Source organism: Hibiscus syriacus, unplaced genomic scaffold (genome assembly GCF_006381635.1).
Source record: "Hibiscus syriacus cultivar Baekdansim isolate YM2019G1 unplaced genomic scaffold, ASM638163v2 tig00002237_pilon, whole genome shotgun sequence".
NCBI lineage: Eukaryota > Viridiplantae > Streptophyta > Magnoliopsida > Malvales > Malvaceae > Hibiscus > Hibiscus syriacus.
Window position 1 is genome coordinate 15,661,118 of NW_024061918.1, and position 72,089 is coordinate 15,733,206.

Here is a 72,089-nt window from a genome sequence, read left to right on the forward strand (position 1 = left end):
GCATAACTTTGCAGGTTCTAGCTAGAGTCAATTTCAACTTCGTCGCGAAGGATATTGGACTCGAAGCGACACAATTTACTATAGATTAAATTTCAACTTCATGACGAAGGATATCCAACTCAAAGCCAATTTGGAGAAACAAAAGATTGGATTTCAACTTCACAACGAACGATATCCAATTCAAAGCTCAAATTCACAACGAAGGAGCCATCCACGATTTCAACTTAACGACGAAGGATATCGTGCCCACAAGTAGCATCCATCTCTAGATTGGATTTCAACTTCACAACAAAGGATATCCAATTCAAAGCTCAACTTTACAATGAAGGAGCGTCTGTCAACAAACAACTTTCCAGCTTCATTCAAAGTCAATTTCAACTTCACAGCGAAGGATATTGAACTCAAAATAACACAAGTTACACAAGATTGGATTTCAACTTCACAACGAAGGATATCCAGTTCAAAGCTCAACTTCACAGTAAAGGAGCCATCCACGATTTCAACTTCGCAACGAAGGATATCGTACCTAAAAGATTGACCCAACTTCATGACGAATGAGTCATCTGTAACACAATAACACCGAAGTTTTCAAGTCAAGTTTCATCTTCACGACGAAGTATCTTGAGCTAGAAGACAAATCAGGGGCATTTTCCAAAAGCTTTAAGTGCGGTTTCAACTTCACGACGAATGGTATCGTGCTCAGAAGTTTTCAGTTAAACTCAACCTCACGGCGAGGGAGTCATTTCGTGATTCAATCAAAATTGACAAACCAATCATAACATCAAATTTCAACTCTACGACAGAGGACATTCGATATGGTCGAAATTTGTGTCTTTTAATCTTTTCTCTAATTTCGTTACACGATAATGAGAAAAGAGGGGCAGCTGTAGACACATCATTCAGTCCCGCTACATAATATATGTTATAATATTTATATTATATTAAATATATATTATATAGTTATTTATTATTCATTATGTTTCATTACACATTACAGGTCCAATAACAAGTTACAAGCCCATCACCCGCTACAAGCCCAACACTTGCAAACCAGAAGCCCGAGTACAAGCAAGACCGTAACCCAATGTCCACTGGAGCAACCCGGTTTAGACCCGAACTGGCCTCAAGACCTACAGCACATAGGGTTTTCAAACCCTATCCAATTTCTCCTCAACGCTGCAAGCTTCAATCGATCAAACCAATAAGGCCCCATTTTTCCGGCCGGTTTCCTCGGCAACACACCCCCAACGACCAAGTTTCTCGGCAACAAGAAAACAACCAAAAAAAAGGAAGAAGTTTAGTTCGATTAGGACTCAAAAACTAGAGTCTAAAAATAAGAAAATATATACTATAAATACATGTGTAATCAAACACAAACACACACAATATTCCAAAAAGATTACACTAGCAAACACGAAAAATCGGAAGCAAGCCTTGTAAATTTCGAAAGCAAGCCTTGTAAATTTCGAAAGCAAAGAGAAATAAGAAAAAAGTATTATTTTTTCTTTTACCTTCGATTTGGTTGATCTAGCCTTGCATTTTTTTCGGTTTAAAACTCAATCGCCGATGACCGAAATGGGGTGTTCGAAATATTTTTCTAGATCTACTCTCCCCCGAGGCGATTTTTAGAAAACCATTGTGATTCTTGAAATAAGGAAGTATTGGGCATTCAAATGGTAAAAAAAATTTGATTTTACCGTCGATGACCCACAGTCGGCGCCAATCAACGACGGCCAGCGGGGTGGCCGATTTTTGGAAAACACAACCCGTGTTTTTCGTTTGGAATAACAAAAGAGAGAAAATGAAGAAGGTGAGGGGGCTCTTGGTTTGAAGTGAAGGAAATGAGAACGTTTAAAAAAAATTGACTTAAATACTCGACCCGATCCGACCCGCGACCCGTCTGCCTTGAAGATCTGCGTGTTTTCTTAAATATAAGAGGGGAATTAGATTTTGGTCCCCCTGTTTTTTAACATTTTATTTTGCTCCCAAATTTAACTTTTGCACCAATTTCCCTTTTAATTTGGCCTTTTAATTTTGATTTTCTTCTAAATTAGTCCTTTTTATTAATTATCATTATATTTTTCATAGTTGTTTATTTTTTATATATATCTTATATTTTTTTTATTTGTTTTTTCTTTTGGACTTTTTTTTTGGTTTCTGTTTTTTTAGGTATTTTGTTTATGTGTGTGTATATATATATATTATTTTGTATTTATTTATTTATTTTTATTTTCTTCTTGTTTTATTTATTTATTTATTATATATGTGTTTACCATTATTTTTTATTATTTTTTATTTTTTTATTTTTATTTTTCCCCTATCTTTATTTTATTTATGTTATTTACTTCTTTTTTACTTTGTCTTATTTATTTAAGTTATCTTTTTTCTCTAACACGTTTCTTGACTTTTTAAAGATACGTTTTCAAAACCATTAAAGGTAAAGTAGTTTGGATCGATTGTTACCTTTCTAATTTAAACCTTTAATCTTCTTAATTAAAGACAACTGGAAATTACGTAGTACCGAAAGAGTAGTTTAAGGGTACTAACCTTTCATTGACTCTAACCGACTCCCGAATCTGATATATTTTTAGAGAGATGCAGATCATGTAAGAACTAAAGGTATCCGATCAACCTATTTATTTTTAAATAAATGATCGGTGACGGCTCCAAACTATTTTCTTAAGTCGAAGCTCAATTTTGAGCCCATCAAGAAAAACAGTTCGGACAGGGCTAAACTATGTGCTCGAGAAAAATAATATTTTATCCTTTGATCTGTTGATAGTGATCTTACGGGTTTCATGTGGTCAACATTGAAATAAAATAGTGACACGTGTTTTTTTAATTATTCTCTGCCCAATTTGATTAAATAGAGCTTAATTGCTTTAGCGACCACTTCCATTAAAGGGTTTTGGGTTCGACAAAGTTGTGATTGTATTCAATGATTTTGGAATATCGTGTTAGATACAAAACTAAAATAGCAAATACGTTTCATTGAGTTGACATTTTAATATTGTATGGTTCAAGTTTTAAGTTTCGGGTAAACTAGATATTTAGTACTTAAACTATTACTTTTATCTCATTTTGGTAACTAAACTTTTATTTGTTTTATAATTATATCTGAAGGTTATTTTTTGTTTCATTTTTGTACATACCCGTTAAAAAATTAATAGGACTATTGTACATGGCATTTTCTATGGGTAAATTACATCATTCTTCAGTTAATTCTCTTCTTACTCATATTTTGATCACCAAAGTTTGAAAAAACTTAATTTAACTACTCAACTTTCAAATTGTTCATATTTTAATCACTCTAATTTATTTTATTAATAATTGTTATGACACACCATTTTTATTATTATTTTATTAATAAATAATTAAAAAATAAATTTAGAAGTTAGAGTGACAAACACTAGTAGAAAAACCCCCTTTAATGACGCCCACTGCACGTCATATATGGGTACGGATGACACACAAATGACTATCGTTGAAGCCACCAACATAAATTTTAGATGACACGCAATTGTGTGTCATAAATCTATGACGCGCATTTATGACACACATTTATGACACACATTTATGACGCACATTTATGACGTTCATTGAGCGTCATTGAAGACCCCGTCATAAATCTGCTTGACACACATTTGTGTGTCATAAATTTATGACATGCATGTATGACTTACATTGCGCGTCATTGAAGCACCCGTCATAAATGAAGATGACACACATTTGTATGACTTACATTCGTGTGTCGTGATTGTATTTCGTAAATTATATATATATTGTAGATTGACAAATAATCAAACTAAATCACATTTAATGTCTCATAATACTAAATATATATATCATATTATATATAAGCAATCCATTTGTATACAATATATTCACACTACAAATAGTTTACAATAAACGATTAGTCAAAGAAAACAAAGAAATACGACATTGAGAAAGAACATATAACCATTATATATATACAATAATTCACTTTGTTTCCACATACTTAGAGCTTTGAGCATCTGGATAAAAGCCATAGATATGTGCAAATAGGCAGTGTTGTCAAACCTGTATTGACAACAACAAAAATGAGGATGCTTAGAATATGCAAAAACAATATCAACAAATGGTAATTAAAATAAAACAAAGATGTCAAAATTTTGCACAGCCAGTCTGAGTAGGGTTTTCAAGCAGTATGTACTTTTTGCTGACAGAAGTAACTCATTACACAACACAAACCACACCATAATAAGGAAAACACTACACCACACACCAAACACAAATTCCAGTCATACCACAGTTAAATACTTACCAAAGACTTGATACAAAGAATGCACTTATAGGTATTACACATGTTGCATATCTACAACACCGAGAACATTTGTTTAGGAAAGAGAACATCGATATTGTAGCTAAGCAGTAATTGAAAATAATAACGGCTATTTTAGATAAAGAATAATACTTACATTTCAAACGTCATTTTGACAGGAGCTACAACCTGCATGGCAAGATTGAGGGAGAGGAAAATGCAATACAAAACTAGGCAAAACAATGGAAGATGAAGCTTGCATAGAAAAATAATATATATGCTCTCAAATTTATATTTCGCCTCTGTAGGTAAAATACAAAGCCCTAAAAAACACAATGGATATTTAGTTTCAGGTCATAAATAAACCACTAAGTTCCGGAAATGAGGACAATGTAACCAAAAAAACACATTTTATTGTGACAAACTTAATTGACATTCCTACAGCTAGTTGCATTTGCATATATTGTTGAGACGGGAGTATGTGTATGTATGATATGACAGATGTGTATATGATACAATAAATATTTATGTATGATAGTTGTATTCTTTATTCTACAATAAAATATACTAGTCCATATGATAGAGGTATGACTAATGTGTATGTACGATATGACAGATGTATATCAGAAAAGTTTGCTTACATTCTTATTGACCATCACTTCAAGTCCGTTCTCGATTAACTCTTTCAGCATTCGAAGCATTATTACAGAACATTGAAAATTAAGCAAAATTTCTCAGCTTATAACATCAAAAAAGTTGAGTACTAACCATTTCCATTGTTCACTGAAACTTCGAAGGCAATCTAAGAAACAACAGAAGGCTTAGAAGCAGTAGAGAGCTTAGACCTCCTCTTGGCTAAACTCTCACTACGACGCTCTCGCTGCTCCTTCAGCCTCGTGGAAACCAGTTTCTGGTACTCAGCTGCCTCTGATTTTTCCTTGGTGATTCTCTTCTTCTTATCTGCAATTCTAGATCGCTTCCTCTGAAGTGTCAATGGAGTCACCAGCCGCTGGATTTTTAGAGCTTTACTGACCTTCTTGCCTTTGAAATCCCATAAAACACTACTGATCAGTAACTAAATGTTCGGTAATGAAATTGCCACTAGTGGGTGACTAAGGCTTGCAAATGCAATACGTGCATGGATTTTAACATTACATCCCGTCATGAAAAACATCTAAGAAAATCTCAACATATTGTGCACATTAAGCGCTGTGTTTATGTTGAAGAAGGTACAATTCAAGTTATGATCATTTTGTAATTAGGTGATTCCAAGTACAATCATTTCAGGTTTTGATCATTTTGGTTTCTAACATTTTTGGGTTCAGGTAATTGACAGTTTAAGACAAAATCGGATCAAGTTAGATACAGATCCAAGTTTTTTGGGTTTGAGTCAGCATTGACAGGTCGAAGTAGACGGTTTAACATTAAGAATATAATTGGATAATGCTCGAGTAGCCAACATAACATAAATCATCAACATGGTTGCTTATATATAGAGATCATCTAAGGAAGAAAAAGAAACTTTACCAGATTTTGTGGTGAAAGTCCTCCTGTAAGTGTTGACGTACTTCCGGACATCATCTTCCTTGGAAATGTTAAAGAGCTTTCTGATCTTGGATGCTCTCTTTGGACATCTCATCCTCGGTTTTTCAGTGTCAGTAAGCCCGGGCAAATCATTTTCTCCCTTCTTCACAATAACCAAGTTTAAAACAGACAGGTCTTGGCTGACAATGCATCCACGAACAGACTTCCTTCTGCATTCACCATTACATCTTCCATATCCACGGAAACATGGGGTACCTACTCTTAAACAATATAAATGAATCAACTCCGTATTCTGAAGAGGAAGACTTTATGAAGGCTTACAAACCAACATCCCAATCCACATAAGCTTAATGAAGCACTAAGGTTTAACGCAATACATAGGTCACATTGGTGCTTCATCGATTCGGTAAAATTTATTCAACTCCATTTGATAAAATTTCAAATTAATCTCGACTGAAAAAATAAGACTCATAAACTCAACTACTCATTTTTTAATACAACTCGACTCAATCAAATGCTTACCATAATCAGAGAAATATATTTTACAATGATCAGCAGCAAGCTCACCTCTATGCAGCAAAAGACGTACACGGCCAGGAGTTAAAACACCCTACTTCATTGGAAACCCTTGCTTGTCGCAACCTCCCATGATCTTGAAAACGTAGCCCTTGAATTCCTGTCAAAGCCAGTGGAAATTTCTATTAACTCGAACAGATCAATCATTACTTCAAAAATATATAAAAAACAAAAATAGTTAGCCATATACCTCACCCAAAGTATCTCCAGCAACCTCCTGGGAGATCCTCTTGTCAAAAAAAGCCACATACTTCAAAAGTTACACAATAAGTGATATAGACAACAGATGCAGGAAATATGACAAAACATATACATGAAATTAAAAAGAAAAGCATAAAATTTACCTCCCATTTTCCAATCAACCTTTGAAAACTCTTCTGAATCCTCCTTCCCCAAGCAAATTGGTTTCCCTAAAATTCCTTGTTGTCGTTGCTAACTCCCGGAATATGAAACTATGCGCCCCATTGCCTTTGGATCCATGTCCTTGATCACTTCCTTTCTTATGCTCTGTTACCAAAATTTCGAACAAACTAATAATCAAATCCACTGGAAAAGAAGAAAGTTTCCCGAGAAATTTGGTGTTAGAATCCTTAACATTACCTTCTAGAATTGCCTTTCTTCTCGTAGTGTAGGAAACTGGTTACAAAAATGTAGAACAAGTTAACAGATAAGCAAGATTGTACGGAAAAGTAATGAGAAAAAGGGAAATGAAAAGGGAACCTGAGGAATCAGCGGAATGGCGAGAAGTGGTTCTACTTCCATTGTCAATGTCGATCCTTGAGTATTTAGAACGAGGATTAAAGCAAGGGAAACAACTCATCTTCTTTCTGCTTATCTCCACAATGTTGCGGTTTTCCCCAAGCAAAGTCAGGACACCAAAGAATTTCTAGTATTTCGTTAAAATACCATCAAATTAAAAAGACGAGAAAGAGTATTGATCCCTTTGAAGCGAGCCAATTGGTCCTCCTTAGATGATTTTGGGTGCTTTCGTTTGGATTTTGGAGGGGTAGGTTTTGGGGAAGAAGCATTCTCCATCTGATCTCTCAATATCGTGTTTCTTGGTAACATGAATGCAAAAGTGTGAATTGATGATGAGGGGGAAGAAGCGGGAAAGGATGAAAATTATGCGGGGGGGGGGGGGGGGGAAATTAAAAACTGACTTTTACAGATGACACACAATTAAAAGTGTCGTAACCGGTTTTCGTCCGGGCACGAAATATTTATTTGGTGGAAAAATTGATGTGAATAAATGGTTTTTTGAAAATAATTTGGGAGTCGCCATCGGCCTTTTGGGTCAGGTAGGTCGAATACGTAAAAATTATTTTCTTTAAAATAGTTTTAAGAAAACATCAATAAAAAAATGAACTGATCTGCGTTTATAACCAAAAATTCGTTCTTTTTAATAATAAAAAAGGATTCGTGGTCGGTTACATTTAGGGAAGGATTAGCACCCCTACAACGCCCAAAATTGGTACTTTTTAATTATAAATTGTCTCTATTATTAAAAATTCAAAAAAATTCAAAATATATTTAATTTATAATTCTATTATTTCAAAATTATATAAAAAATATTTATTATTTAAAAATATCGGAAAAGGACTTCTAGGTGTCTTAAGACAGTTCTTTTCTTTGATATTAATAAATATTAATTTAAATAAAATTAAATAATAATTTTTATAATATTTAATTTTAAAATACCAGAATAGGACATCCAGTTGTATTAAGACTGCCTTTTTCTTCGATATTGAAAAATATTAAAATAATAAAAAATATAAATTATTATTTATCATATATATTTATGACTATATAATAATAGTAAAAATATTTAAATATATAAACAATTAAAACAATAAAAATACAATTAAAACGATATATTTAAAAGCAGTAAAATAAATGAAAACATTTAAAATTAGTGACTAAATTATAGTAAAATTAAAATTAAAAACCTAATTCATAATTAATCAAAAATTATAGGGATTAAACATGCTATTTTCTTATTTTATTAATTTAGTGACTAAAATAAAACTATATAAAATTCGGATATTAGATTAAAATAAATTAAAACATATTATTCGAATTAAAATATTAATTATTAAATCATAGGACTAAATCTATTATTTACCCTAATATATTATTTTAATAAAAGGACTAAAATAAATAAAACTAAAATTTAAAGATCAAATTAAAAAGATTATAAATTCGATTTAGTGACTAAAATGTAAAGTTTACGAATCTTGAACACTGCGGACGGGATTTAACAATTAAAATTTGCACAAATAGTCCTTCCCGAAACGACGTCGTTCGGGAAGGCCTATTTAAGGTCCAAAACGGCTGGCCCGAAGGGCCGCCTTCATTTCTCAGCTTCTCCTCTCTCTCTCTCTTCTCTGAGAGAGAATTTTCTCTCTCGCTTCTCTCTAAAACAGAGAGAAGCCAGCCGGCCGGCAGCCGTCAGTCGGCGTTCTCCCGCCGCCGGCCACCGTCAAAACCGCCGCCGGCCACCACATCCGGTGGCCGGAAATTACAAAACCCACCCCAAATTAAAGCCTGGTTTCCCCTAAAGCTAAATCCGGAGGTTTTTTAGCCTAAAATACTACTGAAATGCGTAGATCTAAAATTTATACCTTCGACCTTTGACTTTCCGATGGCTCCAAAGAGGCTCTGATGACCAACTGTTCCCTCGGTAAGTTTCTCTTCTCTCTTTTCCTTGCTGTTTTAGTGATTTGTGGTTGCTGGATGTGTATTTTTTTCTGTTGGGTTCCTTGTTTTTGCTGGTTATTGGTTGCTGTCTCTCCGTTCTTCCTCCTTGTTTTTTTTTTTGCAGGTTGGGTGATGGCTTTATAGCCATCACCGGTGTTCGTTTCGGACCGGTCCGAAGGGTAAAGTTCAGTGAGTCACCGGACTCCCAGTGGTGACTCACCGTTGGGAAAGACGTGTGCGGCTACGCCCGGCCTTCTGGAGCCTTCGGTAGACGTGGTTGTAACAGCTGGTGGGAAAGAGTGTCGGCAGCGGTGATTGGAAACTGGGGCGGCGCCGCGTGGCCCTAGGGTAATGATACGCTAGGGTTTCATCTGGAACCTTTCCGTGGACCGTTGGATCAAAATCAGATCCAACGGTCATGAGAAGCTGACGGCTGCTGGTGATGATAGAAACCCTAAATTGGGTTTAGGGTTTAGCTAGGCCATTTGGTCGGGCCTGGTTGTAATCGAGCCAGAATTGGGCCTTGGGTTGTATCTGTAATAAAATAATAATATTAATAATAATAATATTAATAACAAAACTAATAAAAATAAAAATAAAAATAAAAATAATAAATATAATAATAAAACCAAATGTAAAAAAAAAACTAGTGTCTTCAACTGCCCCTCTTTGCTCATTCTTGTGCTAACAAGAATAGGGCAAAGATGAAAAGACAATAAGTTTTTTTTTTCATTTGACTTCATTTGATTATGATGGAGATGTTGAATAAATTCTTCTCTTTCTTCAGATGAGTTCTTCTCATTATGAACTTTCTGCTGGGGATGATGCTAATCTATCTACTTCTGTGATAGAATTATGCAAAAGGTTGAACAAGCTCTTCTCATTGTGAACTTCTTCTTCTTCAGATGAGTTCTTCTCATTATGAACTTCTTTTTCTTCAGATGAATTCTTCTCATTATGAACTCTACCTGGCAATGTTAATCCATCAAATGATGAATTTACACAAAAGGTTGAACAAATTCTTCTCATTATGAACTTATTCTTCCTTCTTCAGATGACGAATTCTTCTCATTATGAACTCTTCTTCTTCAGATGACGAGTTCTTCTGATTATGAACTCTATCTGGCAATGTTAATCCATCAATTGATGAATTTAAACAAAAGGTTGAACAAATTCTTCTCATTATGAACTTCTTCTTCCTTCTTCAGATGAGTTCTTCTCATTATGAACTTTCTCTGGAAAAGCTGATCCATCAATTGATGAATTCAGGCAAAAGGTTGAACAAGTTCTTCTCATTATGAACTTCTTCTTCCTTCTTCAGATGAGTTCTTCTCATTATGAACTTTCTCTGGAAAGGTTGATCCATTAAGTGATGGATTTAAACAAAAGGTTGAACAAATTATTCTCATTATGAACTTCTTCTTCCTTCTTCAGATGAGTTTTTCTTGTTATGAACTCGAACTGGAAAAGTTGATCCATCAAGTGATGGATTTGAGCAAAAGGTTGAACAAATTCTTCTCATTATGAACTTCTTCTTCTTTCTTCAGATGAGTTCTTCTCATTATGAACTCAAACTGGAAAAGTTGATCCATCAAGTGATGGATTTGAGCAAAAGGTTGAACAAATTCTTCTCATTATGAACTTCTTCTTCCTTCTTCAGATGAGTTCTTCTCATTATGAACTAGAACTGGAAAAGTTGATCCATCAAGTGATGGATTTGAGCAAAAGGTTGAACAAATTCTTCTCATTATGAACTTCTTCTTCCTTCTTCAGATGAGTTCTTCTCATTATGAACTCGAACTGACACTGTTGATCCATTGAATGATGGATTTAAATCTTTGTTAAAATCTTTGAAATTCCTGTTAAAAATTCAACATGGATGAAAATGAATAAAAATGCACCTATTTTTGCAAACACCTAAATATGATGCATGAATGTTAAGTTATTTGATTTCAGATTGGTGAACTGAATATTTCTTCAGTTGTAGAAACCCAATAAATCTTTCTTCTTCAAATCAGATAATCTATCATCTTTGACAAATGTAGATGTAGATATAATGTCACAAAACCTCTTGAAAATAAAACTCAATAGTATAGGCTCTTGAAAAGCTTGCCTTCATGCGACATGTTGATTCTGATAACAACTCATCTGATTATGAAATGACCTTTCAAGATGATTTCACAGATATCGATAGTTCTTTTAATACCGAGAAATCTTGAATTCTGATTCTGATGAGGAGAATAAACTGTTATACTTGACAAAAATGGGATTCTCAGAGGCTGAAGCTTCAATAGCCATGGAGAGATGTGGTCCAGATTCATCAATTGCAAAATTGACAAATTTTATATGTGATGCTCAAATGGCTAAGGCTGCTGACACATTTCTTCCGGTAAAAGATGGGAAGCCATTATGCAATGATCCCAATTACAAGCAAAGGCGAAACTTGGGCTATGATTTGTGGAAAAGGAAGAAGCAGAGGAAGCTTGAAAAGAAGCTTCTTAATGAAGATGATCATGCAGTTCATCTTTCAATTCCAATGATCGGTTCTGGGGTTCATACTGAATCAGATCAGATAAACTCAAAGAACACTTTCAGAAGATGATATTGGGTCTCCTTATTTCTACTATGAGCAAATTCATCTTTTAAATCCAATGATTGGTTTTGGGGTTCATACCAAACCAGATCAGATAACTCAAAAAACACTTCCAGAAGATGCTATGAGCACATTCATCTTTCAAATTCAATGATTGGTTCTGCCAAACCAGATCAGATAACTCAAAGAACACTTCCAAAAGATGCTATGAGCACATTCATCTTTCAAATTCAATAATTGGTTCTACCAAACCTGATCAGATAACTCAAAGAACACTTTCAAAAGATGCTATGAGCACATTCATCTTTCAAATTCAATAACTGGTTTTACCAAACCAGATCAGATAACTCAAAGAACACTTCCAGAAGATGCTATTAGCACATTCCTCTTCCAATTTCAATGATTGGTTCTGCCAAACCTGATCAGATAACTCAAAGAACACTTCCAGAAGATGATATGAGCATATTCATCTCCCAAATTCAATGATTGGTTTTACCAAACCAGATCAGATAACTCAAAGAACACTTCCAGAAGATGTTATGAGTACATTGCATTTGTTCCAGTTAATGTTTGGACTGGGATATCACAGTACTTATTAGATGTAGAGCCAGACTTTGTAGATTCGAAGCATTTTCATGCTACTACACTAAAAAAAAGGCTATATTCATAATTCTGCCAATTAAGAACAGATCTTCTCTTATTCTGCTTCATCCATGTGATGATGCTTTTCCATTGACAAAGAAATGATGGCTTTCTTGGAATCCAAGAACAAAGTTGAACTTTATATAAACATGTACAGGAAGTGCCAAATTGACAGAAAGGATCTTTAAGGCTCTTGAAGGTTATGACAAAGAGCCACATTCGAGTGTCCAGAAGTATGTTCTTGATGAGTGCTGAAAATGGAATCCAGTATGGGTTGGAAGGGATAAAGTTGCTCCACTTGAACCTGATGGGGTGGAAATGCTTCTAGGTTTCCTTAAAAACCATATACGAGGATCTGTATAGAGACATGTTTCCCAGTGATATCAATGTCTTGTTTCTTTTTGCTGGAATCAGTGCTGCAGAGGTCGCCTTCTACTGTATTAGTATATCTTTGAAAACAGATGTGCAAGAACTGAATGGTGATCGGTTGGAGTAATTGATGAGTAGATTTGTCGAATTCGACCTTGTTGTCGGTAGCATCCCATAACAACCTTATTGTTCATGGCTTTAAGTTGGTGATGATTTGCTTACTTTGTATTCCATGCTTTTAAAAGGTATTAACATAAAGTGATATTCAGAAATCTTTAACTTATTTCAAAATTATGTTAATTCAATAAAAGAATAAATTGAATTTTCGAAAATAAATAAATTGAACTTAAAATAGATAGAATTGTATTCAAAGTTATGACAAGCATAAGATTGATAAAAATTCAAATGTCTCAACAAATTATTAGCATAAGTATTTCTAAATTAATCAAATTGACACAATTTAGAGTAATGATGTAAGCTTTTGTCTGGAAGATCTCAAACGTTGTCGAAATGCTTGTAGATGTGAAGTTTCTCCTAAACTGTCAAAATCTTAAGAGGGTTCAATTGCCAGATGCCTAATATCAACATGCATTTGAGCCGCCCATTCAGGTTTTCAACTCAAATCCTTCCTTTGGTTACAAGATGCCCTTTGCGGGTTTTCATCTTGACCTCCCTTTTTCTTTTTCTTTTCTCTTTTTTTTTCTTTCTTTTTTTTCTCTTTTTCTTCTTTTTTTTTTTTTTCTTTTTTTCTTCAAGCATAATATTTCTTGACAGAATCCGAGTTTATTGGATTTCTCAGAATTTTTCCATCCATTTCTGCCAAGATCAATGCTCCTCCGGAAAAGGCCTTTTTTACAATGTATGGCCCTTCCCAATTAGGCATCCATTTCCCACGGAAATCTTTATGTATAGGCAAAATCTTTTTTAGTACTAGATCACCCTCTTGGAATTCTCTTGGATGTACTTTTTTGTCATGAGACTTCATCATCCGTTTCTGATACATCTGTCCATGGCAAATAGCTTTCAATCTTTTCTCCTCAATAAGGTTCAATTGATCAAATCTAGCTTGGATCCATTCAGATTCATCCAATTTTATTTCTCTCAATATTCGAAGCGATGGAATCTCAACTTCAATTGGTAAGACTGCTTTCATCCCATAGACTAAAGAAAAAGGTGTTGCACCAGTAGATGTTCGAACAGTAGTTCGGTATGCGTATAGAGCAAAAGGTAACTTCTCGTGCCAATCTTTGTAAGTTTCAGTGGTCTTTGTAATGATTCTCTTGATGTTCTTATTTGCTGCTTCAACTGCCCCATTCATCTTTGGACGATATGCCACTGAGTTTGCATGTTTGATCTTAAACTGTGCACAAAGTTCGGTTATCATTTTGTTGTTCAGGTTCAGAGCATTATCTGTAATGATCCTTTCTGGTAGGCCATACCGGCAAACTATCTCTTTCTTTATGAATTTGCAGACTGTGGACCTCTTAATATTGGCATATGAAGCAGCTTCAACCCATTTGGTAAAATAATCAATTGCCACAAGGATGAAGCAATGTCCATTCGATGCTTTTGGTGTGATTGCTCCAATGACATATATTCCCCACATAGAAAATGGCCAGGGTGCTGTCATTAAATGTAAAGGAGATGGGGGTACATGAATCTTGTCTGCATATATCTGGCATTTATGACATTTCCTTGCATAATCAATACAATCTGTGTGCATGGTAGCCCAATAGTATCCATATCTCATTATTTTTCTGGCCATGGAAAGACCATTTGCATGTGTTCCACATATTCCACTGTGTACTTCTTCAATGATGCTTTTAGCTTCGCTGGTATTTAAACATCTCAATAGCATTTGATCATTGCTTCTTCTATACATAATCTCTCCATAAAGAAAATATCCAGCAACCATTCTTCTCAAGGTTCTTTTATCAATTTCAGATGCATTTGGTGGATAACTTTGATTTTTGATATATTGCAGAATATCATGATACCATGGTTTACCATCTACTTCTTCTTCCACACTATAACAATGTGCAGGAATTTCATATACTTGCATTTTGATTGGCATCATATCAACTTTTTTAGTTGCTTGAAACATAGCAGCTAATGTAGCCAAAGCATCTGCCATTTGATTTTCTTATCGAAGGAGATAATTGAAGGTAACTCTCTCAAATTCTTTCACTAATTCGAGGGTAAAATTTTGATATTCCAACAATTTGGGATCTTTTGTTTCCCATTCTCCTCGCAATTGATACACCACTAACGATGAATCTCCATATATTTTGAGACATTTGATTTTTCTTTCTATAGCTGCTTTCAATCCCATGGCACAAGCTTCGTATTCCGCCATGTTATTGGTGCAAAAGAACTTCAGTCTACTTGTAAAGGGATAATAAACATTTTCTGGAGAAATTAACACTGCCCCGATTCCTCGTCCCAAAGCATTGGATGCTCCATCAAAGTAAAGCTTCCAAGATGTAGATGCATCATTTGTCCTGACTTCTTCATTCATGGATATGCACAACAAATCGTCATCGGGAAAATTGAAACTCAAAGGCTGATAATCATTTGATACACGACTGGCTAGAAAATCAGCTATGACACTTCCTTTCACCGCTTTTTGGTTGACATATACAATATCAAACTCAGATAATAACATCTGCCATCTAGCCATTCTACCTGTCAAAGCTGCTGATTCCATTAAGAATTTTAAAGGATCCAGTTTTGATATCAACCAAGTAGTATGGTATAACATATATTGTCTGAGTCTTCGAGTAGTCCACACCAAAGCACAACATAATTTTTGTATTGGTGGATATCGAATTTCACAATCAGTAAATTTCTTGCTCAGATAATAAATAGCTTTTTCTTTTCTTCCAGATTCATCATGTTGTCCCAGTACACATCCCATTGAATTTTCAAAGACCGTCAAGTAGAGAATTAACGGTCTATCAAGCGTTGGTGATACTAAAATTGGGGCATTGGATAAATATTTCTTAATAATATCCAAAGTTTCTTGACATTCTTCATTCCAGACTTCAGGATTGTTCTTTCGAAGTAATTTAAACACTGGATCACATTTGTCAGTTAATTGAGAAATGAACCGAGATATATAATTTAATCTTTCCAAAAAGCCTCGAACTTCTTTTTTTGTATTGGGTGTGGAAGATCTTGAATTGCTTTTACTTTATCTGGATCAATCTCGATTCCTTTTTTGCTGACCACAACTCCCAAAAGTTTATCTACATATACTTCAATCTCTTTGTGCATCATCATGAAACAAAGTTACCATGGCTCTTTGATATGTTGCCCCTGCATTTTTTCAATCCAAATGGCATCACTTTATAACAGAATGTGCCCCACATGGTTACAAATGTGTTTTTTCCATATCTTCAGGATTCATTTTTATCTGATTATATCCTGAAAAGCCATCCATAAATGAAAACCATGCGTGCCCTGCAGTATTGTCCACCAATGTGTCTATGTGGGGTAATGGAAAGCTATCTTTCGGACTAGCTTGTTGATCTCTGTAATCCACAACATTCGAACTTTCCCATTTTTCTTTGGTACGGGAACAATGTTGGCTACCCATTCTGGTATTTAGATGCCTGTAGGAAACCTGCATTGATCTGTTTCATCACTTCTTCTTTGATTTGCAACAACATTTCTGGCCTCATTCGGCTGAGCTTTTGTTGACCGGTTTATATTCTGGATTGATTGGAAGCTTGTGTATCACTATATCTGTGCTTAAACCAGGCATATCTTGATAGACCAGGCAAGATATCTTTGAACTCTTGAAGGAGATTTGTCAATTCTTGTTTTATCTGGACTGTCAGAGTAGTACCAATTTTCACCTCTTTCATTTCTTCATCTGTTCCTAAATTCACAGTCTCAATATCTTCTTTGTGGGGTAGAATTTGTTTGTCTTCTTTTTCTACCAATCTTAATAGTTCAGTAGGAACATCACATTCCAGTTCATCCTCACACCCATTGATTTCTTCCAGACATAGGTTGCTCTAAATTTATCTCTTGATTAAATTTAGGAATAAACATGCTATTAACATGGTGACACCTGCAAATTTAAGTCGGACATATTTCCGAAAGAATATAGTAAATTTATGAAATAAATAAATGTAAGAAAATGTAAAGAATGATTGCCATCTGAAAATTTTAAAGAAAATTTCTTATATTTAACATAATTTCTTTTACAAGATAACAAAAAAGTTTTCATACTTTTGAGCTAAACATAAAGATTAGTTCTGAATATTACTCTGCGTTAATATTAAAAACTATAGGAAGATCTTCAGTGGTCCAATTGTTGAGTGTTTCCAGGAAACATGGGCGAATTCTATCCAAGTATTTGCCATCTTGTTGTCATTCATGATCATGTTGATAAATAATCCATTCATAGCTTCTTCAACTATGTTTTGATCTTTCGTCAACTTTTCTTCTTTAAAGACTTCAACAAGCTGCTGTTCTACATTAATTGTTCCCCCTGATCTGAAGGTAGTCTTCAACTGTGGGAAAAACATGTGTTCCCAAAGGATTTCTTTCCCTTTCAACCTTGCCTTTCTGTCTTCACATCTTCTTTTCATCTCTTTGTTCTTTTGCTGAAAATTGGGCTTAAATCCAAGCCCAAAACGATCTTTCTTTATCTGTATATTTACAGGAACCGAAATCCCTTGAAGATTCTTTCCTAACCCTTTCCCAGCTTTAGCTCCGATGCCTAAAGTTTGTCGTACCGTCATCTTGGTGCAATCAGATAATTTGGGATATGGAATTTTGCTTCCTTCTGCAATAAAGGTTGCATTGAAAAATTCAAGAGCTCGGAAGAGCATTCAAGTGCATCATTGGTTTCAATATATGGAACATCGCTTGTTACAGACGCAATGATTTCTTCTTCAGCTCCGACGCATATTAGTTGTCCATCAACAACAAATTTCAATTTCTGATGTAATGAAGAAGGAACGGCTCCTGCTGAATGAATCCATCGCCTCCCTAAAATTTATGTAGGGTGGATGTCCATCACCACAAAGTCAATATTGTACACGATGGACCAATTAACAACGGTATTTCCATTTTCCAAGCACCTCTTTTTGAGTACCATCAAAGGCTCGTACTATTCTGATAGCTCTTCATGTGTGATTTATCCACATGCATTCTTTGAAGTGTGACTAGAGCATCAAGTTGAGAGCGGATCCATTGTCAATCAATACTCCTGGCAACACATGACCATGACAATGTGTCGTGATATTCAAAGCTTTACTGACCCCATTCCGCCTTCCGGTATTCATCCGTGAACGTTATGTAATTGTCAGCGGCTATATGTCCCACAATTCTGTCAAGTTATTGAGGGATATATCTTCAGGGATAAATGTTTGATTGAGAATTTTCATCAAAGCATTTCTATGTGCTTCCGAATTCATCAATAGATCAAGAATAGAAATTCTCGCTTGTTGTTTGTGTAGTTGTTCAACACACTATACTCACTATGTTTCAGGAATTTCAAAATTCTTGAGCTTGTTTTTCTGTCACAGGCTCATTGATGCTGGAGGGGATTCATCATCAAATACCTTCTGAGGTATTGCCATGGCTTTTCCTTTTGCTTTCACTTGTTCTGAAGCATTGGATGTTTTCGGGAGAGTAACATCTCCCACTTATTGTAAAGAAACCGACTTCGCTCACTGCTTCAGACGTCGATGTTGTATCCAAACTCTGTATTTCTCTTCTATTTTTCTAGAGAAACAGATCCTCCTACCATTGAAACATTGGTAGTATAATTCCAAGGTACCCTGTGGGTATCTTCGTATGGAAATGGTAGAGGAGTGGTGATAACTACTTTCGGCTTTATTGGTGCAGGAATTGCCGTAGATGATTTCACATTAATGATCACAGGATCATTCTTTGATTAGGTTTAGAATCCTCTGATGAGCAGCATCATCTTTTTTTTCCCTGGTTCTTCTTCAAAGAATTCTATTCTCTGTTGTCATCAATTTTTGCATCAATCCCTAAACTCAGGACATAGTTGAATTTTATGCCTTTCTCTTGATGATATTCACAATAATTCTTGCCTTCATTCTGCTTTGGCCTAAATTGTTGTGGAATTATACCGCTAAAGAGAGTTGTTGGAATACCCAAACAAAAGGAGATTTAATTTCAGAAATGTCAGTTTTTGCTTTCTTTCTGTTCTCTTCCTGAATTGTATTCGTTTTTATCTCCATGATTTGGCAATGGATGATTTGATGCAGATGGTGTATGGAATTCAACTTTCCAGTGTTGATCAAATTTTGAACCACCCTTTGAATGCCAAACAGTTTTCAATAGAATGACCCGTAATTCCTTCATGGTAAACACAGTGTGCCTTTGTATCATACCAAGGAGGAATGGTGGTTGCATGGGAACCAAAGGATAGGGCCGATGACATCTGCTTTTAACAGCGAATCATAGATCTCAGCATATGGTACTGGTAAAGGTGTAAAAGACAACCTTTCATTTTCCTTTCGAGATCCTCGGACTCTGCTCGATTAGTGTTTGTTTCCTCTTTCTTAACCCTTGGCTGGGTTATTGTAACACTTTTCGATGAATCCTTGTTGTAAGAATTTGCATTGTTGACTTCATTCTCTTTTTTCTGGTACATAGGTCTTTTGGAACTAGACCCCTCATTTGATTCAATTTTGCCACTTTTCAAAGATTTTCAATGAGTTCTCCAGAATGACCAAATCTGCAAAATTTCTGGTTGCATTCCCATTAGATGATTAAATAAGGAGCTTTCAATGTATGAACAAATATTACTGTGGCCTCTTTTTTTGACAAAGGTGGTTGAATGGGCTGCCGTGTCACGCCATCTCTGGGCATATTGTCTGAATGTTTCATTATTCTTTTCTCCAATTTTTGGATAGTCCATCTATCAGGTTTCATTATTCTTTTTCTCCAAATTTTGGATAGTCCATCTATCAGGGACCATGTCTGTTACATGGCGGTATTTCTCTAAGAATGCTTTAGCCAGATCTTTCCAGGATCTAATATTGGCTTTGGTCAATTGAGTATACCATTTTAAAGCCGGTCCTGTCAAACTATCCTGAAAGCAGTGAATTAACAATTTCTCGTCCTTCACATATCCTGCCATTCTTCGACAAAACATAGTAATGTGGGATGAAGGGCATGTAGTACCGTCATATTTATCAAATTCAGGAGCTTTGAACTTGATGGGGAGGATTAAGTCTGGAACCAAACTCAACTCACTAGCGTCAAACCCATAGAATGATTCAGTTATTTCCACGGATTTTATTCGTTCTTCTAAGCTCTTGATCTGTCTGGTCAATTCTTCATTTACTTTTTGTTTCTCATTCAGCTCATTCAAATATGGGATTAAATGCTCAGTACTAAAATCCCCTATTTTCACATCTGATATAAGCGGATTTTTACTTAAAGATGCAGTATCCACTTGTCGATTTTCATGTGGTTTGTCTTCTTAAAATGCTGATTTACGAGCATTGATTTGTATAGGTGTAGTACCAGAGTGATAAATTGGTTCTGGTGGAAAACCTAGAGGATATATAGGTTCTTGGTCGAAAGATACAGGATTTTCATGCATTTTTCCAATGATAGCCTGTCTTTTAAACATGTCCTCTATTTTCTGCATCATACTGTCTTGTGAATTTGCAATATTGGCTTCAATTTTCTCCAGCTTCATTCTCATTTCTGCTTGTTCTTTATTATGCTGTTCCTCAATACGTTGTATTTTATCCTCCATAATTCTCTTAGTAGCTTGTCTAGTACCGTAGTGATGTTGTATTTCTCTTTTGGCCAGAATAACTGCGATTGAAAAATCTTTTAATATTATTTTTTCAGATTTTAATTCATAATTTTATCTTAATAAAAAAATATTCATAAAGAAAATTATGAAATGAATGATGAATGTATGCAAAATGTATGTATGCAAAAAGGTATTGATCCCAAAAAGTTAACTGTCATAGAACAACTTTCATCGGCATACAAAAGTTTCTTTATAATAATTCATAACTACAGATAAGGCGTAGCTTTCCTATTAAGCTCTATAATTTCTTTAATTAACCATGACACCTTCTTTCCGCACTTAAAACTGGATCAACGTGATGCTCAATTATTTTGGCTTCAACAGCTAGTTCCCCAACATATCTAGCAACTTCGCTCATTTGTACCATGGCCTCGAACACCATATTACTTCTTTCTTCACTTCTTTCAACATAGAAATCAGTTGAATTTTGCCATTGTTCATTCGTTCCTTCAAGAGTTTGCTCTAACTCAGTGATTCTGACTTGACAATTGTGCAGAATTTTTTCAAGATCTCTAATGCGTCTTCGCAGTGAAGCACTTTCCTCATTACTTTCTTTGAGATCATTAGGTCCTAGATGAACCTTTTCTTGAAACAATGATTCTTCAAGTTGCAAAATGTAAGCATTAAACTCTGCATTTTTGTTTCTAGATTGATCCAGATCTTCTTCAAGTTTTGTTCATGCTTCTTGCGTTCTTTGATTAAGCTTCTGGATTTGAACATCCTTGTTTCTGTATCTTTGCATCCAATTGCTAGCCACTTCCTGCTCTACCTCAAGTCTGGTGTTGAAATTTTTTCTTTCTAGCTCCCATTTTTCTTTTTCAATATTGGATTCTTCCATCTTTTGGCCTCTGACTTCAAGTTCAGCAATCAGCTGGTTCATTTCAGATTCAAATCCCTTGGACATGATATTTTTCTCACCTTCAAATTTATCAAAGATGTCATTCTTCATCTCTTCTAAATCTTTGGCTCGATCCCTTTCTCTTTGCATTTCATTCATGATCTCGCGGGTTCAGCCTTGCTTTTATAATTCGCTCTCTTCTGTCAACCTCAAAATCTTCCATTTTTTGCTTTCCTTTCTCAAGGCTTTTGAGTAGACGGCTATTCTTTCCTTTCAGATCTTCAACTCATCTTTTCTCGATGTTCAATTCTCTGGTCATCTGTATTGTTGCCTGGCTTGATCCTGATGCTTTCCGGTATTTATATAACTCCTGGTAATTTTTATGTAATGCTCTGAATTCATCATCAACTTTTTCTTTATCTTTTCTCAACATTGCACATTGTGATGAATGAAAGTCAATGTCAACACCCAACATAGCTTTATCTTGTCTCATTTGCTCTAATTCTTTCGACCAGCTTTCTCTTTCTGCTTCAAACTCAGCTCTCAGGATTTCAATCTCCGATGGAACCACCTTAATGCGATCTTCCATAGAGATATCCTCTTTTTGATCTGGTAGAGGAATATTTTCATTTTTCCTGACAGATCTTCATTCCTCATAATCAAGAGTTAGCATTTCTTTTGCTGCTTTAGCTCGGATACAAAAAGTTGATTTCCAAGCTGTAATGGCTTCCATGATATTTCTTTTATAATTTTTGCTGTGGAATGCGAACTCAGATGAATGTAATCCAGCAGTGACAGGTACAAATTGACGACCTTCATACTGTCTTATGACCAGAAGTGGTGCATATCCAATTCCTCCCCATAATCCGAGCAGCATTATCCAATTGTAATCTCCACATTTGTAAAAGAATTCCCTTTGGATTTTCCACGGGGCTCGCCAAACAATGTCATTGCTTTGCAGATTTCGAAAGGCATTAATCCACTTATCTTTCTTAATTTCTTTCGGCCATTCCTGCTCCAGAAATTCTTTTAATGGTGAGTAATCCATATTAAAGCGTCGGTATGAAACCTTTTCTGTCCTCCAGAAATGACTACGGATCCAAACATATAACAACTGGGTACACCCTGAGAATCGTCCACCTCCTAGCTTTCTACAAGCATTTAACGATCTGAAAGTCTCTGCTAGGATTGCAGAAGCAGGATTAATCTTTTTCGGTAGTTGTTCAAACAAATCTACCACTGTCGCTTCAACATATCCCAATACTTTTGGGAAGATGACCATACCATACATACCCAGAGCAAATAGATCGAATCGTACTTTAGTATCTGGATGACTCTGAATAAGTTCTTTAATGATGGTCCAAGCAATGCCTTTGCTTTCGCCTTTTTGTTTTGTACGGGATGCCACCCATTCTTCTCGTACCCCGGCAATCTTTGCTAATTTAACTCGAAAGGGTTGAGTTTTAATTGACTTTGAATAGATTCGATTCTCCAAAGCCCCTTCGATATGTAGCAAAGTTGTGTACTCTTCAATAGTAGGGACCAAGTCCTCTTTATTGAGAGTGAAGCAATTGTACCCTGGATTCCAGAATTAAATTAGGGCTCTGAGTAATTCATCATCAACTTCGACATAGAGCAAATATGGGATGTCTCCGTAAGTCTGATAAAACTGCAATTTTTTGTTTGAATCCCAACTTTCCCAAATACTTCGCAAATCTTGCATATCATTTCTTTTTAGTGAAACTGGAGCATAACTGGCCAAGTCAGATACATAATCATCCTGCAGACTGTCTCCTTCTTGTCTTTGTAAGTCCTCAGCCCACTGTCTTACTTCTGAGTTTAGAATTACTTGATTTGAACACTTTTTATCCATGGATGAAGGCTTTCCAATGAGACAATTAACACAAGGATCAATGCCTTTTATCCTGTATGATGCTATGCAAACAAAAAAGATAAAGAACACACAAAAAGAAATAAATTAGTTTACATAATAAAGAATTTAATAATAACATTTACCTAAATATTTTTATTTAAACATGCTTTTTCATAATTTAAATAATTTAAATGTACATGTAATTTAATCAGTAAATAAAATAAATAAATTAACAGGAAAGTTAGAATTCATTTCTCCTGTGTGTACACCTATTTTGGACAAAATTTCGGCATGACTTCGGATCGGAAGAGTTTCTAGGGTTTATTATATGCAGGGTTTCAGATCTAAGAATAAAGGTACCCGAATTGTCCTTGTTAGTGCCCCCTTGGGTTGCTAACCCTCAACCCTAGTCCATCACAGACTAAAGTGGATCGAGTTCAATTCGAGGGGATACATTTCTCTATGCCTGACACGGAGAATAAATTCTCACGAAGACATAGAGCATATGAACCCCGAAAGTTACTTGCTAGGTCTGACACGGAGAATAAATTCTCACGAAGACGTCGCTTTCACTCCCACTTAAAAGGGACAAACTCAATTATAGAGCTTATGTTATGCAATGCAAGTATTGTGTGAGGAGAAAGTTCAAACCTTTGACAGAAAAATAAATAATGAAATATACTTGTAAATAAAATGAAATATTAATAATATATATAAATACTATAAAAATAATATGTATATATATATATATATATAATTATAAATTAAATATATGAAATTTTAATTTATAATTAATAGAGACAATTTATAATTGATTTTTAAAAGTTTGACCAGGTCCCCAGCGGAGTCGCCAAGCTGTCGTAACCGGTTTTCGTCCGGGCACGAAATATTTATTTGGCGGAAAAATTGATGTGAATAAATGGTTTTTTGAAAATAATTTGGGAGTCGCCATCGGCCTTTTGGGTCAGGTAGGTCGAATACCTAAAAATTATTTTCTTTAAAATAGTTTTAAGAAAACATCAATAAAAAAATGAACTGATATGCGTTTATAACCAAAAATTCGTTCTTTTTAATAATAAAAAAGGTTTCGTGGTCGGTTACGTTTAGGGAAGGATTAGCACCCCTACAACGCCCAAAATTGGTACTTTTTAATTATAAATTGTCTCTATTATTATAAATTCAAAAAATATTCAAAAAATATTTAATTTATAATTCTATTATTTCAAAATTATATAAAAAATATTTATTTATTTAAAAATATCGGAAAAAGACTTCTAGGTGTCTTAAGACAGTTCTTTTCTTTGATATTAATAAATATTAATTTAAATAAAATTAAATAATAATTTTTATAATATTTAATTTTAAAATACCAGAATAGGACATCCAGTTGTATTAAGACTGCCTTTTCTTCGATATTGAAAAATATTAAAATAATAAAAAATATAAATTATTATTTATATATATTATGACTATATAATATAGTAAAAATATTTAAATATATAACAATTAAAACAATAAAAATACAATTAAAACGATATATTTAAAAGCAGTAAAATAAATGAAAAAATTTAAAATTAGTGACTAAATTATAGTAAAATTAAAATTAAAAACCTAATTCATAATTAATCAAAAATTATAGGGATTAAACATGCTATTTTCTTATTTTATTAATTTAGTGACTAAAATAAAACTATAAAATTCGGATATTAGATTAAAATAAATTAAAACATATTATTCGGATTAAAATATTAATTATTAAAATCATAGGACTAAATCTATTATTTACCCTAAATATATTATTTTAATAAAAAGGACTAAAATAAATAAAACTAAAATTTAAAGATCAAATTAAAAAGATTATAAATTCGATTTAGTGACTAAATGTAAAGTTTACGAATCTTGAACACTGCGGACGGGATTTAACAATTAAAATTTGCACAAATAGTCCTTCCCGAAATGACGTCGTTCGGGAAGGCCTATTTAAGGTCCAAAACGGCTGGCCCTTCAGCTTCTCCTCTCTCTCTCTTCTCTGAGAGAGAATTTTCTCTCTCGCTTCTCTCTAAACAGAGAGAAGCCAGCCGGCCGACAGCCGTCAGTCGGCGTTCTTCCGCCGCGGCCACCGTCAAAACCGCCGCCGCCGGCCACCACATCCGGTGGCCAAAAATTACAAAACCCACCCCAAATTAAAGCCTGGTTTCCCCTAAAGCTAAATCCGGAGGTTTTTTAGCCTAAAATACTACTGAAATGCGTAGATCTAAAATTTATACCTTCGACCTTTGACTTTCCGATGGCTCCAAAGAGGCTCTGATGACCAACTGTTCCCGGTAAGTTTCTCTTTCTCTCTTTTCCTTGCTGTTTTAGTGATTTGTGGTTGCTGGATGTGTATTTTTTTCTGTTGGGTTCCTTGTTTTTACTGGTTATTGGTTGCTGTCTCTCCGTTCTTCCTCCTTGTTTTTTTTTTTTTTTTGCAGGTTGGGTGATGGCTTTATAGCCATCACCGGTGTTCGTTTCGGACCGGTCCGAAGGGTAAAGTTCAGTGAGTCACCAGACTCCCAGTGGTGACTCACCGTTGGGAAAGACGTGTGCGGCTACGGCCGGCCTTCTGGAGCCTTCGGTAGACATGGTGGTAACAGCTGGTGGGAAAGAGTGTCGGCAGCGGTGATTGGAAACTGGGGCGGCGCCGCGTGGCCCTAGGGTAATGATACCCTAGGGTTTCATCTGGAACCTTTCCGTGGACCGTTGGATCAAAATCAGATCCAACGGCCATGAGAAGCTGACGGCTGCTGGTGATGATAGAAACCCTAAATTGGGTTTAAGGTTTAGCTGGGCCATTTGGTCGGGCCTGGTTGTAATCGGGCCAGAATTGGGCCTTGGGTTGTATCTGTAATAAAATAATAATATTAATAATAATAATATTAATAACAAAACTAATAATAATAATAATAAAAATAAAAATAAAAATAATAAATATAATAATAAAACCAAATGTAAAAAAAAACTAGTGTCTTCAAAAAGTATACTCTGTGTTTTTGAAATTGTTTTGAATTATGACTATGAAATATGACACACATTATTATAAGTCATAAATCGTTCAGATTTTAAGAAATATGACATTTTTTATGACACACATTTTTTGCAAGTCGTAAATTAGCGTGTGTCATCATTCTTGTGTCATTAAAGGTATATTTTCTTGTAGTGTAAATTAGGAGTAATTTAAAATTTGAGTAATTAAATTAAAAAAATTAAAATTTAGTGACAAAAATTGGAGTGAGAAGATAGTTGAGTGATAAATGATGTAATTTACCCATAAAAGGTCATATTGTAACCGTTTCCCTAAGTGTTTAACGGTGAGACTTCAAAACGAAATAAAAAGTAAACATTAGGTATGATTTTAAAACAAATGAAAATTTATGTACTAAAATGAGATAAAAGTAATAGTTTAGGTGTTAAACATATAGTTTACCCTAAGATTTTATTTATAAGGGAATAAATCAACCTACTTCAGCGGTTATAGAAATAATTATTATCTCTAGAGCTTATGGGTTAGAATACTTGTAATTGCATTTCATTTGAATGTTAATTATCAAATGATTTATAATCTTTAGAATATATACTATCACTTGTAATCATCTTAAATTAATAAAAAAAAAATAATGTTTAAATTTAAATTCATGAAAATAAGATATAAATAAATATTATTGACAGTTAATTAAATTTATATTAATATATAGAACAACTTTGGATCGAATCATCTCTATGTGCTTGAAAAAAAAATTAATAATCATAATTATTCATAAACAAATATAATATATTATAATGGTTAAAATCAGTGTATTTCACAATATTAGTACAATTAGAGAATCTCAATTGTATCATTGATTGCTGGAAAAATTAGCAAGTATTTGACTGATTAATTAAAATAATTTTGAATTAATCTAATATATCATATTTTATTATTTTTTATAGAAAGTCGCTAATTTTTATTAAAAATAGAAAATACCCCGAATTACAATGAAGATTTATGAGCATAATTGTAAACTAAAATATAATTAGGACATTTTACTATAATTATTGACACAAAAACTCGTCACCTAGATCATACAAGGACCAAAAAGCTGACTGCATCGGCAAATCTGACTGTATCGACAAATGAACCACAAAAGGGTATAAAGCTATTGAAAGACCACCGACAAATTACAAATCAGAGTCAAACGACCTGAGAAAACTATCAACAAACGTAAAATGCGTATCCAAATCAATCCAAGAGTCCAAAGTAGGGAAGATCAATATGATAACAAATAAGCGTCATCTTGATCAGTAGTGACGATGTTAAATCCAACCCTGAGATAAAAGATAAACGAAAACAAATGTCAAACAACCGAAAACTATCAAAAGACATAGAAAAACGTGTCACACAGACACAGTTAATCGTGCATAAAGACAGATATAAACATGTCACACAAGGGTAGATCCAAGCTTAGGCCCACCTTTGGCCCCCTATCGGTAAATTACTTATTGAATCACTCATTAATTATTTACTTTTTATTTTGGTCATATAATTATTATTTATTTTAAATCACCCTTAATTTATGTTTTAGTTTTGTTTTGGTCACTCATCTTTAAAAATTTAACAGTAATGTTGACGTGTCATCATAAGATAATGCCATATCATGGTTGAAAAATAATTAAAAAATGTCATGTTAACATCGTTAAATTTTTTAATGGTAAGTGATCAAAATATAACCAAAATGTAAGATTAGCTATGATTTCGAAAAATAATAGTTGAGTGACCAAAACATAAATTTAGTAATAGACAGTGACCAAATAGTTAGTTTACCCTAAATAAAAAACATGTATGAATTATGTTAAAAATTATATTGATCCATTTAATATTTTTTTCTAGATTTAATCCATATATTTATATAACTGTTATTATATTTTAATAAAAATACTTGCATATAAATTATTTTAGATAAAAAAAATTATTTTTATCCACTCATCTATATCCACTCGTTCACAATTATCGGTGTAAATGAAATGACTTTGAACAAATAATGTTGAATTTGTTTGTTCATTTTTAAAGTGTTCACGATTGGGTCGTGATCGTTCAATTTCTTTTAATAATATTCTTGTTCGTTTGTTTATTTATAAAGGTGTAAAAATTTTGATTCATTTAGCGTTATCGAATATGATCATTTAATGTTCACGAGTGTAACACCCAAATCTTATTTTAATGAAACCCGATGGGTTTAGGCATTACACGGGACCACCGAAGTGGCTAACCCATTTAAAAAAACATTTCATTTTCTAGAACGTATCCATAGCCTTATATTAAAATAAAGTAATAATAGTTAAGTTTACAAACCGGGGAGATCCCAAAATAAATATCAAAATGGAGTAATCCAAGAGTTATAACTCAATTACATAAGGGTCTATGAAATACATTCCGACTACAATAATCTAGGCATACTCTGCAACTGTTGCCATTTGAAAGTCTGACAGGCTGGCGATAACCTCTCGAGGTTCAGCACCTATTAACTTGTAAACGAAAACAATTCCAAACACTGAGCTATGAGCTCAGTGCCACATAAACGACTTCACTATACTACAAGCATCCAACAACTACAAATGCTTAGCAAGTTAAGTCATGATGCAATGAAATGCATTAAGCATATATCAAAGCATACATATATGTAACAAGCATCATGAGAATACCAATAAGGGATTGTCATTAATTCACGGAAGTGCCTTAACACTAATATTAAAGTGCCTCGGCACTGATACAAAAGTGCGTTCACACTGATACAAAAGTGTCATAGCACTGGGGAAGAGAATTCGAATATTCAAAAACATATATTTAGGACAATTTTCATACATTCAAGTGACTTGGGTGTCTTCTTCATTTTCCGAGTATCAAACAAAGGCATAGTCTTATGAAGTAATACTTAGTGATTTTACGTTGTCACACAAGTTAACGTTCTCACCTGCAGGCTTTTATCTTTTATTAATGTGCTTTTATCGATCCTAACCCCTTCTCATATTCTTTGGTCAAAGCAAGGCTTATAGCTTTTGTTGTCCCATTGGTACCGATACTCAGTCATATTGTATCGGTGCTGCTTCTCACTATGGTAGCAATACTACTCCGAGAATCGACATCGGTTTGAGTAACTAAAATTTGAGAAGGTCTCCTAGTACATAACAATCACTTCTAACACCCCTTTTAGACCTTATTCTAGTGTTTTTTTCACATATTCAAACCCATTTATGGTCATATTATGGGTCCATGGCTTTTCGAGTAATGTTTTAGGCCTAAATGGCCATTTTAAAGGGCTTTCAAAACCATTTTAGGGGGTTTCTAAACCTCTATGTAAAATATATATTCTGGACAAGAGGTTTCAAAATCTCTATTGCAGATTGTTATGTTTCCACGAATGAACTCCCCAAATCACTCTCAAAACCTTCTCAAGGTCCCCAAACATTTATTCAAAGTTTATGTGAGATCAAAATATCATAAAAGGTTCATACTTTATGTATAAATAACATCACATATCAAAATTCATGACAACCCCAAATGCATTCAAAAGCTTAATGCAATATATACAAGCAAGCAATCACATTTAATGACCTACAAGTGGTATATGTGAGTTAAGTATGTGTTACCTTAGCTCTAGTTGATGAGAGAAAGCCCCAAGAATCACCCAAGCACCAATTTATCCTTGTTTTGGCCTTTGAGCACTCACCAAGTTCTTTCACTAATCAAAGAAAACAAAGGGGTTACAAACATGTTTTTGATGCTCTAAGTGGTTAGAAACATGTTTCTAATGGAAAATTCTACAACGCTCGAAGAGTACTAATGACCACCACTAAAGATGACCACCATTAATTTAATTTATAAAAATTTAAAATCGTAAAGGATTCAACATATAATTATAAATTAGTTGAAATTTTAAAGATAAATTATTTAAAATAAAGGGTAAACTATACCATTGGCCACCTAACTATTCCCCATTTTTATTTTGATCACCAGTTCTGAAATTTTGTCAACCAAGTCACTCAACTATTTAAATGGATTCAATTAAACCACATGTCATTAATATTTAACGGAGAATCTAATGTAGCAGTTAAAATATTTGGTATAATAACACATTTGGTCACTATTACTTATATATTCTATCAATTTGGTCCTAATTTTAATAAATTAAAATGCCATGTGTCACTGGTGTGAAGTGTAATGACATGTATCAACATCTGATTAGAACGTTAAATTTATTTTAATTTATTTTTAATTTAATATTGTTGCAACCGTCTTTCGGTTGGCCCCGGAATTGGGCTTCGACTTAGGAAAATGTGGATTGGGAGTCACCACCGATCATTTATTTAAAAATAAATGGGTTGATCGGATACCCTATTTCTTACCTGATCTGCGTCTTACCAGAAATATGTCAGGCTCGGGAGTCGGTTACGGTCAAGGAATGATTAGCACCCTTTAACCGCCCTTTCAGTACTACGTAATTTCCAGTTGTCTTAATTAAGAAAATCGTAATTTTAAATTAAAGGTAAAATACTTACCTCTGATTAATTGACGAAAATACCCTTAAAAAGTCATAAGATGTGTTAGAGGGAAAAAATGAATAAATGAAAAAAATAAAGAATAAAAATAAGTAAAAAAAATAAAAGGAAAAATAAATAAATAAATGAAATATTAAAAAAAATATATATATATATATATATATATAAATGAGTAAAATAGAAAAATAATAATCATAACAATAATGATAGTAATATGAAAATATAATATAATATAAACAAATAAAAAAAACCAAAAAACAAAAATAAATAAATATATAAACCAAATATAAAAGTATACATATAATGATAATTGGCTTATAAATAAACTATTTAAAACATACATATATACGTATAATGATAAAGTAAAAAAATTAAATAAAGATAATTACAATATATATATATATATATATATATAGTAATAATACGCTTATAAGTAAAATATTTAAAAAAAAAGTATATATATATATATATATAAATAATAAATATAGTATTAAAAAATAACCAAATGAATATAAATAAATAAAAAATATATGTATATATAATAATAATATATAGTGTAAAAAAATCAATTGAAAATCATTTTAAAAAAACATACGTATATATATTTATATAATTACAATAATGTAAATAATAAATAAATAAAAATATCTATACAATAAATAAAAGGACTAATATAAAGAAAAATAAAGATTGGGGCCAAATTTGAAAGACAATTAACGTTGATATTGCACATTAGGGGGATAAAAAATGAACACGCCTCGGGGTAGATCTAAGTTCGAAACTTCGAAACCCCACCCATTTTTTGTTATCGGCGCAATCCACGTTTTGGGTTATTCGAACCAAATCTCAAAAAAAAATAACGTGCACATGCGAGAAATGAACGAATCAAAAAAAATGCTACCTTTTATTTCCTTTTTGAATCGTTTACAATAGCTTTGCCTTTGTATTTTCTGTGCTTTCCTCTGTATTTTGTCTGTCAATCGTCCGTTACAATAGTGAGTTACAATGGCTATTTATAGTGCTTGTGGATCCTATCTTTAGGAGTTTAAATCATAGTAGAACTCTATCCTATTTTTAGGAGTTTGAATCCTAGCAAAATTCTATCATATTTTTAGGAGTTTGAATCCTAGTAGGACGAAAAGGTGTGTTGACAACTGCCCCTCTTTGCCCATAGTCGTGTAATGGGGATAGGGAAAAGATTAAAAGACACACTTTTCGTTCGGTGGAGTTGAAAATTGACTCTGATGTTTCAATAACTCCCTGTTGAATTGAGTTACGGATGACTCCTCTATCGTGAAGCCGAGTTCATCTTGAAATGATATGAAATTGAAGCCGTAGTTCAGAATTTGAATCAGCACGTGGCTTCTCGTTGCTCTTCGGTCTTCTTCTCGGTTTAAAGACCTTGGATCGGAATTGAACTCAGAAATCTTCATTGACAGATAGCTTTTGCTTGAAAATGGTTGCTTGTCACTAAAGCACGGCTAACCCAGGTCCTCTTCTCGACTTGAAAACCTCGGCTGCAACTGAAAATTAGTGCGATTGATGTGTCATCTAGCTGAATGGAATCTAACTCGATAATTTTGATGGCAGATAACCCTTCTAGCCTTGAGTTATGATGTAAATGATGTGTCGAACTCGAAGGTCTTTATTGACAGATACTCCTTCTTTGAGTTGGATATCCTTCGTCGTGAAGTTGAAATCTAATCTAAAGATGGATGATGCTTGTGTGTACGATTCCCTTCGTCATGAAGTTGAAACCACGGGTGGCCTCTTCGTCGTGAAGTTGAAACCGCGGGTGGCCCCTTCGTCGTGAAGTTGAGCTGGAATTGGATATCCTTCGTCGTGAAGTTAAAATCCAAGTAAGTAGCATTGTTCCGAGTCCAATATCTTCCGTCGTGAAGTTGAAATTGGCTCTGGAATTGGGAAGTTGTTTATTGACAACCAGCGGTCCCTTCGTCGTGAAGTAGAACTTGCATTGTCTTGAGTCCAATATCCTTCACTGTGAAGTTGAAATTGGCTCTGAAATTGGGAAGTTGTTTATTGACAACCAGCGGTCCCTTCGTCATGAAGTTGAACTTGCATTGTCTTGAGTCCAATATCCTTCGCTGTGAAGTTGAAATTGACTCTGAAATTGGGAAATTGTTTATTGACAACCAGCGGTCCCTTCATCGTGAAGTTGAACTTGCGTTGTCTGGAGTCCAATATCCTTCGTTGTGAAGCTGGAATTGGCTCTGAAATTGAGAAGTTGCTTGTTGACAACCAGCGGTCCTTTCGTCGTGAAGTTGAACTTGCGTTGTCTGGAGTCCAATATCCTTCGCTGTAAAGTTGAAATTGGCTCTGAAATTGGGAAGTTGTTTATTGACAACCAGCGGTCCCTTCGTCGTGAAGTTGAACTTGCGTTGTCTTGAGTCCAATATCCTTCGCTGTGAAGTTGAAATTGGCTCTGAAGTTGGGAAATTGTTTATTGACAACTAGCGGTCCCTTCGTCGTGAAGTTGAACTTGCGTTGTCTAGAGTCCAATATCCTTCGTTGTGAAGTTGAAATTGGCTCTGAAATTGAGAATTTGTTTGTTGACAACCAGCGGTTCCTTCGTCGTGAAGTTGAACTTGCGTTGTCTGGAGTCCAATATCCTTCACTGTGAAGTTGAAATTGGCTTTGAAATTAGGAAGTTGTTTATTGAAAACCAGCGGTCCCTTCGTCGTGAAGTTGAACTTGAGTTGTCTGGAGTCCAATATCCTTCGTTGTGAAGTTGAAATTGGCTCTGAAATTGAGAAGTTGTTTGTTGACAACCAGCGGTCCCTTCATCGTGAAGTTGAACTTGCATTGTCTGGAGTCCAATATCCTTCGCTGTGAAGTTGAAATTGGCTCTGAAATTGGGAAGTTGTTTGTTGACAACCAGCCGTCCCTTCGTTGTGAAGTTGAACTTGTGTTGTCTCGAGTGGCACGATATCCTCCGTCGTGGAGTTGAAATCGCGGATGGCCCCTTCGTTGTGAAGTTGAGCCTTGACTTGAATATCCTTCATCGTGAAGTTGAAATCCAAGTATTGTATGTTGCGGGTGAACACAATTCCCTTCGCCGTGAAGTTGAAACTATGGAGACCCCTTTATTGTAAAGTTGGTTTCAAGCTAGATATCCTTCGTCGTGAAGTTGAAATCCACTCTCGAGTAAATTGTGTTATTTCGAGAGAAACTTTCAATCTGTCGAGTTAGTCGAAGTGTAGCCTCTTGCTGCTGAGTTAAGCAACCAACATGAATCTTTAAAGGTGCTTTTGAATCGAGTAACCTTCGTCTTGAAGTCGAAACTTGACTCTAAAAGCTGCAAAAAAATTATGTATGTGGAAAATGATAAATATGATGCTCTAAAATGTATGCATAAGATGCATGTAACATGAATTGGTTATATTTTATCTCCTGAAAAAGGTCTGATAATTTGCATTAGGATGTTGAATCCCCAAATAATGCTCCAATATCCAAAAATGCCCCAATATTTGATGTTGAATCTTCAAAGATTCCCCAAATGTTCCTCATTTCTTGCTTCAGCATTGATTCTAAGCATGAGTTTTGTGTCTAAGAGTCACACATCATTTACCAAGATCCACTCTAGAGAGACTGTCTTGTTTGAAAAAAATGTTTTTCTTTCTCTTTTATTTTCAAAGTTCTGAAAATATCAATAAAGAGTTTCGAAAGATGTTTAATCAAGAGTTTTGAAAGATGTTTAATTAAAAGTTTTGAAAATATTGTCTCTTTCACGGTTTTACAATTGAGACGAATCATAAAACTAGAGTTCATCGGATATCAAAGAATTAATTACAATATTAATCCTTTAATAAATTATAGCTATTTGACAAGTGTCAAGATCAAAGCTATCTTTGGGAAATGGTTAAGTAAGGAAAGGATAAAAAGGTCTTAGGTTGTTGTGTTTGGTTAAAGGTTTGGCATTTGATGCTCAAAGGTTTGGTATTTGATGCTCAAAGGATTGATGGGGTAGCTTGCATGCTTTTCTGCTGGAAGTGTTCTCTGACTCTCAACCTTCATGGTCACACTCGGATTGTGCGATGCCTTATCAAGAAATTTGTGTGATCGCCTCAATTTGCACAATTTTTATATTCGAGCTGCCTTTTTAGGTTTTCAACTTGAACCCTCCTTTGGTTTCAAGACATTATTTAGGATTTACGTCTTGACCCCCCTTTGTTATTTTTCTCTACCATGCATTAATTACATTGTTTTTTGCAAATAAAGATTAATCCTGATGGGTGGGATGAAATCTGAAGATCAATTTGTTCTGATGCTCAATTTGAGTCTGCTCGTATGTCTCTTTCTCTTGATGCTCTATGATCTTCGAGTGAAGTGATTCAGTGATTCGGGAATGATTATGCTTGATCAATCTTATAGTTTGAAGCTTGATGTGCCATTTGTCTTTAGGGAATCTTTGCATGTGCTTTTTGTCCATTTTCCTTTTGATTTTTGCTCTTTTTCTTTTTTGTTATTGTTTTTTCTTTTTTTCTTTTTTTCTTTTTTGTTCTTGATTGAATCTTTGCACTTGGTATTTGGCCCACCCTTTGGTATTTCCTTTGGATTGATGTCTTCACTCATGTGAGCAGATTTCTTCCACCTTGCCCCCCATTGTAGAGGGTGATCCTTGGTTAGGGTTGAATCAGAAGAAAAATACTATAGGCTCAAAAAGGGACACAAGGGATATATTTTTTTTCTCCTGTTGTGAAGGGATAAAGAAAGAAAGAGCGTTCATCATTTCACATGTAAATCTTCACAGAAGAGGTATCCCCAAGGGGATAGATTTTCAAGATTAATTCTATTCACATGCATGATAGAATATTTCGAATGAATTTTTTCTTTTTTTCCCCAGATGTCTCAATGTTCATGGTCCCCGCGAGATGCCCCAAGTTGGTTTTAGAAGAATGCTCATGTTAAAATGAACAACTCAATGCCTTTTAAAAAAGATGGTGATGTGATCTTATTGACTCAAAGAAAGGTGTGGGTGTATCAAAAGATAAATGTAATGTTCAAGAATTTCAAATGGAGGTAATGTCAAAATTTGGTCTTTTGGTAATGACCTGAGTTATTTTGGTAAAGAATCAAGGTATTTGTTTTGGGTTTGAGACTGATAAGAAAGGTCTAATCTTGCCATATGTCAAAATCTATAATCTTGAGGAATTAAAAAATCCTTAATTCATTTAATATTCGAAGAACTAAAGATTAAAATTTGTTCAATTGCACCTTAGAAAGTAGCATAAATCAATCGTTTAAAAGATTAAGCAAAAGATCAAAGACGTGTTCAAACAAAACAATTCTCTAGGTGCAAATGGTATATGCAATGCCCCATTCTTCGGTCATTTATGCCCCTGAATCCATCAGGTTTTGGATCTTGTGCTTCAGCGCCTTATAGTTCTCAGAGAAATGTTTGGGGCTTCTTATGTGGTAACAGCTAACAGCTTTAACATCGTAGTCCTTAGGATATGGGGATTCTTTTCTTAGATCATCTTGGCCGGCTTTGTCTTACCATCAGCTGATCAGGCTCTTTAATGTTACAATCTTTCTTCCATGTGGTTAAATCCACTTCATCGAGTCCTTCATGACTTAATTTCATGTTTGTGAAATGCTTAAAATGTAGATGAAGATGCAAAAATCAAAAATGCAAAATGCAAGAATGCATAATGTTCGAGGCATTGATCCAGAAAAGTGTCAATTATTATAAATAATATTTACTTAGACAAAATGTTTTATCTTGTAAGAGACATAAAACATCAAGGTACATTCGGACTAAATCCTCTAGACCCCGAACAGCTTCTAGTAGGTTGAAAAGTCTTCTGTCTTTATCTGTCACTGGTTGTATACCTTGTCGGACCATTCCAGCTTCCCTTGCCAGGCCATGTAGATGATGAGCTGCCTTCTATACTTGATCCAGGAAGACTGTATCTCTGGCTTTCACCCTTTGTTGTGCTTGCTACCAACGGAAACGCCACTGTAAACCTCCATCAAAGAGCACTATCTAAAGCTCGCTCACTTTCTTGTTGAACCCATACAATAGCTTTTAACTCATCTATGTTTTTCCATCTCTCTCATGTTTCTCCAGATCAGCCATCTGGATTCTCAAGCATTGGTTTTGATGCTGACTGTCTGCTAAGTGCCTCTGGCAGTCTTCATCTGTTCTTCCAAGCTCTCTCAGGCCCTTCGAACTTTCTTTTCAAGCTATGAGCTTCGTCTTTCCAGTATTCAGAAGCCACTTCACTTGGAGTTATCCTTGACTTTATCTTGATACCCATTTCTCAAGTCTTCGAGCTCAAAACAGACTTTTTCTGTTCTTTTTCAAGTTTGTCTACTCGATCTTTCTGAGAGTCGACATCTAGCTTCCACTGATAGCGCTCAGCTTCAAGCTCCTTTATCCTCTGCTTCAGCTCGTTATTCATAGCTTCAAACTCTGTCTTGGCTATCTCAAGTTCAGAAAAGACGGCCTAAGATGTTCTTCCAGGGTTCGGGTGTCCTCGTAGTCTGGCACCGGGATACTGTCATTTTTTCTCAATCTTCGTCACTCCACATAGTCCGGAGTAAGCATGTTTCTGGCAGCTACAACATCCATCCGGAATACTTTCTTCCATGAATCGACTACTTCCTTGATCATCTTCTTATAATTGTCACCATGATACTCAAACTCTGATCTAGCTAGTCTACATGTTGCTGGGACAAACTGGCGTGCCCCATACTGTCTAAGTGCTAACAACGAATCATACCCAACTGCACCCCAAAGTCCAAGTAAGGTCATAGTATCGGAGTCCCCACATCGAAAAAGAACGTCACTGAGGAACAACCAGGGGGCTCTCCAGGTAATATCCTGATCTTAGAGATGAGTGAAGACTTTCATCCATTTCTCTTTTGAAGCGCCTTCATGCCATTTCATGGTGATGAACTCTCTCAAAGGTGAATACGTAGTGCTAAATTGGCGGTAGGCAACCCTATTAGTCTTCCAGAAGTGGTTGTGAATCCAGACTTGAAGAAGCTGAACACACCCAATGAATCTACCTCCGCCAGCTCTTCGGCAATGGTTGAGAGACCGAAAGGTCTCGACTAAGATGGTCGGTGATGGGTTGACTCGTTTTGAAAGTTGCTCAAATAGTTCCACCACGGCTACGTCAATGTACCCCAAAGTCTTCGGGAATATAATCAGGCCATACAGACCCAGTGCAAACAGGTCTATTGCCTTCCACTCATCGGGATGGTCCTTCATCAGTTGCTTGATATGAAGCTAGGTAATTCCTTCCCCACTGCCTTTACATCGAGCTCGGTCTGTTACCCATCTTTCATCAACCCCGACAACCTTGGCTAGTGCAATCTTGAAAGACTGACTCTTGATGTGTTTAATATAAGCTCGCTCCAGTCTGATATTTTCATAGTGCAATAGTGTAGTGTACTCTTCAATGGTGGGTACCATGTCCTCCTGATTAAAAGTGAAGCAACTGTAGCTCGAGTTCCATAACTGAACCAAGGCTCTGATCAAGGGCTCATCAGTCTTGATATGAAGCAACAATGCAATGTCACCGTACCGTTGGATGAACTTCTGTTTCTATCATTCTTCCAACTACCCCAGATGTCCCGAAGCTCTTGCACGTCGTTCTTCTTTAGGCTAATAGAGGCGTAGCTAACTAGTTCTGCCACATAGCTTCCTTGAAGACTGTCTCTCTTTTCCTTCTGAGTCTTCTCGGACCATAGTCGTACCTCGGGGTTTTTAATCTCTTGTATTACAACACCTTTATCCATTAATTCAGATTATTATGTGTAACAAACACCTTTTAGGTATTAATGACCTCTTTTTATAATGCAAATGCTAAAAAACAAACACAAAGGTAATAAAGGTTAGTAAAATAAAAATAAATAAATAAAAATGACGAAAGAAAAAAAAACATAAAGATATGAAAAAATATCCTAGGTTTCAGAATGTGGTTTCGGGGTAGGCTCTAATTCTCCATAGTCTTTCGATTTAGGTTCTAAAAAACGGTACCCGAGTTCTCCTTGCTGGTGCCCCCTTGGGTTTGCCAGACCCTTAGTTCTAAACCCATCACAGGTTTGTGTGGACTAAGTTAAACTCAAGAGGACACATTCCCTTATGTCTATGCGGAGAATAAATTCACACGAAGACACAAGGTATATGAATCCCAAAGGCTACTTGCTAGGCATATGCGGTGAATAAATTCACACGAATGCGTCACTTTCACCCCCACTTAAAACGGGTTCGGAGCTCGGGTATAGAGCCTTTAGATGAAAAAAAGTTCTGGAAGCTGTAATCATTAGAAAACGGTCTGTCAACTATTTACTCGGAAAAATATAACCAAAAGTAAGCAATAAGGATCGAAATGTACCTTAAATTTAAACTTACCCTTTTCATTAAAAGACAACTGGAAATTACCTTAGCCTGACTCGTTTATTTGTCCCCAGCGGAGTCGCCAAGCTGTCGCAACCGTCTTTCGGTTGGCCCTGGAATTGGGCTTCGATTTAGGAAAATATGGATTGGGAGTCGCCACCGATCATTTATTTAAAAATAAATGGGTTGATCGGATACCCTATTTCTTACCTGATCTGCGTCTTACCAGAAATATGTCGAGCTCGGGAGTTGGTTACGGTCAAGGAAGGATTAGCACCCTTTAACCGCCCTTTCGGTACCACGTAATTTCCATTTGTCTTAATTAAGAAAATCTTAATTTTAAATTAAAAGGTAAAATTTGATCATGAATTACTTACCTCTGATTAATTGACGAAAATACCCTTAAAAAGTCATAAGATGTGTTAGAGGGAAAAAATGAAAAAATGAAAAAAATGAAGAAAATGAAGAATAAAATAGTAAAAATAAAAATAAAAATAAAAGGAAAAATAAATAATAAATAAATAAATAAATATAATATATATATATATATATATATAATGAGTAAAATAGAAAAATAATAATCATAACAATGGATGTCCCTTTTTCCCATATGTATGGGGTAAGGGGGAGGTAAGATAGTAGGCTACCCCCAACACCAGGTTGAGAGCAGCTTCCGTAAGAGACCTCCGAATTATGAAATGCCCTTCGTGGGACTCGATCCCGCGACCTCAAGGTTAAGAACCTTGTGCTCTACTATGATTTAAACTCCTAAAGATAGGATCCACAAGCACTATAAATAGCCATTGTAACTCACTATTGTAACGGACGATTGACAGACAAAATACAGAGGAAAGCACGGAAAATTCAAAGGCAAGCTATTGTAACGATTCGAAAAGGAATAAAAGGTAGCATTTTTTTTTATTCGTTCATTTCTCGCATGTGCACGTTATTTTTTTTTTTGAGATTTGGTTCGAATAACCCAAAATGTGGGTTACGCCGATGACCAAAAATGGGTGGGGTTTCAAAGTTTCGAACCTAGATCTACCCCGAGGCATGTTCATTTCTTATCCCCCTAATGTGCAATATCAACGTTAATTGTCTTTCAAATTTGGCCTCAATATTTATTTTTCTTTATATTAGTCCTTTTATTTATTGTTATATTTTTATTTATTTATTATATATTATTGTCATTATATAAATATATACGTATGTTTTTAAATGATTTTCAATTGATTTTTTTACACTATATATTATTATTATATATACATATTTTTTTATTATTTATATTTTGGTTATTTTTTAATACTATATTTATATTTATATATATATATATATATATATATATATAATTTTTAAATATTTTACTTATAAGCGTATTATTATATATATATATAATTCTTTATTTAGTTTTTTTTACTTTATCATTATACGTATTATGTGTTTTTAATAGTTTATTATAAGCCAATTATCATTATATGTATATTTTTATTTGGTTTATATATTTATTTATTTTTGTTTTGGTTTTTTTATTTATATTATATTTTCATATTACTATTATTATTTTATGTTATATTACTCATTTATATATATATACATATATTTTAATATTTCATTTATTTATTTATTTATTTTTCCTTTTTTTATTTATTTTTATTCTTCATTTTTTCATTTATTCATTTTTCCCTCTAACACATCTTATGACTTTTTAAGGGTATTTTTGTCAATTAATCAGAGGTAAGTAATTCATGATCAAATTTTACCTTTTAATTTAAAATTACAATTTTCTTAATTAAGACATCTAGAAATTACGTAGTACCGAAAGGACGGTTCAAGGGTGCTAATCCTTCCTTGACCGTAACCGACTCCCGAGCTCGACATATTTCTGGTAAGACGCAGATCATTTAAGAAATAGGGTATCCGATCAACCCATTTGTTTTAAATAAATGATCGGTGGCGACTCCAATCCACATTTTTCAAGTCGAAGCCCAATTCCGAGGCCCAACCGAAAGACGGTTGCGACAAATATATTTTTTACCAATCAACGAGTGACACGTGTCACCCTCTAGAGGAAAGAAAATTTTGGACACTTATATAACAGTGGGGTTTCTAGGTTAAAGAAGTAAGGCTCGACCATTGAGCCAAAGAAGTTAATTGGTTTAAATTTTACTAAATATGTTATTTATGTTATATATCAGTGTAAACTTAAGTTCTTAATATTTTATATATCTTAACTTTTTTTAAAATTATACATCTTAACTTAAATTCACATATTAAATTAATTATACATCTTAACATTAAAAATATATTTTTATTTTTATATCAACTTATTAAATATATTTTATTCTTGACTTAACCTAAAAATATATTTTATTCTTATTTTAACTTAAAAATATATTTTAATCTTTATCTTAACATTAAAAATAAATTTTATTCTTATCTTAACTTATTACATAAATAATATTTTTAACTTACTTAAATTATTAAATATATTTAATTCTTAACTTAACTTATTAAATATAATTAATTCTTATTTTAACTTAAAATTAGGCCCATAAATGAACCAAACGTTTAGCGAACCGTTCGTGAATCGTTTGGCAGGAAGTTCATTTATTTATTAAACGAACGAACATGAACAAGATTTTATGTTCTTTAACTAAATGAACAAACACGAACAAAGGGTAAGTTCGTTCATTTACTTTCATGAACGTTCGGTAATTCATTCGTTTATGTTCGCTCATTTATGTCGTTTATGTTCACTTATGTTCGTTCGTTTGTGTTAGTTTATGTTCATTCGTTAATATTCAGTCTAATCTATAGACCCGTTTGAAATATTAAGACCTAATAAATTTAACCTTAAATCCTTTAATTTTTTAAAACTCGATTAATTTTAAACCCAAATAAAAATACTCAAATCAATTAAAGAAAATATAAATCCCAAAATTATTTGGAAAGAAAAAACTCCTTTCAAATATAAACCCAATTAATTTTATATTCATTCATCTATGTTCATTTACATTTGTTCGTTCGTTCGTTCGTTCATTTGTGTTCATTTATCATTTTAATGAACGAACACGAATAAACTAAATTTCTTAATGAATGAACATGAACAAGAAATTTTGTTCGTTTAGTTGTTCGTGTTCGTTCGTTTGTTTGGTTAAAGTTAAACGAACGAGCATGAACATACCCTCGTTCGTGTTCGATTACATGCATACTTAAAACATATATTTTTTCTTATCTAACCTTAAAAATATATTTTAGTTCTACAAAAATATATTTTATTTTTATCTTAACTACAAAAATATATTATATTTTTATCTTAAATTTAAAATATTATCATAAAAATATAAATATTTACTTTAAGATAAGAATAAATTATATTTTTTAATTTAAGAAAAGATTAAAATATATTTTTAAATTGAAATAAGAATAAAATATATTTAATAACTTAGATAAAAATATTTTTTAATGTTAAGATGTAAAATTAATTTAATATGTGAATTAAAGTTAAAATATTAAGAATTTAAGTTTACACTAATATACTACAAAAATAACGTATATAGTCAAGTTTAAACCAAATAACTACTTTGTCTTAATGGTTCAACCTTGCTTCTTTAATCCAAAACCCCAAGTTTGATTCACTTGAGCATTATTCAAATGTCCAAATTTCCTAGGTGACATGTGTTACCCTCTAATTGGTGAGAAGAATAGATTAAAATAAAAATAAATTTATATAAATTTAATCATCCAATTAGATGGTGACACATGATACCATTTGATTTGAGGTTTGATTTTATTTTAATTTATTAAAATTAGGAAAAATTGATAGAATATATAAGTAATATTGACCAAATGTGTAATTATATCAAATATTTTAACTATCTCATCAGCTTCTCCGTTAAATATTAACGGCAAGTGGCTTAATTGAATGTATTTAAATAGTTGAGTAACTTAATTGAGAAAATTTTAAAAATGGTGATTAAAATAAAAAAAAGTAATAGTTAGGTGGTCACTAGTATAGTTTAGCTTTTATTTTAAATACGTAGAATTATTTAAAATATTAAATTTTTATAAATAAAATTAATTGTGCTCATAAGTATTCGTCGAGCGTGACAGACTCATCTATAACATTTTATATTATGCACAACTTAAAATATTATATTTTTCCTAATATTTTAGTTGAACTTAAAATATTATCTTATTCATAATAGGTTTACTTGACAATAAAAAATATTACATTTTTCATAATATTTTATGTTAAAACGAAAACATCTAAACAATTATAACATTTTAAGTTATATACAATCTAAAATATTAATTTTTTATCCTATTTTAAAATACGTTCCAGAATCATTATTTTTAACCTTATATTGAATTTTAGGAAAATGGATTATTTAATTTTTGTACGGCAATGTTCTCACAGCGTCATAGGTAGAATCGGACATACCCATTCTTTCCTTTCCAGATCACAAAAAACTAGAGAACTTTCAGCTCATTCTTCCGAGCAATGTCATACCCGGTTCAACCCTCCCCGACCGATTTACCTTCCGATCCGCTTCTCAAACCCGGGGCTTTCATCGATGCCAACGGTCAAAGCCAATCGGCCGAGCCCCCCAAAACTGGCAACTGTTCGATTCCGACTGGCGCCCAACCGAAGACACCGGGACCCGGCCCCGTTAAATCTTCGTCCTCGGCAGATCCTAAGGTGAATCGGCGCATGGTGGCTCCGGAATCTTGGTTGCCGCCTGGATGGATGGTCGAAGATAGAGTTCGCAGCTCCGGTGCCACTGCTGGACTAGTTGATAGGGTTAGAGTCCCATCTCTAACACTATATTAATTTTCAGCTAAGCTTAGTCTTAGTTATTGAAATTTTACTTTTGGTTTTCGAAAATAATTTGATATCTAGTTGTGCTTTGTTTGTCTTTTAAATTTGTTAGCTCAAATCCTTGTTTTGCTGCTAGAAATGTCCATACTTGCTGGTGCCAGTGTTGTTTGCCATTGGGCAGCATTGTATCTCTCAATCTTAGCCATCAAATGGTACCTAGAGCTAGATCAAATGGTACCTAGAGCAAGATCAAATGCTAGGGTTCATAGATTTGCAAACTCTGATTTAAACAACCCTTAACTTCCATGTACACGGCTTCTGTTATCGAGCTTAGGCAAAGCAAATGTTTGATTAGTTGTAATGTATAAACCATCTTAGTGTTATTGATATTTTTAACATTTAGCGATGGGGCATGGAAGCATTTCTTTTGAAAGAAATTTATTTAAACTCAGTTGATTGGCATAAATTTTAGTCCTTTCCTGCACATAAGAGGGGCTAAATGTTGGTGTTGCATAAAGACACATATGGGACGTCCTCATTCTGTCGCTGAAACAGAGTGCAATTTACGAAAATCCAGTGAATGAATGTCTCAGTAGAAGTAAAATGGACTTGACTTTGGGGAATGATGCATTGTTCGGGGACTAGTATTTTGCATATTTATGGTGTATTCTAATATGTTTAATGTGCCTATGATGTATGCTCCTTCCTCGTGTTTCCATGTAAGGAAATAATTGCCTATGTGCTGATGGTCTACAGATATATGATGACATTTTTCTCTGCAGTATTATTTCGAACCATCCTCGAGCCGAAGATTCAGATCCAAGAAAGAAGTTCTTTACTTCCTAGAAACTGGATCTCCCCAACCTAAGAGGAAGAAAGGATCTGAGGCTTCCAGCAGCGAAGGCCTGGTAAGTCAGAGAAATAAAATCCATGTTGGTTGAAAATGCTGAATATTTGTCCGATCTTTACTTCTTATTCCCCGGCTTTCGTTGAATGCCGGAATTGTGTTCTACAGTCTTCAGGGAACTTTTCAGGCAACAAACAAAAGAAGTCTACTAAAAAACCGAAGCCATTGAACTTTGATTTCGCTAATGTGCCAGAGAAAGTTGATTGGTTAATTATGGATGCCTGTTCGGACTATTGGACTGCCTTCATAGGGAACGAAGTAGTGCCTCAATCTACTAGACAAGATTGGGCTGCTGCATTTTCGTCCCTTATAGCCGGCAAAAGTAGTCAAGCAATGTTTTGAAGACACTCCACGTCAGAATTTGATTGTCTGCATCAATGAAACGCCTGGTTTCATACTGATCAGCATTATCTACATTGTGTTCCATGTCTAATTGTTTTTGTTTCTGCTGTAATCGATCATGTTGTATTATCTTTGGTCGGACATTTCACACAACAGCAGGCTCGACAAAGGTTAGGACTTCCTAGTTATCGATACACACGTCTTCATTTTTTTGTCCTCTTTCCTCTGTTCATATGTAGCCTGTAGCCTGTAGCCTGTAGCCTGTAGCCTGTAGCCTGTAGCCTTGAAGTTTCTCTCTCTCTGACTTTGTTGTTTAAAAAACTCGAAACACATGTTTTTGTTTCAATTTCTAGAAAATGAAATGCAGAGAGCCGTTTTGTTTATCTAGTTAATGGATTTGTGTTTCTTGTTTAAGTAATTCATATCTCATTACATGTAAACTGAGCATCTCTACTTTTTTTTAAGAAATATGCGGAAAACAGTACGAGTTCATGCGAAATCACTTTGAAATTCGTTTTAGATGTCCTTTTATATATACTTGAACTCAAATCTGGTGTTGAACATGAGAATGTGTATAATATGGAAATGGGCATACTATTATATTTAAGGTAAATTTATTATACTGATGAGTTCCAGCGTTTAGGCCGGTGAATACTCAAGTGCTTCCAAACACGTGGGTTGCACTGAAGTCTGCCATAAAATAGCAAAATAAACATTGGCATATCAATTAATTAAAAGAGCGAACAGTCAAAACAACTAAATGAAGAAGAAGAAATTAATAAGCAATAATTTTGTGATAGTAGGGGCACTATGACGGTCCACTACTTCGTCCTTTGTTACTACTATAACCTTTTCAGCTTTGGACCTGTTGTTTTTCTACCAATTATTCTATTTCCAAGCCCAAAATTTCCAATGCCTTGCAAATTAAATTGGGTTGGGTAAGTTTTTCTTTTTCCGACTACGAACAACTTTTTTGAATTAATTAATTGTATATGTTTTATTGACCGATTAACTTAGATCGGATATTGCAGAGGCGATGGCGATCCTCCCAACCCAGTTTGCTTCATTCACAAACGTCAGGATTCGAACTTCTAACATTTCTTAAGGGATCTAATACCTAATCCCACTAGACCAACTAATTGTTGGTTCCGACTACGAACGACTTTTGTCGACAGTCATTTTCATCCGCTCTTATTATTATTATTATATTATTATTATATTATTATATATAATTATATATTATACTACTATTATTATATATGATATTATTATATATTATTATTAAATAATATTATAAAGCCCAATTTGGGGCTCAATATTACAAATAAAGACCCGAAGGCCCAAATTACAAACAGATTCAAGCCCATATTGAGTCAGACCCAACAGCCCAAGCTAGGCCCATATCCAGTAGGCCCGTGAGAAACCCAAATCGGCTGCTAGGGTTTCTCACACAACTCCAACGCCGTAACTCATCCTCAACCGTCCGATTGAAGGAGATATGATGGCCCAGATCTTTCATCAGCTAGGGTTTTTACCCTAGCAGCTGCCGCCTCTAGTTCCAAACACCGCCACTGTCACCATCAGACTCCACCGCCTCAAACAGAAGGCTCCAGGAGGTGAATATGGGTCACACAGCTCACTGCCCTATGGTGAGTCACCACCGTAGGTCCGGTGACTCACCGGGTAGGGTCATCATTACACCGAACTTGGAGGACTATAAATAGCCCCCATCGCCTGCAAAGGAAACCAACAGAGAGAGCAAGAACACAAGCAAGAATCCACGACAACGAGAGAGAGACAGAGACAGAAGGATGAAACAACACCAACCACAACGCGAGAAATCGAGTAAGCATTAAACGAAAGCAAAGAAAGGAAAGCGAAAGGACTTACCTCGCTTGTGAAAGAAACTTGAACGTCGTCGGAAACTCGATTTCACCGAAGGTAAAAGCCTAGATCTACTTCGTTTAGCGGTGTTTTAGGAAGAAATGAGGATGGTTTCGGGTATATGGTGTTCTAATCTTTGATTTGGGGGTAACTTGTAAATTCCAACCACCGTGGGTGATGGCCGACGGTGGTGATCAGTGCCGGAATACGGTGGCCGGCGGTGGCCGGTCAATGGCCGAATTCCCTTTGGTGAGGGAATCCTAGAGAGAGGCGAGAGAGAATTAAAATTCTCTTTTAGAGAGAGAAGGAATAATGAAAATGAAGGAAGTTTGGCCATTAAGGGCCATAATTTGGGTATTTAAACCCCTTCTCAAACGGTGTCGTTTTGGGGAAGGGTATCTGAGTAATTTCAAGAATAGGAAAATTATGTCTGTGGTCCCTCAAGCTTTGTAATCTTCCATTATAGTCCCTAAAATCAATTTTTGTACATTTTAATTTATTATTTGCATTTTATTTTATTTCATTTTAATCCATGTCTATGTTTATATATATTTAGGGTAAATTTACATATTTAGACCCTATTTATTTTATAATTTATATTTTAATCCCCTATTAATATTTATGGTTGAATTACACTAATAGAAGCTAGTGTTTTTAATATTTCGAATTCTATCTTTTAATTTAAATATTTTATAATTCAAATTTTAATATTTTTATTATATATATTACCATTAATTAATTTATTTTTTATTATAAATTGAACTTATTTATAGTGTAGATTTAGATCTTTTATATTTTAATAATTAAATTACATGCACTCAGGTTATTTTATGTGATAAATTATAAAATATCTCCCTAACTCATTAGGAAGGTATTTTAAATACTTTGTTGGTATAAAATAATATTTTTTAATAGGATTATAAATTAAATTAAATTTTTTTATTTATTGCAAATACATTAATTAATAAATACCAGTACCAATTTTGAGCGTTGTGGGGATGATAATCTTCCCCCATACGTAATCGACTTTCAAACTCATTTTTCTGGTAAGCAGGCCCGAGTTATATTATTTTAATATTATTTTTAGGAATTTTTATTAAAATAATATGACATTTTGGTGATCAATCTCACCATATAACAACTTGGTGTTTCATCTGATTTAAGGAGGATAAACACTTACTTTTTCGAGACTAGTTACACCGTTTGGGGTGTACTATTTGCACTCTTCGTCGTTGGGCAGAGAAACTTCTCGACAGCTTGGCGACTCCGCTGGGGATTTTTTTTAAATGAGAGTCCAGCCACCAATTTATTAATTATTCGTCTTTGCAGTAAATAATAAATTTGTTTTAATTTTGTTTTAATTATTTTTATTATTTTACTAAACTTTTGTTTTTTATGTGTATAGATTTAGTTTTGGGGTTATTAAAATAGGATAATAGGTTGTATATTATTTTATTCATTGTTATGTTTTTCCTCACATACTGTGCACCGCATTCATAACATGAGTTAAAACCCCGCTCTTATCCTGTTTAAGTGAATGAGAAACCATTCCGTCATGTGGTTTTCACCTCCGTATGGGATAGGGGACCATTATTTGAGCTCACACTTTATGTTCCTCGTGTGTTTTCAGCTCCGTATGGACAAAAGGAAGTGTGTTCTTTCGAATTGAACTTAATCCGAAAGTATGTAATGGACTAGGATTGAAGGCTTGGCAGTCCAAGGGGACACCAACAAAGGACAATTCGTTGACCCTTCTTACCCTAGAGCCAAAACCCAGCATATAATAAACTTAGAAATGGAGTCTAAATGGAACCTAACCCAAATGAGTCTTGTAAGCACACAAGGGAAAGCATGTTGAGTCTTTTATTTTAGTTAATATCATATTTTTTGATTAAATGCATGCGAACTAGAAATCATGCGGTTAAGTTATTTTTTCCAAACAAAGCATGGAACTAGAAAGCATGAGATTTGGATATGATTTTTTTTACTAACCAGTTTTTGTAAATATTCTGAAAATGCATATATTAATTGTTTTGTTTGCATTTGCATAAACATGACATACTCAAGGGTGTTGATTCAAGAGTTATTATCAAAATCAAAGGTTTTCATTATGGACAAAGGGTTTTATGATCAAGTAAACCGTGAAACAGCCAAAGAAGGATATCTTGAGGAAGCTTTTAAAATAATGGAGGGCTATGCATACAAAAATCCTGGTAGATTGGTGCCAAAAGCTTTTTATGGTAAGAGCATCAATAGAAGTAGTCATAAGGGAGAGAATTTTTATGAAGCTTAAGCCCGATTTTGGAAAGACGAAAACAAGAAATTAAACACAGAGGTTGAAGCCATGCTTAATGATTTTCGAAAAGTCAGTCAAACCTTCAAAGATGTTGCGCTAAGAAATGTCCCAGAAGAATGGATAGCATGAATCATTAAATTGAAGAGTGATGTTGAGTATTGGAAAAAGATACATGAGGATCAAGCAAAGAAATTCTCCTACGACTTTCAAATTGCTGAAGAAATATACAATGCGACCATCACCAATTTGGAAAAATGTCAAGCCGAAAACCAGACATTGAAGAAGGATATAGCCAACATGGAAACTTCATATATTATCCATCATTGTGAGATTAATACTGAATTAAAATCCATTAGATATCAGAACCACACATTGCTGGAAATGGTGGATAATTATGGATATCTGGTACAAGAACTTATTGAACATAAAGGTTATTTGATAAAGGAAAATGAACAATATTGTCTATAACTTCGGGAAATGGCAGGTAAGATTCAAGAAAAAGAAGAAGACATGAAGAAAGTTGTTGCTCAAGCAAGCAAGGTGGCCCACAAGCTGGTGGACTTTGTTGGTTTTACAATAGAGTTGAAGTAGAATGACGAATCAACTTCTGAGCATGAATGGAAATAACTTGGCTTTTTAAGGAGATAGAGAAATTAGGAGGAAAAGCTATCCCTTATATGTAATGATCTCTGGATGTACTAAAAAACCTTTTTTTGTTCAATGGAAGCTGTTTTAAGATGATCACTCTTGAATTACTCCTTTTCATACATGCATTTACATATACATTTACATTCACATTCATGTTTTGCATAGCATGTATCAATCATGAAAGCATGGGAATAATCAGTAAAGGATTTTGGAATCAGGAATTTTGAAAGTACATTCAAGAATCAGGGCATGTCTTTAAAAGATTAAAAGCAATGAATGAAATATTAGCCCGAGTTGGAAAGATTGAAAAAAAATCCAAGAACAGCTTGTAGAAATCCAACGAGAAATGCTTAAAGAAACAAGAATGTTCCAAGCTGAGTCCAGGGAACAGATGACCAAGATAAGGAATATGATGGTTACTATATTGTTTAGAGACCCTATGGAACATGAAAGGATAAAAGCTTCAGGAAAAAGTTTGGATTTCAATAATGTAGTTATTGATATTATGACAAATAACCAAGAACCTGTTGTGGAATGTAGAAATCCAACTCATATTTATGGATCAGGAAATATGATAGAAAACATGGACATTGAAGTTAGTTGAAAGAAGAGAAACATGGAACAAGTTCCATTGAAAATGGATAAAAAGGGCAAGAAGGAAAAAAGAATGACACATCTCTTTCCAATTTCAATTTTGTATTCAGAGTTGTTACCCTTTCTCTTTGAAAGTGGTCTCGTGACACCTATTTTTCCTAGTACTTATTTGCATCCAAATTGGAAAAATATCAAGAATCCATGCAATTATCATTATGGAGATTTTGGTCATTCTACAGAACATTGCATAATGCTGAAATTAAAAGTCCAAGACCTCATGGCAGAAGGTTTATTATGTTTCGAAATGGGAAACCTAAGCTCCTCAGAAATTCAAGGCTGGTTGAGAAGGATAAATTTTTAATTCATCATCACTCTTAAGATGATGGTTAAAAGTCAGACATTCGAAGCAAACATTTTCAGGAAAGCAATAGTAAAGAAACGATCATATCAAGGGAATCTCTACCATGTTTTCCTTAAATCTCATGCAGCAAGTTATATGCCAAATTACACAAAGCCCAACTTATTGCTCCATGTGCTAAACCTTTGGTATCTCTTTACCCAAGATGGTATAATAAAAAGGTCTTTTGTGAGTATCATGTTGGAATCCGATGACACTCCATTGTGAAAGAATCCAACGGTTGAGAAATGACGGAGAAGGATTATGCAAGGCTTATATTTCCCTTTGATTTGACTCTTTACAAGTGTGCAACTACAGAGAGAGAGAGAGAGAGGGAGAGAGAGAGAGGGAGAGAGAGGGAGAGAGGGAGAGAGAGAGAGAGGGAGGGAGAGAGAGAGAGAGGGAGAAAGAGAGAGAGAGAGAGGGAGAGAGAGAGATAGATAGAGAGAGAGAGAGGGGTATAAAACGCTAAGCTTGAGAAAAAGGAACCAACCAACCATTAATGCAATTCTTCCCACCTTCCTCTTAAAAAAGCTCTCCTTTTCCTCTTCACTTTTACTTTTGCAGCCATCATCATTATATTCATATTTTACTTGCACTACTGCCATCAATAAACCAAAATTCAAGCCTTTGGCTACTATATTCTTTCTCTATAGACCTCTTCTCCCATAGGTTCTTCCTTTCTGCTTGGTTTACTTCGAGTCTGCGTTGAGTTGGTTTGCAGAGCAAAAATGGTGAGCTTTTTCTCCCTTTTGGGTGGTTTAGCTTTTGGGTATTATTTTCTAGTTTTCTTATCTTCTTCATTGCAAAATGTCAATAGTTATGGCTTTCAAAACCCAGATCGGCTCATTTTCTGTACATGTGTAGGTAAACAAGAGTTGAAGAGAGTGGCGGCTTGATCTGATGGGGATTTGCTTAAGTGCTAGAATCAAAGCTGAGTGCCCCTGTAACACAGGTAGTTTAAGAGTGGTGGCTTGATCTGATGAAGATTTTCCTTTTTTGTGAACACCATTTCTATATTTGTTGGTTTCATTATAGTTCCCCTGAACTTCATATTGGTTTTAATTAAGTACTTGATATTCCCTTTCCAGGCACCATTTCTATATTTGTTGGTTTCATTATAGTTCCCCTGAATTTTATATTGTCTTTAATTAAGTACTTGATGTTCCCTTTCCAGGGTTATCTATGATATAGGTATTAGTTTTGAACTTTCAAGCTGCAATTAAGGTGGATTATGTCACTTAACTAATGCGTCCTACTCGATGTTGTCCGTACAGGGTTGAGTTCGAACTGCGTTAGCGGTGATGGGAAAGATATGAGCAGTACGAGCAGCAAAGTGTCATCAGTTTCGGTGCACCTGACACCTGGGTGAGATATTACAGTCCAATTTGAAAAGCTTCACTTTTGCTAATCTCAAAATGGCCACCAGGAATTTCCGTCCCGATAGTGTACTTGGAGAAGGTGGTTTTGGCTCCGTCTTTAAGGGATGGATCGATGAAAATTCATTCGCAGCATCCAAACCTGGGACCGGCTTAGTTATTGCTGTGAAAAGGCTTAATCAGGAAGGCTTCCAAGGTCACAAGGAGTGGTTGGTGAGTTCATTTTCACGCGATCATTCGGATTTCATGTGAACTATCTGATTGGTTTCGCATTCATTATTAGTTGGATGACATTTTAAGCTTATAGATTAAGCATATCTGATCGGTATTAACAGCTGACGTTTCGAAATTTCCTAATTTTATTCCGGGTTTAATTAACTTGCTTGCTTAAGATGATCTTTTGCTTTTAAAGTACTGAGATTAATGCACATTATTTATTCAATCTTATAGGCTGAGGTGAATTATCTGGGACAACTTCATCATCCAAATCTCGTGAAATTGATTGGATATTGCTTAGAGGATGAACACCGTCTGTTGGTGTATGAGTTCATGCCTCGAGGCAGCCTGGAAAATCATTTATTCAGGAGTAAGTTCTTTTTGTGAATTTCTTGGCGATGTCAAACAAAATTTTTCTTAACCGAAACAAAAGTGATATATCGGGACTTCAAGACTTCCAATGTCTTGCTTGATTCAGTATGCGGCTCCTTAAGAAAACATTGTTTCCCGTCCCGTTGTATTGTTTCAGTCATCCATAATTTTTAAAAATCTTGGTCCTTCATTACAGAACTACAATGCAAAGCTTTCTGATTTTGGGTTGGCTAAAGATGGGCCAACAGGTGATAAGAGCCATGTTTCGACCAGGATAATGGGGACCTACGGATATGCCGCACCTGAGTGTTTAGCCACAGGTACTTTTTGACATAATTTTGAAGTGCTCGATTTAGTGTGCTTCACTCTTTCTCAGCTTGGATCGACTTTCGGAGTCCGTATTTTCTTTTATTTATTATTTATTACTCCATCCGTAGGTCATTTGAGTGCTAAGAGTGATGTCTATAGTTTCGGAGTTGTGCTGCTAGAGATGTTATCCGGCCGCAGAGCAGTCGACAAGAATCAACCGTCCGGAGAACATAATCTGGTGGATTGGGCCAAACCTTACCTGGCCAACAAACGGAAAATGTTCCGCCTCCAGGATAGCCGTCTCGAAGGTCAGTATTCAATGAAGGGAGCCTATAAAGCCGCTACCCTTGCTTTGCGGTGCATTTCCACGGAACCCAAATTCAGACCAAGAATGAGTGAAGTGGAAATAATATTGGAGCAGCTCAAATGAATCCGAAAGTAATCAGAACAACACACCTCGGATACGAAGGCGAAGTGCAAACGATGCTAGTGGTGGTAGGGGAAGGAGTCCTACGGCATACCCTCGGCCATCTGCTTCGCCTCTTCATGCCTGAAAATCAAAGCTCATTTCAGGTGGTCCCGAAAACCTCCAGAGCTGGGGCTGAATTCACCATTTTATAACCCGTTAATGTACAGTTTGTTTAAACTGATGTTACTCAAAAACCAGTCTCCCCCATACAATTGGAAGGGAAAATGCTTGAAATATTGGGAATGTATTACATGAACCGAGTGCGTATTTTGTTTGCAAAAACTATATTTACGAGCCAAAAAGAGTCGGAGAAGGAAACAAACTGTCGGATCGTTTGGACAGAGACGGACGGAAGGGCCTTGACTTCCAAATGGATAAAATTACAATTTTAACCCCCTCAATTTCAATTAGTGCTATGGTAAAATTGTGAGCACCAATAATCATGAGTATCATTAATTTAATCTATAAAAATTTAAAATTTTAAAATACTCAACATAAATTAGTTGAATCATATAAATCAGTTGAAAATTTAAAATTAAATTATTTAAAATAAAAGGTAAACTATACTAATGACCACTTAACTATTTTCCTTTTTTATTTTGACAACAATTTTGAAATTTTATCAATCAAGTCACTCAATTATTTAAATGCATTCAATTAAGTCACTTGTCGTTAATATTAAATTAAAAAATTGACGTGTCAATTAAAATATTTGATATTATTACACATTTGGTCCATGTTACATATATATATTCTATCAATTTGGTCCTTATTTTAATAAATTAAAATAAACTTAACCCTCAAATCAAATGAAGCTAAAGTAGTCTTTATTCATCTTATTCTTTCAATTTTTAGGAAAACAAACAAGAAAGAAAAGAAATGAAAACTTACAAAAATTGACTTCATTTTTGAGAAATTAAAAAAAAATAAATATCAAACGCTTTGATTTCAAAATACATCTATATAAATAATAAAGAAAAGAAAAGAAAACTTACAAAAAATTGATTTCATTTTTGAGAAATTAAAAAAATTAAATATCAAACGCTTTGATTTCAAAAATACATCTATATTAAGTAAAATCAAAATTTAAACTCTTAAAAATTAATCAAAAACAATTAGATTTTACTTATAATGCGACGAATTAGATAAAAGTAAAATTATAATACTTGGGTAGCAGAGTAATAAAAAATAAAAATTTTAAACAAATGGTCTAAAAGTAATTACAAAATAAAAGAAAACATCAAATTTAAACTCCTAAAATTAGTGAAAGATATAACTTAAACACATGAATTTGTCACACTAATTGTCTTGCATGTATCAGTGTAAACTATAGTATTTTAAGCTAAAAAAGAACATAGAGAAATGCTGCTGGCACATCTCACCATAAAACATTGGTATGTTTATTTTTCTTTATTATTAGAAATAATAAAAGTCGATAAAGAGAAAAAAATTATACTGGCTGACATTAAATTGGATTCCTCTCTAATTAACTACTTTGACATATTTGAGGGTTAAATTTATTTTAATTTATTAACCAAATTGATAGAACACATACGTAACATTGATTAAATGTGTAATTATACCAAATATTTTAACTGTCACATCAACTTTTATGTTAAATATTAATGGTAAGTGGTTTTATTGAATGCATTTAAATAGTACTAAAGTGACATGATTGAAAAAATTTCAAAAATGACGGTCAAAATAAAAAGGATGAATAGTTTGGTGTCACTAATTTAGTTTACCTTTTATTTTAAATAATTTACCTATAAATTTTCAACTAATTTAAAATTATACGTTGAGTCCTTCAAAATTTTAACTTTTTATAAATTAATTTATCGGTGCTTATCATTAGTAGTGCTCATCACCGATTATCGAGCATGAAAAAAATCATCCAATTGCTTTTTACCCACAAAAACAAATTTTTCAGTTTAATCTCATAACAATTTATAAATTCATAGAATAAATTTTGGTCCCTATGATTCTTTTTTCCAGATTCGCCCAGGGTGGATCAAATATTATCCATTCGAAAAGACCAAACACTGGTTCGAAAAACGTGTGAAAGCAAAGTCCATACTTTTGTTGTTAAATGAGACACTTTGACTGATCAATGTTTTTAACCATGCAAATATATGTGTAAGATTCCCCTTCCTCTTTTTTAGTTTTTATTAGGATATATTATTTGTTAAGTTAACCATATGCTTGTTGGGTTAATTGTTAGTTAGTTTGTTTTTTTTTGTTAGTTTTGGTAGTTAGTTAGCTCATAGTGCTTGTATATAAACAACAACTTGATATATCACTTTTCTAAAATATAAAAGATGAGAATTTTATTCTTTCATTGTTTTCTTGATTTTTATATGGTATCAGAAGTTTTGTCTCTTTTTCATGCTTCATCATGACTACTTCGTTGAGTGATAGCTTCGACAATGGGGGTAATCCCTATTATTTGCATCAGTCCGATAATCCCGGTGTTGTTTTGGTAACTCAACTGCTATCCAACGACAACTTTCATAGTTGGAAACGATTGATGGTGCTTGCTCTCTCTGCCAAGAACAAACTCAGATTTGTTGATGGTTCCATTGCAGCTCACGATCCATCCATGGTAGATCAGTTCAATGGTTGGACTCGAGCCAATAATTTTGTGAATTCTTGGATTCTGAATTCAGTTTCCAAAGATATTGTTGCCAGCTTGCTTTATCACATATCAGCGGCAGAGATGTGGAAAGATTTGATTGATCATTTTCAACAATTGAATGGACCACACTTATTTCAGTTAAAGAAACGGTTGTGTGAGCTTGTGTAAGATCAAATGTCAGTAAGCACCTATTATACTCAATTGAAAATCATTTGGGATGAATTATTTTTGCTCAAGTAGTTATGCAATTGTCTTCATTGTACTTGTGGAGGACTACAACACATGGTTAATGAGCAACAACAATAGCATGTCATTCAATTTTTAATGGGTTTAAATGAGTCTTTTTCTCATGTACGAGGGAAGATTCTTTTGATGGATCCTTTACTGCCTGTTTCCAAGGTCTTTTCTTTGATTCTTCAAGAAGAAAATCAAAGAAGTGTGCATACTGCTCATCTCATTTATGAACCTACTTTTGATGTCAAGACTCAATCTGGTAATTGCAAGAACATCCCTTGTGCAGTTATTGTAACATTCTTGGTCACACAATGGATAGATGTTACAAATTGCATGGTTATCCACCAGGTTATAATTCCAAAAATTCATCTTCGAATTCTTCGATTGTTCGTAGTAAAGGTTCTTAGGTGGCACACAAATTTGGTGGTTTCTCAACAAGATTCTTCTTCGAATAATGATGTTTTCACCCCTCAGCAATGCCATCAATTAATTTCTATGCTTATATCTCAGCTTCAAAATGCTTCATCTTTGGACGTTCCTTCCACGTCCATAAATACTACAATGCAAGGTAAGCTTTTATCGCATATGGACAGTTTATCCCTTGGAAAGTTGGATTATTGGATTATGGATTCTGAAGCTTCACGACATGTCTGTTATTCCAAATCTCTTTTTGAATCTTTATTTCCTATCACAAGTTGTTCAGTTACCTTGATTGATATGTTTACAATATCAGTCAAATTTGCGGGAACAATCAGATTTTCTCTTGATTTTGTTTTGCATGGTGTATTGTTTGTACCAGGTTTTTGATTCAATCTACTATTAGTCAGTGCCTTGTTAAGCGATTCTGATTTCAGTGTGTTGTTTTGGAAAACAAATTGTTTGATCCAGGACCTTCATCAAGTGATTGGGAAGGGTGAGCTGTTTCAAGGCCTCTACTTGCTACAGATGTCTTCTTGCGCATCTAGTTTTCCTTGTAATATTGTTTCTAGTGATTCGTTCATTGCTTGGCATAATAAACTAGGCCATCCTAGTTCCCATGTTCTGCATCTTCTTAAAGATTTTTTATCTTTAAAAACTGTAAATGCGAGAGATCCTTGTCAAGTTTGCCCATTGGCTAAGCAACAAAGATTATCTTTTCCTATTTCATGTTTCCATTCTAAGCAACCTTTTGAACTAATTCATTGTGACATATGAGGACTTATAAGCATAAAACATATTTGAATCAGACTTCATCTCTTATTTTGGTCTATGATTTTTTGAGATCTACTTGGGTTTATTTCTTGCAACACAAATCCGATATTAGTTCAACAATATCTGGTTTTATTTCTATGGTAAAACGAAAGTTTGGTTTTGATGTTAAGCATTTCAGGTCTGATAATGCACTCGAGTCAAAATTTACTGAGTTGTTTGCTAGTTTGGGAATAGTTCATCAATTCTTTTGTGTAGAAACACCTCAACAAAATTCTATGGTTGAGAGGAAACACCAACATTTGTTGTCTGTTGCTAGAGCTTTGTTTTAGTCAAAAGTACCAATTAAGTTCTAGGGTGATTGCTTGTTAACCGCTACGTACTTGATTAATCGACTTCCTTCACTTGTTCTAGAAAATAAGTCTCCTCACGAGTTTTTATATGGTCATTTACCAGATTATGGTCATTTGAAAGCTTTTGGATGCCTTTGTTTTGTTTCCACATTGAAATCACATAAAGATAAATTCTCTCATCCTACTTTACCTGCTGTGTCTCTTGGATATCCTCCTGGTGTAATGGGGTATCGAGTTTATGTGCTACAAACTTAGAAGTTTATGGTTTCCCGCAACGTGGTATTTCATGAGAACATTTTTTCCATTTCAAAACGTTCAGTTGACTGATCATTTTGTTGATGTTTTCCAGGATTTTTATTTACCACACATTTTGCGAGATTCGGTTGATCACTCACAGGTTTTCGAAACTCAGCCTGTATAGAATGATTCATTACATGAGCAATAAACTAATCCTGAAATTATTATGGAGGAAAATAATGTTTTGTCTGGTGTTGATGATGTTTCTATCGAAACAAGTGTTGTATAACAAATAATTCATGATGTGGTTCCACAGTCTGTTTAACGATCTTCTCGTGTTTCTCAAAAACCATCATATCTTCAACGTTAATAATGTAATAATGCCTTATCTCAATTTTATTATCCCATTGAAGATTATTTTTCTTCTTCGAGTTTTTCTTCTGAGTATAATGGTTTTGTTGCCAATATATTTTCTCAATGTGAGCAATCCTTTTATCACCAGAATGTTAAGTCTTTCGTTTGGAGAGATGCTATAGATGATGAACTTCGAGCTATGGAGTCTCTTGACACTTGGTACATCATTCCTTTACCTGAAGGCAAGAATTCTATCGATTGCAAGTGGGTATATCTAAATGGGGTTCTCGATGAGGAGGTTTACATGAAATTACCTCTTGGGTACAGGCCTGATCTCAAAGGTGGCAACATGGTTTGTAAGCTTCGCAAGTCTATCTACCAGCTCAAAAAGGCATTCCGGCAGTGGTTCAATGCTTTTTCGAGTGTCGTTCTCAAGCTTGGTTTTCAACAATCACCTGTTAAACATTCCTTGTTCACTAAAGGATCTGGTGATTCTTTTATTGCTCTTTTGGTTTATGTGGACGACATTGTAATTGCTGGTGCAAATTTGCAGTTGCTCCATAGGATTCAAAGTCATCTACAACAAAATTTTATGCAAAAGAAGCTGGGCATTTTGCACTATTTTCTTAGGTTTAAGGTAGCTCGAAGTGCATATGGAATTTCTTTATCTCAGCGAAAGTATGCTTTGTAGTTGCTCGAGGATGCAAGATGTTTGGGTATGAAATCGGTTGATTCTCCCATGGTCCATTCCTTGAAGTTGAGTATTGATGAAGGAGAACCATTTCATGATCCTCAAGAATATCGTCGGTTGATAGGCCAACTTCTCTACTTAACTAACACCGGGCCCAACATTGTTCATACGGTGCATTGCTAAGCTAATTCGTATCTTCTCCTCATCTACCTCACATGACAACTTTGAAACATCTTCTTGCTTATATCAAACAGTAGCCTGGGTTTGGTTTTCTTTTTCCAGTTCACTCTAGTGTTCAGTTGAGTATTTTTGTTGATTCGGATTATGGTTCTTGCTCGGATACTCGATGTTCTATATCAGGGTTTTGTGTTTTTTGGTGATAGCCTTGTTTATTGGAAATCGAAAAAGCAAGCCATTGTTAGTCGATCTTCCTGTAAAGAAAAATATCGAGCTACGACAGTAGCCACTTGTGAGCTGGTTTGGTTTACTTCTATACTGTCATCTTTCCATATCTTTACCGATTATGTACATTTGTTTTCGACACCGTTTTTCACCTCGAGCGGGGAAAGATCAATACCGACTTGGGGGTTTTTTCTTTGAAAAGAATTTTGAAATGTGAGGAGTCACCACTAATCATTTAAGGTGTGATTGGGACACCATAAAAACCGGCTGATTTTAATAAAACATTTTTTTTATAAAAATACCAAGTTTTAAGGTATGCGAAAATCCAGAAATTAGGTTCGGGAGCCGGTTACGCGTGGGGAAGGATTAGCACTCCCGTAAACACCCAATAACTGGTACCTAGTTGATTACCCTATATTTAAATTCAAATATTTTGAGTTCGAACGTTATTTAATTTAAAAATCATTACGGAAGTGAAGTTAAAAAGGGTATTCTTTTACCAAAGCCGATAGCATTAGACCCCTAGCATAAACGTGGGAGATCAAATATTGTGCTTGATAACCAAATATTACCTTGATATTTTGGAAATCATGATGTGGTTTTGAAAAGGATGTCGGCTTCTTTTGGGAATCACCGGTAGTCACCCCTGAGCTTACTTACGGGAGATATACTATTAATTCCCTAATAAGTGAACATTGCCTTAGGGTTAAAAATAAAATGCAATCAAATTTTTTTTATTTATCCTAATTAAACTAATAGTAAATTAATACTTTTTATAGCTTAAAGTGTCGAATTATTGAAAATTAAAGGACTTAGAGGCATAAACCTAAAAATGTAGGCTCTAATATTAATCCAATTTTATTTTTAAACCAATTATTGAATCGAACAATAGAGATGGTCCCTTGAGCATTATGCGAGGGCCGACTCGAATTATTCCCTTAATTAAGAGGACTATATTGAAATCTAGCAAAAAGTGGAGGCCCTATTTAACCTATTTAATTATGTCAATATTAAAGCTCTAATCGAAGTTCGGGGACTAAGAAGGTAGAGATCTAAAATAACGATTTCCAAAAGACTAAAAGAATAAGGATCTAAATCAATAATTTCTAAAGTTGAGGACTAATTAATAAACCAAAAAATCTAATTATTATCTAAATTATCCTATTAAAAGGGAATTAAACCTAATTTTTTAGAAATTATTAATAAATTTTAAAAGGTCAAACACTCGATTCGAGTAATCGAACATCTTATGATAAAACTTGACTCGAGTTGCACCCTAATTAAACTAGAGTGTCATCCTAATTTTTAACTTCGATTTGAGTGTTAACCTAATATAAGAACTAAGCCTAAAAAATTAAACTATGAAATATTGAGTCACTTAATAAATCTAATTAAAATAATAATAAATAAAAAAAGAAAAAACAACATAAAATAATAAAACAACATACATACAAGGACCTAATTGCATGATTATCAAATTACTATACTGAAAGGGAATAAATTAAACATATAACGGGGCTAAATTAAAACATATTGAAATTTACAGACTAAATCTAAACAAAATAAAAAAAATAGATTAGGGATTAAAATACAAAAACATGTAGAAATTAAAGGGACCTAAAGGTAATTATCCAATTTATTTAAGCCTAAAAATAATATGTAAATTACAAAGGATAAATTATAGAATCAGTCCACACAAATTTAAAAAAAGTTAAAAGGTCACTTTGCATGACTAAAATACAAAAACATGGTTTCCAAAAGACTAAAAAAACAAGGATCTAAATCAATAATTTCTAAAGTTGAGGACTAATTAATAAACCAAAAAAATCTAATTATTATCTAAATTATCTTATTAGAAGGGAATTAAACCTTAAGTTTTTTTAGAAAATATTAATTATTAATCAATTTTAAAAGGTCGAATACTCGATTCGAGTAATCGAACATCTTATGCTAAAACTGACTCGAATTGCTCCCTAATTAAACTAGAGTGTCATCCTAATTTCTAAGTTCGATTCGAGTGTTAACCTAATCTAAGAACTAAGCCTAAAAATTTAAACTATGAAATATTGAGTCACTTAATAAATCTAATTAAAATAATAATAAATAAAAAAAGGGAAAAATAACATAAAATAATAATAAAAAAATACATACAAGGACCTAATTACATGAATATCAAATTACTAAACTGAAAGGGAATAAATTAAACATATAATGGGGCTAAATTAAAACATATTGAAATTTGAAGACTAAATCTAAAGAAATAAAAAAATAGATTATGGATTAAAATACAAAAACACACAGAAATTAAAGGGACCTAAAGGTAATTATCCAATTTATTTAAGCCTAAAAATAATATGTAAATTATAAAGGATAAATTACAGAATCAGTCCACACAAATTTAATAAAATTAAAAGGTCACTACGCTTGACTAAATACAAAACACGATTAATTTACAGGGACCAAAAAGTATATTTACGAAAATAATAAAAATCATACAAGAAAAGGGTAATTTATAGTTTCAAACCTTGTAAGACCAGAATTCAAAAATGCGCTAAAATATTAGGGACTAAAACATGAATAACCTCAAAAAATAAGGCATGCACAAAAAAAGATAAAATAGCAATTTTAGTCCCTAAAGGGACCAAACTGTAAAAGCACACGAAACGTTCATGGGTAAAAACATTATTATACCAAAAAAAAGTAAAAAAATTTCCAAAACTCTATCTCTTTCCCTCGGACGGTAGTAGGTTGACCACCATGAACCCTCTCCGATCGCTGTCCAGCCGCCACACACGGTGGTTGAAAAATCTAAAATAACCTAAAAATACAACGAACCTAGATCTACGCATCTAATACCTAGTTTAGGGTTTAAAACCACAAAACCCCCTAAAACTACTCGAAATCGGCCTAAACCGCTTGGCTCCCCTGGACTTCGACGATGCCCCCTCAACTAAGGTATCACTCCTATCTAGTATTTCTTTTATTTTTTTCATATTTTTACTACAAAAATGACTAGTTATTACTACTGTTCAAATAAAAAAGGCCTATTTTGTTTGTTATTTGAATATTAGTGTTTTTAGAACGAAACTAAAAGGCTATGTTTTTATTTCGATGTCTAAAAGAAAAAAAACTCTGTTTTTCACATAGATTCAAACCCGAAATAGGTAAAAAAACCAAAAAGAAAAACAAAAAAATGCTATTCGAATATATAAGAAAACAAAAAGGAAATAACCTTCGATCTGTTATTAATTCTTGAAAAAAGAGGTACAATGTTTTTTTCCCAAGAGAGTTTTTCGAATCTTCTTACATATTTTTTGCATGTGTTATATACCTATTTACAAGGAAAATAAAATTATTGAAATTTTGTTTGCTTGTGTTTTGTTTCTGCAGGTTGCGTGAGGCTTGGTGGCGGCCGACGTGCATGGAAGGCTTGCTGGGATTGGGGCAAAGAATGGCGTTTATTGGTTGGGGGAAGTGGGCGGCTACCTAGCTAGGTTAGACCCGGGTTGGGTCATAGTTGGGCTCTAGTTAAAAAATTTTAGTCTAGTTAGGCTCTAGATCGGGTTTTGGGTTTGGTTGGGCCCGATTGGGTTTTGGGGTTTTATTTTGTAAAGGGTTTGGGCTTGGTCTTTTAGTTTGGGCTTGGTCGGGTTTTGGGATTTTTTGGGCCTGGTTGTAAAATAAATAAAATAAAAATGGTGATCACAACTACCCCTCTTTGCCCATTGTTGTGAAATGAGAATGAAGCAAATATAATAGAGCACCATTTTTTAGCTGAATCTCTTTTTCGTCAAGCTACGGGTTCTTCTCATCATGATCTTCCCACTGGAAATTTTGATCTCTCAAGTGAGGCATTGCTTATTCGAAGTGTTGTGAATCAAGCAATAGGTTGAATAAGTTCTTCTCATTATGAACTTCTTCTCCCTCTGTCGGAGGAGCTATTCTCATTATGAACTCTCCACTGGAAATGTCAATCCCTCAAGCGAGGGGTTACTGATTGGAAGTGTTGTGAATCTAGCAATAAGTCGAACAAGTTTTTCTCATTATAAACTTCTTCTCCCTCTATTAGATGAGTTCTTCTCATTATGAACTCTCTATTTGAAATGTTATTCCCTCAAGTGAGGCGTTGCTTATTCGAAGTGATGTGAATCGAGCAATAGGTCAAACAATCCCTTCTCATTATAAACTTTTTCTCCCTCTATTGGATGAGTTCTTCTCATTATGAACTCTCCATTTAAAATGTTAATCCCTCAAGCGTGGCATTACTGATTCAAAGTGTTGTGAATCGAGCAATAGGTCGAACAAGTTCTTCTCATTATGAACTTCTTCTCCCTTTTTCGGATGAGCTCTCTCATTATGAACTGTTCATTTGAAATGTTAATCCCTCAAGTGAGGCGTTACTGATTTGAAGTGTTGTGAATCAAGCAATAGGTCGAACAAGCTCTTCTCATTATGAACTTCTTCTCCCTTTTTTGGATGAGTTATTCTTATTATGAAATCTCCATTTGAAATCTTAATCCCTCAAGCGAGGCATTGTTGATTCGAAGTGTTGTGAATCGAGCAATAGGACGAACAAGTTCTTCTCATTATAAACTTCTTCTCCCTCTATTGGAGGAGCTTTTCTCATTATGAACTCTCTATTTGAAATGTTAATTGGTTCATCTTCTCTTTGAAGATTTTTAAACCTGCAAAAGATTATCATGTGTCAGTGATTTGGTGTTTGAAGTACCCGAAGGTATTGATTCAAAGGTCTTAGAATTTTGTTGAGATTCATGAAAAATATGGACTGATTATTTGCTGAAGTCGTGAAATGAATCTTTGTTGACTCCCTGAATTATATTATCTAGTGAATCTTTTCTTCTTTATCTGTACTGAGTTTTTGTCTTTTAGGAGCGACACTACTCACTCGCATTAAAGCAATATGAAAAAGTCAAGTTGAAGAAAGGCATTGTTGGAAAGGCTTCTAGGGAAAAACCTAGAGAAGAACTCCAACGACATCCAAAAAAAAAAGAAAACGGTCCTAAAGAAGGACTCAAACAATTTTCTAAAAAAAAGAGTCTAAGAAGGATAAAATAGATTTTAAAAATAGACTTTACAGGTATCCTCATGAGAGGGAAATCATAATTTATCCTTTGTATGAAATGATGAAATGTATGATGCAAAGATGCAAATTCATGTAATATGCATGTTTTCTTGATCTGTTGAGAATGGTTGCAAGAGAAGTCTTTATTACTAAAGTAGTCTTCACTCTCTTCCTGGTTCTGCTATCTTTCTTATCTGTCACACCTGAGCACATTCTTATGAATCTTGACTTGTGGACGAGTGAATCTTGCCCCAGTAAATTTTGATCTTTGATAAATTTGGATTCTCCTACCTTAACTTGTGTAGAAATTCAATAGAGATTTTATCTTAGCCAAAAAGTTTTGAAAAGAGAATCTATCATTTCAAGCTTTGGAAACCGTGTACTTGCGGCAACCTTTTAATGAAAACTCAACAGTTGTTTTCTGGAACTAATCCTTATAGACAACTAGAATTGAAGGTGTTTGCTCAATTGCTAACATTGAATTCAGCCTTTCAAGCTTTGCATTGATTTTTCAAGGTTCTATTGCCCATTTAGCGAAAAAAGAACTTCCTGGTTATCCACTTTTAATCTTGGTGTAGACAGAACACAACCTTCAAATTGGGTGAATTTAGAATTTATAGAAACCCCTTACGAACTCAATATTGTCTCATCATCATAACTACTGGTACGTGAATCATTCATCATTTCTTGTGTCTTTGACATTTATACACTACAAATCACTATAATAATGCAACTGTATGTTATAAGGCTCGAAGGACTTATCATCGAGAAACCTTTCAAAATCAAACATGGCTTTTTCAAAAGTTTATTCATGGTTATCATCAAGAAACTCCTAAAACTTAGACTTAGCTTCTTTCAAAATTCATCAAAAAACATCATATTGTTTGGGTAACGTGCCCCCACATCAAAGTAATTATTCTTCTTTATAGGAATCCTCGATCTGTTGGGATTTTTGAAAGCTCGATTTGATAACCGGAACGGTTTACAAAGAGGGGTCGGAACGGTTTTTGAGTTTAGGGAGTAAGGAGATTCAAAGATAGAAAATTGCACAGCGATTTAGAGTGGTTCGACTTTCTAAACCAAAGTCTACATCCACTACCTTAGCTCCTCACCAAGATTTTCTAACAAATTCACTAATTTGTTCTTTCTTTTGAGGACAAAGAGATTAACTTACAATTCCCTAGTTTTTCGGGCTAAACTAGAACCTTTCCCTAGCTTTTACACGGGATAAGCTAGAACCTTTCCCCTTTACAAAAGGATAAATAATAAACAAGAAAAACCTCTCTAAGGTAGGTGTTTACAAGATTGAGCTCACAGAACAAAATATTTACAAGATAAAGATGAATAAGAATGAAAAACTCTTCTCTTGTTTGATTGCTTGGATAGTTGTTCTCTGCTTCTTCAAGTGTCCTTAGCTTGTATTTAAGCTTGGAATGTGTTTGATGTTGTATATAGCCATTGGGGATGTTTTGGAGCCGTTTGGGGATGATTTTTCTACTCAAAAAGGCTGCCCATAACATGGTGCATCGGTGCACTATCATGGTGCATCAATACCCCTTCATTAAATTCAAATAAACTAGCCGTTGCAGCCTTCGTGCATGGATGCACAGCAAGATGCATCGATTCACAGAAGGATGCATCGATGCACTAAGTGCATTCGGTGTGAGTGCATGGATGCACTAGTGCAGGTGCATGGATGCATGCATGTGCAGATGCATCTACTCAAAAAGGCTGCCCATAACATGGTGCATCGGTGCACTATCATGGTGCATCAATACCCCTTCATTAAATTCAAATAAACTAGCCGTTGCAGCCTTCGTGCATGGATGCACAGCAAGATGCATCGATTCACAGAAGGATGCATCGATGCACTAAGTGCATTCGGTGTTTGAGTGCATGGATGCACTAGTGCAGGTGCATGGATGCACTGCATGGTGCATCGATGCACTAGTGCAGGTGCATGGATGCACTGCAGGGATGCATGGATGCACTGCAGGGGTGCATGGATGCACTTTTACACCCTTTAGCATTTTGGCTCAAATCCGAATTTAATGGACTTTGAATTATTTTTGAAACCTTTTAAAACGTGGAATAAATTCAATTAAGTCCAAAATATTTTGTAAATTCAATTCAAGTCCAAAAACCATTTTGCCTTAAATTTTTATATCAAAACATAATTCAACAATCTCCCACTTTTTGATATAACAAAACATTTGAAAAATTGTTTTTGGCAAAACTCCCCCTTAATAAATTGTTTAATGAAAAAGATATCAATTGTTAACAATTGTTGGAAAATATATGAAAATGTTAAGCTCCCCCTTTTTCATTTAGAAATTGAATTTTTCAAACCAAACTTCTCCCCCTTTTTGTTATATAAAAAATAATTTGATATTTGAAGTTCAAAATAACTTTAGAGAGTAAGTGGTAAATTTGACATTTAAAAATCATTTGAAAAAACAAAGCTCCCCCTCAATAAATGTATTCCAATCAAAATTTATCTTTTAGAACTTGACACTTAAAAAGAAATTGAATTTCTACAAAGAATAACAAATGTGTTAGCAGCACATGAAATTCAACATATCTAAGACTAAAATACTTTATGCAATACCAATTTTTGAAATTTGATATCAATAACATTTGTTAAAATTTAGTGCATATGCATAAAGTTTTCCAAAAATGTTATGCATTTTGAAAATTTTGATATCAATTGTTAGAGAGATATCATTTTCATTTAAACCACATGCATAAACATTCAAATTTAGGTCAAAAATTAAAAATTTGTAAAATCAAAGTATTTGAAAATTTGATATCAATTGTTATAGAGATATCATTTGCATTAAAACCAATTTGACCAAAAGTTTATTATGATGAACTAAAAATTCTTAAAAATTAATATAACTTTAAAATGTTCATCATAATCATCTTTTCAACATACATGAGATTAAAACGATGATGCATAATCATTTAAAACCAAAACTCATGCATGCTTAAAATCAAATGAGCAACCAAATAACCAAAATTAAAAACATTAAGCTTAGAGGTTACCCATTCCTTTTTCATGTGTGGCTAGAGCATCTTGAATATCATCACTTTCATCACCATTGCTCCGACACACCTATAAGAGACATTTATTTTGATTTTGGTATCCAAATTGCTTTGGATCCTTGGACGTTAGGTTCAATGCTCCTTGTTCCTTTTGGAATCCATACTTGTCTAATTTTAAAACAATTTCCTTTCTTCAAAGGACAAGTGTGTTCCTTATGATCATGATAATGACAATGTGAGCATATTGTCATTATTGAACTAAATGAATTATTTAAAATGATTTGTTTTTCTTTTGTTAAGCATTCAAGCTTAACTTTTAAATCAAAATTTTCTTTTTCAAAACTTTCAATTTTTATTTTTGAAAGCTCTAAATCCTTTTTCAAAATTTCATTTTGGCTTTCAAAATCTATTTTTGTTTTCAAAAGAAAATCATTTTCGATTTTAAATTTTGAAATCATTTTCTTATATTTGGAGTTCATGGTCTCAAACTACGAATATAACCTATTAAAAGCATCGTGTAACTCATCAAACATATATGAATTAAATTCATTTGAGTTAGAAGATACCTCGGGCTCTTCACGAGCCCTTAGAGACACCACCTTTGTTGGTTCTTCTTTCTTGTTTCCATGGATTTCTTCGAGCTTATTCCAAAGCTCCTTGGAACTTGAACATGAAGAAACCTCTTCATAGATTTCATGACCAAATGCACAAAACAACATGTGCATGGCCTTGGCATTAAGTTGAGCTTTCTTCCGTTCTTTGTCACTCATCTTCTTCTCTTTCTTCTTTGGAGAAGAGTAGCCGTTCTCGATTATCTCCCATGCATCAAGATCATTGGATTGGATGAATACCTTCATTAATTTCTTCCAATGATGATAATTGACTCCATTGAAGTATGGAGGTTTGTTAATTGGTAGGGAATCTTCCATGTGGAACGAGCCGGAGGTGGAAGCCATCTTCTCGGTTGTGTCAGGAATTGGTAGAGCTTCTTCGAGGATCGTCTCAAGGTTGTTAAACCTTATTAATTGGCTCTGATACCCATTGTTGGGATTTTCGAAAGTTCGATTCGATAACCGGAATGATTTGCCAAGAGGGGTCGAAATAGTTTTTGAGTTTAGGGAGTAAGGAGATTGAAAGATAGAAAATTGCACAGCGATTTAGAGTGGTTCGACTTTCTAAACCAAAATCTACGTCCACTACCTTAGCTCCTCACCAAGGATTTTCCAACAAATTCACTAATTTATTCTTTCTTTTGAGGACAAAGAGATTACCTTACAACTCCCTAGTTTTTCCGGGCTAAACTAGAACCTTTCCCTAGCTTTTACACGGAATAAGATAGAACCTTTCCCCTTTACAAAAGGATAAAATAAGTAAACAAGAAAACCTCTCTAAGGTAGGTGTTTACAAGATTGAGCTCACAAGAACAAAATATTTACAAGAGAAAGATGAAATAAGAATGAAAAACTCTTATCTTGTGTTGGATTGCTTGGATAGTTGTTCTCTTACTTCTTCAAGTGTCCTTAGCTTGTATTTATAGCTTGGAATGTGTTTGATGTTGTATATAGCCATTGGGGATGTTTTGGAGCCGTTTGGGGATGATTTTTCTACTCAAAAGGCTGCCCATAACATGGTGCATCGGTGCACTATCATGGTGCTTCGATACCCCTTCATTAAATTCAAATAAACTAGTTGTTACTAGTCATTGCAGCCTTCGTGCATGGATGCACAGAAGAATGCATCGATGCACAGAAGGATGCATCGATGCACTAACTGTATTCGGTGTTTGAGTGCATGGATGCACTGCATGGTGCATCGATGCACTAGTGCAGGTGCATGGATGCACTGTAGGGATGCATGAATGCACTGTAGGGATGCATGGATGCAATTTGACACCCTTTAGCATTTTGGCTCAAATCTGAATTTAATGGACTTTGAATTATTTTTGAAAGCTCTTAAAACTTTGAATAAATTCAATTAAGTCCAAAAACATTTTTTAAATTTAATTCAAGCCCAAAAACCATTTTGCCTTAAATTGTTATATCAAAACATAGTTCAACACGATCCTTGAGGCTTAGCCATTTTGAACAAAATCCCCTCCATTCGAGGCTCGAATCATGTTCTTTCTTCACTCTCTCCTTCTTTGTACAATCTGTAAAAATCTTTCTTGATGCATGAAATGTGAATGCAAAAGATATGTATGTAATGCATGAAGTTCTTGAATGCAGAAATGTTGATCATCAATTCTTCTTCTGGATCAAAGTGTAGACCTTAGTCTTCATTCACTTGATTATCTTTGCATGGAACCTGCGCCAATATCGTTGTAGCAACTTGCCAGTTCAGGTTTATATAATCTCCTGAGGATCAACATGATCATCTTATGGTCTTTGTTTTCTGTCTTTGTTTCATAGGAAATGTTTTTTCTATCGAATTCTTGTTGTGACTAGGTATATGGCCTTGAAACCATTTTTGCCCCTGACTCGACTGCTCAATCAAATTTGTTTCTAAGTACATGTCTTCCAACTGAAGCATGAATGGTTTGTTTCTCAAGGTAAGATCTTTTTATTTTCATTTTCTGCCCTGGGTACTCCAAACGGTGAGGCTTATCCACCATATTTGCTTGATTTAAATATTATGATCTTAACGAAATTTGGTTTTGGTAATGCCACAATGTGGGTACTCATGACTCTCTTCGTGCCAAAAATTTTAATCTCGAATGGTCTTACTCTTATGTCACTAATACACAATGTTATAAAATAACTTGAGGGCTTCTCTTCATGATACCATAATCAAATAGACACTTGAAATGACTGGTAAATGTCTTTCACTTTTTGCTATGAACTAGGACATGTGCCCCTTTCGAATAAGGCGATCATTTGCTTCTTGACGGATTATCGACAACGTCACAAATGAGTGTTAGAAGTTATATCCTCCAGTCCTTCTTCTCTCTCGGACTATTTTCTTTCAAGAAATGCTTCATTATTATGGTATCATTTTTTTTCTTCGATTGAGGCAGAATGAGCCTCACCAGCTTCCAAGATCATTTCCACTTGAGATTGTTCTGTTTTGAAAATATTTATCTTATTTCTTTTATTTTAGAAATTTGAAAAATTTGTTGAATAAATTTAAAAAATGTTGTCATTTTCTTCAGGCTCCCAATCAAAACAAATTATAAAACAAGAGTTCATTGAATATCAAATAAATCAACTTTTCTTTTAATCCTTCAAAAATCATATACATTTGACAAGTGTAAAGATTAATGCTGATATAAATCTTAGGCTGACTCGATAAGGTAAAGTGTTTCAGGTTAATTTACGAAGGTAATGTGTTTCAGGTTGGCTTCTTGTGTCCTTGATTTTGGTGTCAATTGATCTGATGAAGAAACCATTATGCTTCTCTTCTGGAAATGTTTACTAGTTCCCAGCCCTTGTGAGCGCCATTGGGTCATGCAGTACTTTATCAAGAGATGTATAAGATCATCTTTTGTGCAGTGGTTGAAAATCTTCGAATTTGAGTCGCCTTTTTAGGTTTTGAACTTGAATTCTCCTTTGGTTTCAAGACGTCATCTAAAATTTTACGTCTTGAACCCTCATTTTTTTATTTTCCCTATCATGTATTAAAGATTTTAGAAAACTAAATTTTACAAATAAAATTAACCATGAGGGGTGAAATGAAATCTGAAGACAATCTTTCTACTTAGAAATCCATGTATGATTAGAAGGAACTTTTCAGACAGGTAACGTAGAACGGGGCTCACGGTTATGAAAGAAAATGATAAATAGGCCCAAATAAGTTTGTAATACCCTAAATTTTGAAATAAGGACTTTATTAAAATAATTTAAAAATTAGGAGGATTTATTCGATTAAATGATAAAGATGAGAATGATTGGGATTAATGATTTAGACTAAATTGAGACAATGGATTATTAAGAGGGAATTTTGGTCCTTTACAAGAGAATGAATTTAAAATTATTTTTTTAGTAAAGTATTAATTTAAGGGAAAAGAGAATGTAAACACAAAATCCCATTTCATTTTT

At 34.1% G+C, this 72,089-nt stretch overlaps 2 protein-coding genes and 2 pseudogenes across 2 annotated transcripts; 3 read left to right on the forward strand and 1 right to left on the reverse strand.

The window, feature by feature from the left end:
- Positions 1 to 5,105: 5,105 nt before the first annotated feature.
- On the reverse strand, positions 5,106 to 6,520 carry LOC120139738 (annotated as a pseudogene).
- Positions 6,521 to 43,619: 37,099 nt separating this feature from the next.
- On the forward strand, positions 43,620 to 45,653 carry LOC120143097 (methyl-CpG-binding domain-containing protein 5-like). The gene is made up of 3 exons (XM_039157512.1): positions 43,620 to 44,002; positions 44,803 to 44,928; positions 45,036 to 45,653. The coding sequence occupies exons 1-3, from the start codon at positions 43,703 to 43,705 to the stop codon at positions 45,267 to 45,269; spliced, it is 660 nt and encodes a 219-aa protein (XP_039013443.1). The 5' UTR covers positions 43,620 to 43,702; the 3' UTR covers positions 45,270 to 45,653.
- Positions 45,654 to 51,621: 5,968 nt separating this feature from the next.
- Positions 51,622 to 54,056, forward strand: LOC120143107 (annotated as a pseudogene).
- Positions 54,057 to 56,228: 2,172 nt separating this feature from the next.
- On the forward strand, positions 56,229 to 56,636 carry LOC120140996. The gene has a single exon (XM_039155961.1). It carries the CDS (start codon positions 56,229 to 56,231, stop codon positions 56,634 to 56,636), a length of 408 nt encoding a protein of 135 aa, XP_039011892.1.
- The last annotated feature ends 15,453 nt before the right edge of the window (positions 56,637 to 72,089 follow it).

Coding starts and splice junctions, on each gene's coding strand:
- LOC120143097 (XM_039157512.1), top strand. CDS start 43,703: ATGTCATACCCGGTTCAACCCTCCCCGACCGATTTACCTTCCGATCCG. Junction 44,003..44,802: donor CTGCTGGACTAGTTGATAGG/GTTAGAGTCCCA, acceptor TTTTCTCTGCAG/TATTATTTCGAACCATCCTC. Junction 44,929..45,035: donor CTTCCAGCAGCGAAGGCCTG/GTAAGTCAGAGA, acceptor TGTGTTCTACAG/TCTTCAGGGAACTTTTCAGG.
- LOC120140996 (XM_039155961.1), top strand. CDS start 56,229: ATGACTACTTCGTTGAGTGATAGCTTCGACAATGGGGGTAATCCCTAT.